A 72,089-nucleotide genomic window follows, 5' to 3' on the forward strand; every position below is an offset into this window, starting at 1 on the left:
TTTTCTGAGTACAAGTCATTTACCTCAACTTGGTTAGATTTACTCCTAGGTATTTTATTCTTTTTGATGCAACCATAAATGGGATTGTTTTCTGATAGTTCATTTTTAATGTAATACAACAGATTCTGTATGTTGATTTTGTATCTTGAAGTTTTACTAAACTATTAATCTTAATAGTTTTATTGGTGGTGGTCTTTGGAGTTTTTAATATACAGTATCATGTCATCTGCATATAGTTGCAATTTCACTTCTTTTCCAATTGTGTTGCCTTCTACCTCTTTTCATGTGTGATTTCTGTAGTTAAAACAGCAAATACTCTGTTGAACAAAAGTTGCAAGAGTGGACATCCTTGTTTTCTTCCTGATGTTAAAGGAAAAGTTTTTAGCTTTTCACCATTGAGTACGAAGTTAGCTGTGGAATTGTCATATTTGACCTTTATTGTTTCCTCCATATTTTTGTTGCTTGATTACTTATTCTTTTTTTTTTTTTTTTTGCGGTACACAGGCCTCTCACTGCTGTGGCCTCTCCTGCTGCAGAGCACAGGCTCCGGAGGCGCAGCCTCAGCAGCCATGGCTCACGGGCCCAGCTGCTCCGCGGCATGTGGGATCTTTCCAGACAGGGACATGAACCCATGTCCCCTGCATCGGCAGGTGGACTCTCAACCACTGTGCCACCAGGGAAGCACTACTTAATCATTTTTATCACTGAATGATATTCCATTGTATGGAATTACCATAGTTTATCCATTAATCTATTGAAGGACATCTAGATTGTTTCCACTTTTTTGGTGATTTTGAATAAAGCTATTATAAACATTTATGTGCAGATTTTTGCTTGGACATAAAGTTTGAAATCAATTTGGCAAATAGCTAGGAGTACAGTGAGTGGCTCATATATTAAAACAATATTTGGCTTTCTAAGAAACTGTCAAACTGTCTTCCAAAGTGGCTGTACCATTTTTCATTTACAGCAGGAATAGAGGAGAGTTCCTGTTTCTCTGATTTTATGCCAGCATTTGGGATTGTCAGATTTTTGGATTTTAGTCATTTTAATTGGTGTGTAATGTGTCTCAATGTTGTTGTGGTTTTAATTGTTCAATTCCCTAATGGCACATAATATTGACTATCTCTTTATATACTGATTTGGTACTGGCATATCTATTTTGTGAGGTGTCTATTGAACTTATTTTCACATTTTTAAATTGTGTTGTTTATTTTTACTGTTGAGTTTTAAGTGTTGTACACTATTTCTACTAATTCTTTATATGTGTTTTGCAATTTTATTTCTCGCAGTCAGTGACTGGTCCTTTCACTCTCTTAACAGTGTCTACAGCAGAGCAGTTTTCCATTTCAGTAAACTCTCAAATGATTTTATTTCTTTCATAGATTGTAACTTTGATTTTTGCATCTAAAACACATAAACCAAAAATCAAATCAGTTTTTGCCTAGATTTTCTTTTCTAGAAGTTTTACAGTCTTTCTTTATATTTAATATTTTGGTGTACTTTGTGTTAATTTTTGTGAAAGTTGTGAGATCTGTCATCTGTTTCTACATTAATTTTTGGAATTTTTTAATAGCCATTTGTTGAGAAAAATAATTTCTCCATTAAATTTTCTTTATTCTTGTAAAAGATCAGTTTACTATATTTATGTGATTCTACTATGGGCTTGCTATTTGTTCAATTGATCTATATTTCTATTTTTTCACTAATACCATGGTGTCTAATAACAAAAGATTTATTGAAAATCTAGAAGTAGGGTAGTGTCAGTGCTCAAACTTTGTTCTTTTTCAGCACTTTATTGATTATTTGGTGGCTCCTGCTTTTCCATATAAACTTTAAAATTAGTCATAGGTATCTACAATGTAGCTTGCCTAGATTTTCATTAGGATAGTCTTAGATTTATAAATGAAGTTAAGAATAATCACCATCTTTAAGATATTTTTTCTATCTATGAGCATGAAATGACTCTCCATTTATTGAAATGATCTTTGATATCATTCATCAGAGTTTTTTAATCTTCCCCATACAAATCTTGCATATATTTTGTTAGAGACATGCCTACTTTTTTTGGTATTACTATAATAGATGTACCATGAAAATGCCAACCAAAAGATGTTAGAGCAGCTGTATTAATTTCAGACACAGCACACTTCATAATAAAGAAAATTAAAATTTTTAGGTACAAAGAGAACCACTACAAAATGATACAGGAGTTAATTCTCCATGAGAACATTTTTTTTTGAACTATACTTTTTATTGGAGGCTGGCTTTTCAGTTGAAACTATTACAGGTAGTATTCTGGATCACTAACGTGACATATACAGAATAACAAAAAGATTCCTAATTATAAGAACTTAATTAGAGCTTAATTTATATCCGATTATTATTCAAATAATTAGTATGTGTTACTAAATAATATTGTGTGGATCTAACTTAAGAGCAGATCTTCAGTGCAATAAACAGTAAATTTAGGATAGAATCCTTGTGTAGTAAAATAATAAAATATATATAATATCACTTGTTTTTAAATGTTATTCACAGACTGACAGACAAAGCAATTTTGGAAATGTGTGTGGTACAGTACCTAATTCAATGATGGTTAAAATGTTTTCAAGATGCATTTATATCTTTATATTCATTTGTAAATTACTTTCTGAGAAAATTTAATGAAATGAAAATAAGATCATTTAGCACAATCATACTGATGCTACAGGATGAAAAAAAATTATTTCAAAAGAAATAAAGAGGGCTTCCAGGAAGATGGTGGAAGAGTAAGACACAGAGATCACCTTCCTCCCCACAGATACACCCGAAATACATCTACACGTGGAACAACTCCTACAGAACACCTACTGAACGCTGGCAGAAGACCTCAGACCTCCCAAAAGGCAAGAAACCCTCCACATACCAGGGTAAGACAAAAGAAAAAAGAATAAACAGAGACAAAAGGACAGGGACAGGACCTGCATCAGTGGGAGGGAGCTGTGAAGGAGGAAAGGTTTCCACACACTAGGAAGCCCCTTCATGGGCAGAGACTGTGAGTAGCAGAGAGGGAAAGCTTCGGAGCTGCAGAGGAGAGCACAGCAACAGGAGTGCAGGGGGCAAAGTGGAGAGATTCCTGCACAGAGGATCGGCGCCGACCAGCACTCACCAGCCCGAAAGGCTTCTCTGCTCCCTGCCAGGGTCAGCGGGGCTGGGAGCTGAGGCTCGGGCTTCGATCAGAGCACAGGGAGAGGACTGGGGTTGGCGGCGTGAACACAGCCTGCAGGGGGTTAGTGTGCCACGGCTGGCCGGGTGGGAGTCCGGGGAAAAGTCTGGCCCTGCTAAAGAGGCAAGAGACTTTTTCTTCCCTCTTTGTTTCCTGGTGCGAGAGGAGAGGGGATTAAGAATGCTGTTTAAAGGAGCTCCAGAGACGGGTGCAAGCCGTGGCTAAAAGCGTGGACCCCACAGACAGACATGAGACGCTAAGGCTGCTGCTGCCACCACCAAGAAGCCTGTGTGCAAGCACAGGTCACTAACCACACACACCACTTCTGGGTAGCCTGTGCAGCCTTCCACTGCCAGGGTCCCGGGATCCAGGGACAACTCCCCCGGGAGAATGCACGGCGCGCCTCAGGCTGGTGCAACGTCATGCTAGCCTATGCCACTGCAGGCTCGCCCCACACTCCGTGTCCCTCCCTCCCCCAGGCCTCAGTGAGCCAAAGCCCCCAAATCAGCGGCTTCTTTAACCCTGTCTTGTCTGAGCAAAGAACAGACGTCCTCTGGTGACCTACATGCAGAGGCGGGGCCAAATCCAAAGCTGAGCCCCTGTGAGCTGTGAGAACAAAGAAGAGAAAGAGAAATCTCTCCCAGCAGCCTCAGAAGCAGCAGATTAAAGCTCCACAATCAACTTGATGCACCCTGCATCTGTGGAATACATGAATAGACAATGAATCATCCCAAATTGAGGAGGTGGACTTTGAGAGCAAGATTTATGATTTTTTCCCCTTTTCCTCTTTTGTTAAGTGTGTATGTGTGTGCTTCTGTGTGAGATTTTGTCTGTATAGCTTTGCTTCCACCATTTGTCCGAGGGTTCTAGACATCCATATTTCTTTTTGTTTGTTTGTTTTCTTAATAATTAGTTTTTATTTTAATAACTTTATTTTATTTTACTTTATCTTCATTCTTTCTTTCCTTCCTTCCCTCCTTTAGACAATGAATCATCCCAAATTGAGGAGGTGGACTTTGAGAGCAAGATTTATGATTTTTTTTCCACTTTTCCTCTCTTTGTGAGTCTGCATGTGTATGCTTCTGTGTGAGATTTTGTCTATATAGCTTTACTTCCACCATTTGTCTTAGGGTTCTATCCGACTGTTTTTTTTTCTCTTAATAATTATTTTTTTTATTTTAATAGCTTTATTATATTTTATTTTAACTTTTTATTTTTTTATTTATTTAACTTTTTATTTTATTTATTTATTTATTTACTTTATTTTATTTTACTTTATATTCTTTCTTTTCTTTCCTTCCTTCCCTCCTTCCTTCCATGCTTACTCCATCTCTCTCTCCCTTCCTCCTTTCTTTCTTTCTTTCTTTCTTTCTTTCTACTTCTACTAATTTCTTCTTTCTACTTTTTCTCCCTTTTATTCTGAGCCATGTGGATGAAAGGCTCTAGGTGCTGCAGCCGGAGTCAGCGCTGTGCCTCTGAGGTTGGAGAGCCAAATTCAGGAAACTGGTCCACAAGAGACCTCCCAGCTCCGCATAATATCAAATGGCCAAAATCTTCCAGAGTTCTCCATCTCAACACCAGCACCCAGCTTCAGTCAATGACCAGCAAGCTACATTGCTGGACACCCTATGCCAAACAACTAGCAAGACAGGAACAAAACCCCACCCATTAGAAGAGAGGCTGCCTAAAATCATAATAAGTCCACAGACACCCCAAAACACACCATCAGATGTAGACCTGCTCACCAGAAAGACAAGATCCAGCCTCATCCAAAAGAACACAGGCACTAGTCCCCTCCACCAGGAAGCCTACAAAACCCACTGAACCAACCTTAGCCACTGGGGACAGTCACCAAAAACAACGGGAACTGCGAACCTGCAGCCTGCAAAAAGGAGACCCCAAACACAGTAAGTAGGCAAAATGAGAAGACAGAAAAACACACAGCAGATGAAGTACCAAGTTAAAAACCTACCAGACCTAATAAATGAAGAAGATATAGGCAGTCTACCTGAAAAATAATTCACAATAATGATAGTAAAGATGATGCAAAATCTTGGAAATAGATAAAATGCAATAAACATTTAACAAGGACGTAGAAGGACTAAAGATGAAACAAACAATGACGAACAACAAAATAAATGAAATGAAAAATACTCTAGATGGAATCAATAGCAGAATAACTGAGGCAGAAGAACGGATAAGTGACCTGGAAGATAAAATAGTGGAAATAACTACTGTAGAGCAGAATAAAGAAAAGAGAATGAAAGGAACTGAGGACAGTCTCAGAGACCTCAGGGGCAACATTAAACACACCAACATTCTAATTATAGGGGATCCAGAAGGAGAGAAAAAGAAAGGGACTGAGAAAATATTTGAAGAGGTAATTGAAAACTTCCCTAATATGGGAAAGGAAATAGTTAATCAAGTCCAGGAAGCACAGAGAGTCCCATACAGGATAAATCCAAGGAGAAACATGCCAAGACACATATTAATCAAACTGTCCAAAATTAAATACAAAGAAAATATATTAAAAGTCGCAAGGGAAAACAAAAAATAACACACAAGGGAATCCCCATAAGGTTAACAGCTGATCTCTCAGCAGAAACTCTACAAGCCAGAAGGGAGTGGCAGGACATACTGAAAGTGATGAAGGAGAAAAACCTGCAACCAAGACTACTCTACCCAGCAAGGATCTCATTCAGATTTGGTGGAGAAATTAAAACCTTTACAGACAAGCAAAAGCTGAGAGAGTTCAACACCACCAAACCAGCTCTACAACAACTGCTAAATGAACTTCTCTAGACAAGAAACACAAGAGAAGAAAAATACCTACAATAACAAATCCAAAACAAGTAGGAAAATGGGAATAGGAACATACATATCGATAATTACCTTAAATGTAAATGGACTAAATGCTCCCACCAAAAGACACAGATTCATATATTTGCTGTCTACAAGAGACCCACTTCAGACCTAGAGACACATACAGATGGAAAGTAAGGGGATGGAAAAAGATATTTCATGCAAATGGAAATCAAAAGAAAGTAGAGTAGCAATTCTCATATCAGACAAAATAGACTTTAAAATAAAGACAATTAGAAGAGACAAAAAGGACACTACATAATGATCAAGGGATCCATCCAAGAATTAAATATAACAATTGTAAATATTTATGCACCCAACATAGTAGCACCACAATACATGAGGCAAATGCTAAGAGCCTCAAAAGGGGAAATCGACAGTAACACATTCATAGTAGGGGACTTTAACACCCCACTTTCACCAATGGACAGATCATCCAAAATGAAAATAAATAAGGAAAGACAAGCTTTAAATGATACATTAAACAAGATGGAGTTAATTCATATTTATAGGACATTCCATCCAAAACCTGAAGAATACACATTTTTCTCAAATGCTCATGGAACATTCTCCAGGATAGATCATATCTTGGGTCACAAATCAAGCCTTGGTAAATTTAAGAAAATTGAAATTGTATCAAGTATCTTTTCTGATCACAATGCAATGAGACTAGATATCAAATACAGGAAAAGAACTGTAAAAAATACAAACACATGGAGGCTAAACAATACACTACTTAATAACGAAGTGAACACTGAGGAAATCAAAGAGGAAATTAAAAAATACCTAGAAACAAATGACAGTGGAGAACTGACAACCCAAAATCTATGGGATGCAGCAAAAGCAGTTCTAAGAAGGAAGTTTATAACAATACAATCCTACCTGAAGAAACAGGAAACATCTCGAATAAACAACCTAACTTTGCACCTAAAGCAATTAAAGAAAGAAGAACAAAATAAAAAACAAAGTTAGCAGAAGCAAAGAAGTCATAAAAATGAGATCAGAAATAAATGAAAAAGAAATGAAGGAAACGATAGCAAAGATCAATAAAACTAAAAGCTGGTTCTTTGAGAAGATAACAAAATTGAAAAAACCCTTAGCCAGACTCATCAAGAAAAAAAGGGAGAAGACTCAAATCAATAGAATTAGAAATGAAAAAGGAGAAGTAACAACTGACACTGCAGAAATACAAAAGATCCTGAGAGATTACTACAAGCAACTCTATGCCAATAAAATGGACAACCTGGAAGAAATGGATAAATTCTTAGAAATGCACAACATGCCAAGCATGAATCAGGAAGAAATAGAAAATATGAATAGACCAGTCACAAGCACTGAAATTGAAACTGTGATTAATAATCTTCCAACAAACAAAGGTCAAGGACCAGGAGGCTTCACAAGCAAATTCTGTCAAACATTGTGAGAAGAGCTAACACCTATCTTTCTCAAACTCTTCCAAAATATAGCAGAGTGAGGAACACTTCCGAACTCATTCTATGAGGCCACCATTCCCCTGATTCCAAAACCAGACAAGGATGTCACGAAGAAAAATACTACAGGCCAATATCACTGATGAACATAGATGCAAAAATCCTCAACAAAATAGTAGCAAACAGAATCCAACAGCATATTAAATGGATCATACACGATGATCAAGTGGGGTTTATTCCAGGAATGCAAGGATTCTTCAATATATGCAAATCAATCAACATGATACACCATATTAACAAGTTGAAGGAGAAAAAACATATGATCATCTCAATAGATGCAGAGAAAGCTTTGGACAAAATTCAACACCCATTTATTATTAAAAAAACTCTGCATAGGCATAGAGGGAACTTTCCTCAACATAACAAAGGCCATATATGAAAAACTCAAAGCCAACATCGTCCTCAATGGTGAAATACTTAAAGCGTTCCACTAAGATCAGGAACAAGAAACGGTTGCCCACTCTCACCACTCTTATTCAACATAGTTTTGGAAGTTTTACCCACAGCAATCAGAGAAGAAAAGGAAATAAAAGTAATCCATATCGGAAATCAAGAAGTAAAGTTGTCACTGTTTGCAGAAGACACGATACTATACATAGGGAATCCTAAAGATGCTACCAGAAAACTACTAGAGCTAATCAATGAATTTGGTAAAGTAGCAGGATACAAAATTAATGCACAGAAATCTCTGGCATTCCTATACACTAATGATAAAAAATCTGAAAGTGAAATCAAGAAAACACTCCCATTTATCACTGCAACAAAAAGAAAAAAATATCTAGGTAAAAAACTACCTAAGGAAACAAAAGACCTGTATGCAGAAATTTATAAGACACTGATGAAATAAATTAAAGATGATACAAATAGATGGAGAGATATACTATGTTCTTGGATTGGAAGAATCAACATTGTGAAAATGACTCTACTACCCAAAGCAATCTACAGATTCAATGCAATCCCTATCAACCTACCACTGGCATTTTTCACAGTACTTGAACAAAACATTTCACAATTTGTATGAACACACAAAAGATGCCGAGTAGCCAAAGCAATCTTGAGGATGAAAAATGGAGCTGGAGGAATCAGGCTCCCAGACTTCAGACTATACTACAAAGCTACAGTAATCAAGACAGTATGGTACTGGCACCAAAACAGAAAGATAGATCAATGGAACAGGATAGAAAGCCCAGAGTTAAACCCACACAAATATGGACACCTTATCTTTGATAAAGGAGGCAGGAATGTACAGTGGAGAAAGGACAGACTCTTCAATAAGTGGTGCTGGGAAAACTGGACGGGTACACATAAAAGTATGGGATTAGATCACTTCCTAACACCATACACAAAAATAAGCTCAAAATGGATTAAAGACCTAAATGTAAGGCCAGAAACTATCAAACTCTTAGAGGAAAACATAGGCAGAACACTCTATGACATAAATCATAGCAAGATCCTTTTTGACCCACCTCCTAGAGAAATGGAAATAGAAACAAAAATAAACAAATGGGACCTAATGAAACTTCAAAGCTTTTGCACAGCAAAGGAAACCATAAACAAGACCAAAAGACAACCTTCAGAATGGGAGAAAATATTTGCAAATGAAGCAACTGACAAAAGATTAATCTCCAATATGTATAAGCAGCTCATGCAGCTTAATAACAAAAAAACAAACAACCCAATCCAAAAATGGACAGAAGACCTAAATAGACGTTTCTCCAAAGAAGATATACTTTTGGTAGTGTTTATATATCCATATAACTGAATCATTTTGTTGTAAAACAGAAACTAACACACCATTGTAAAGCAATTATACTCCAATAAAGATGTTTAAAAAAAAAAAAAGAAACAAGAAGAAGATATACAGCCTGCCAAGAAACACATGCAAGAATGCTCAACATCACTAATCATTAGAGAAATGCAAATCAAAACTACAATGAGATATCATCTCACACCAGTCAGAATGGCCATCATCAAAAAATCTAGAAACAATAAATGCTGGAGAGGGTATGGAGAAAAGGGAACCCTCTTGCACTGTGTGTGGGAATGTAAATTGATACATCCACTGTGGAGAACAGTATGGAGGTTCCTTAAAAAAACTACAAATAGAACTACCATATGACCCAGCAATCCCACTACTGGGCATATACCCTGAGAAAACTATAATTCAAAAAGAGTCATGTACCAAGATGTTCATTGCAGCTCTATTCACAATAACCCGGAGATGGAAACAACCTAAGTGTCCATCATTGGATGAAAGGATAAAGAAGATGTGGCACATATATACAATGGAATACTACTCAGCCATAAAAAGAAACGAAATTGAGCTATTTGTAATGAGGTGGATAGACCTAGAGTCTGTCATACAGAGTGAAGTAAGTCAAAAAGAGAGAGACAAATACTGTACGCTAACACATATATATGGAATTTAAGAAAAAAAATGTTATGAAGAACCTAGGGGTAAGACAGGAATAAAGACACAGACCTATTAGAGAATGGACTTGAGGATATGGGGAGGGGGAAGTATAAGCTGTGACAAAGCGAGAGAGAGTCATGGACATATATACACTACCAAATGTAAGGTAGATAGCTAGTGGGAAGAAGCCGCATAGCACAGGGAGATCAGCTCCGTGCTTTGTGACCACCTGGAGGGGTGGGATAGGGAGGGTCGGAGGGAGGGAGACACAAGAGGGAAGAGATATGGGAACATATGTATATATATAATTGATTCATTTTGTTGTAACACAGAAACTAACACACCATTGTAAAGCAATTATAGTCCAATAAAGATGTTAAAAAAAATAAAGAATGAATGAATGGTGCAAAGAACAAATGATGTTTGCCTGCAAATATTAGTCATTTTGCTATTAGCTATTTGAACCACTATTTATGAACAATTTTATAGGTATAACTATACTCATTGAGAAATACACTTAGTTGTTACAGTACTTCTCCTCCTCTGGTTTTAGATATAGGAAATGCTATTAGAAGGGTGACGAAAAATTAAATAAGTGAAAAACTATAGTGAAGGAATGTGTCAAGACAGGTTGCCTTCAAACCAAGAAAGTTAGATAAAGCTTAATGTCCAAGTTGACAATCAGACACTGATCCAGTTACAATGAAAGAATAAAGAAACCATTTTTTTTAAAAAAACTTGAAGCAACGTGAAATGCAAAAGCATGGTCATGAAAATATAGTGGCTGCAGTAGTGCTACAAATTGTTTCTGAGAATTGCAGTTAAATTGAGCTGTGATAAGATTTTTGACATGAAATGAACATATAAACATTTACAATTTCCAACTATGTCTGTTGTTCATTTCACAATGTAAATTTTAGAAATGTCAGGGAAAGCTTCTATGGATGGAAACTTGGAAGTCCAACTTGACTGGCTCCATCTGAAAGAAATCAACACATATTGTTGTCAAACTGAGTTACTACCTTGCATTCCACAGAGCAAATCTTCAGTGAAGGACTTGTATTATTCCATGCATACTCAATGAGAAATAATGTATTTAAAGAGAAGAGGAGGACTTACAAGATGACGGAGGAGTAAGGTGTTCCCATACAAAAACATCAAAAATACATTGACACATGGAACAACTTCTACAGAACACCTACTGAACACTAGCAGAAGACCTCAGACTTCCCAAAAGGCAAGAAACTCCCTGCATAACTGGCAGAGTGGCTGACAGGTCTTGGTGCTTAGGCTGGGTGTCAGGCATGGGCCTCTGCGTTGGGAGAGCTGAATTCAGTACAGTGAGCCACTATAGACATGTAATATTAAACAGTGAAAGCTCTCCGAGAGACCTCCATTTCAATGCTAAAACCCAGCTCAGCTCAACACCAAGCAAGCTACAGTGCTGGAAACCCATGCCAAACAACTAGTAAGACAAGAACACAACCCCACCTGGTAGCAGAGCGGCTGCCTAAAATCATAATAACTTCACAGACACACCAAAACACACCACCAGATGTGGTCCTGCCCACCAGAAAGAAAAGATCCAGGCTCAACCACCAGAACACAGGCACCAGTCCCATCTACCAGGTAGCCTACACAACGCACTGAACCAACATTACCCACTGGGGCAGATACCAAAAAAATGGGAACTACGAACATGCAGCCTTCAAAAAGGAGACCCCAAACATGGTAAGTTAAGCAAAATGAGATAAGAGAAAAATACACAGCAGATAAAGGAGCAAGGTAAAAAACAACCACAACAAACAAATGAGGGTATATGCAGCCTACCTGAAAAAGAATTCAGAGTACTGATAGTAAAGTTGATCAAAAACCTTGGCAATAGAATGGAGAAAATACAAGAAATGTTCAACAAGGACCTAGAAGAACTAAAGAGCAAAGAAACAATGATGATGAATAACACATAAATGAAATTAAAAATTCTCAAGAAGGAACCAATAGCAGAATAACTGAGGCAGAAGAATGGATAAGTGACCTGGAAGATAAAATAGTGCAAATAACTACCACAGAGTAGAAAAAAGGAAAAAGAATGAAAAGAATTGAGGACAGTCTCAGAGACCTCTGGGACAACAATAAAGGCACCAACAGTCAAATGATAGGGGTAAGAGAAGAAGAAAAGGAAAAGAAAGAGACCAAGAAAATATTTGAAGAGATTTTAGTTGAAAACTTCCCTAATATGGGAAAGGAAATGGTCAATTAAGTCCAGGAAGCACAGAGGTCCCATTCAGGAAAAATCCAAGGAGAAACACGCAAAGACACATATTAATCAAACTATCAAAAATTAAATACAAAGAAAATATATTAAAAGCAGCAAGGGAAAAGCAAAAAATAACACACAAGGGAAACCCCATAAGGTTAACAGCTGATATTTGGGCAGAAACTCTGCAAGCAAGAAGGGAGTGACAGGATATATTTAAAGTGATGAAAGGGAAAAACTTATAACAAAGATTACTCTACCCAGCAAGGAGCTCATTGAGATTTGGCAGAGAAAGTAAAACCTTTACAGACAAGAAAAAGCTAAGAGAATTGAGCACCACTAAACCAGCTTTATAGAAAATGCTAAAGGAACTTCTCTAGGCAGGAAACACAAGAAAAGGAAAAGACATACAATAACAAACCCAGAACAATTAAGAGAATGGTAATAAGAACAGACATATCAATAATTACCTTAAATGTAAATGGATTAAATGCTCCAACCAAAAGACATAGACTGGCTGAATGGATACAAAAACAAGACCCATATATATGCTGTCTACAAGAGACCCATTTCAGCCCTAGGGACACATACAGACTGAAAGTGAGGGGATGGAAAAAGATATTCCAAGCAAATGGAAATCAAAAGAAAGCTGGTATAGCAATGCTCATATCAGACAAAAGAGACTTAAAAATAAAGACTATTACAAGAGACAAAGAAGGACACTACATAATGATCAAGAGATCAATCCAAGAAGAAGATATAGCAATTGTAAATATTCATGCACCCAACATAGGAACACCACAATACATAAGGCAAATGCTAACAGCCATAAAAGGGGAAATCGACAGTAGCACAAGCATAGTAGGAGACTTTAACACCCCACTTTCACCAATGGACAGATCATCCAAAATGAAAATAATGAAACACAAGCTTTAAATGATACATTAAACAAGATGGACTTAATTGATACTTACAGGACATTCCATCCAAAAACAAGAGTATACACTTTCTTCTCATGTGTTCATGGAACATTCTCCAGGATAGCTCACACCTTGGGTCACAAATCAAGCCTTGGTAAATTTAAGAAAATTGAAATCATATCAAGCATCTTTTCTGACCACAATGCTATGAGATTAGAAATAAATGACAGAGAAAAAAAATGTAAAAAATACAAACACATGGTGGTTAAACGTACACTACTAAATAACCAGGAGATCACATAAGAAATCAAAAAGCAAATTCAAAAATACCTAGAAACAAATGACAATGAAAACACAATGACCCAAAACTTATAAGATGGAGCAAAACAGTTCTAAGAGGGAACTTTATAGCAATACAATCCTACTTCAAGAAACAAGAAACAACTCAAATAAACACCCTAACCTTACACCTAAAGCAATTAGAGAAAGAAGAACAACAACAACAATAACAAAAAATCAAATTGAGCAGAAGGAAAGAAATCATACAGATCAGATCAGAAATAAAGAAAAGGAAATGAAGGAAACAATAGCAAAGATCAATAAAACTAAAAGCTTGTTCTTTGAGAAGATAAACAATATTTATAAATCATTAGTTACACTCATCAAGAAAAAAGAGAAGACTCAAGTCAATTGAATTAGAAATGAAAAAGGAGAAGTAACAACTGAACTGCAGAAATACAAGGATCATGAGAGATTACTACAATCAACTATATGCCAATAAAATGGGCAATCTGGAAGAAATGGACAAATTCTTAGAAAAGCACAACCTTCCAAGACTGAACCAGGAAGAAGTAGAAAATATAAACAGACCAATCACAAGCACTGAAATTGAAATTGTGGTTAAAATCTTCCAACGAACCAAAGTCCAGGACCAGACGGGTTCCCAGGCAAATTCTACCAAACTTTTAGAGAAGAGCTAACACCAATCCTCAAACTCTTCCAAAATATAACAGAGGGAGGAACAATGCCAAACTCATTCTGTGAGGCCACCATCACTGTGGCACCAAAACCAGATGAAGATGTCACAAAGAAAGTACAGGCCGATATCACTGGTGAACATAGGTGCAAATATCCTCAACCAAACACTAGCAAACAGAATCCAATAGCACATTAAGGGGATCATACACCATGATCAAGTGGGGTTTATCCCAGGAAGGCAAGAATTCTTCAATATATGCAAATCAATCCATGTGATACACCATACTCACAAACTGAAAGACAAAAAACATATGATCATCTCAATAGATGCAGAAAAAGCTTTTGACAAAATACAACACCACTTTTTGACAAAAACCCTCCAGAGAGCAGGCATAGGGGGAAATTACCTCAACATAATAAAGGTGATGTATGACAAACCCACAGCCAGCATTTTTCTCAATGGTGAAAAATTGAAATCATTTTCCCTAAGATAGGAAGAAGACAAGGTTGCCCACTCTCACCACTATTATTCAGAATACTTTTGGAAGTTTTAGCCACAGCAATCAGAGAAGAAAAAGAAATAAAAGGAATCCAAATCTGGAAAGAAGAAGTAGAACTGTCACTATTTGCAGATGACATGATACTATACACAGAGCATCCTAAAGATGCTAACAGAAAACTACTAGAGCTAATCAATGAATCTGGTGAAGCAGCAGGATACAAAGTTAATGCACAGTAATCTCTTGCATTCCTATACACTAATGATGAAAAATCTGAAAGAGAAATTAAGGAAACACTCCCATTTACCATTGCAAGAAAAAGAATAAAATACCAAGGAATAAGCCAAACTAAGGAGACAAAAGACCTGTATGCATAAAACTATAAGACACTGATGAAAGAAATTAAAGATGAAACAAACAGATGGAGAGATATACCATGTTCTTGGGTTGGCAAAACCAACGTTGTGAAAATGGCTTTAGTACCCAAAGCAATCTACAGATTCAATGCAATCCCTATCAAACAATGAATGGCATTTCTCACAGAACTAGAGCAAAAAATTTCACAATTTGTATGGAAACGCAAAAGACTCCAAATAGAGAAAGCAATCTTGAGAAAGAAAAACAGAGCTGGAGGAATCAGGTTCACTGACTTCAAATTATATTACAAAGCTACAGTAACCAACAGAATATGGTACTGGCACAAAAACAGAAATATAGATCAATGGAAGAAGATAGAAAGTCCAGAAATAAACCCACACACATATGGTCACCTTCTCTTTGATAAAGGAGCCAAGAATATACAATGGAGAAAAGACAGCCTCTTCAAAAAGTGATGCTGGGAAAACTGGACAGCTACATGTAAAAGAATGAAATCAGAACACTCCTTAACACCATACACACAAAAAACCTCAAAATACATTAAGGACCTAAATGTAAGGCCAGACAGTATATACATCTTAGAGGAAAACAGAGGCAGAACACTCTATGACATTAATCATAGGAAGATCCTTTTTGATTCACCTCTTAGAGAAATGGAAATAAAAACAAAAATAAATAAATGGGACCTAATGAAACAAAAGTTTTGCATAACAAAGGAAACCATAAACAGGACGAAAAGACAACCCTCAGAATGGAGAAAATATTTACAAATGAAACAACCTACCAAGGATTAGTCTCCAAAATTTACAAGCCACACATGCAGCTCAATATCAAAAAAACAAACAACCCAATCCAAAAATGAGCCAAAGACCTAAACAGACATTTCTCCAAAGAAGACATACAGATTGCCAACAAACTTGTGAAAGAATGCTCCACATCACTAATCATTAGAGAAACGCAAATCAAAGCTACAGTGAGGTATTAGATTACACCGGTCAGAATCACTATCATAAAAAAATCTACAAATAATAAATGCTGGAGAGGCTGTGGAGAAAAACGAACCCTCTTTCACTGTTGGTGGGAATGTAAATTGTTACAGCCACTATGGAGAACATTATGGAAGTTCCTTAAAAACCTAAAAATAGAACTACCATATGACCCAGCAATCCCACTACTGACAATATACTCTGAGATAACCATTATTCAAAAAGAGACATGTACCACAATGTTCACTGCAGCACTATTTACAATAGCTAAGACATGTAAGCATCCTAAGTGACTATCGACAGATGAAAGGGTAAAGAAGATGTGGCACACATATACAATAAAATATTACTCAGCCATAAAAAGAAATGAAACTGAGTTATTTGCAGTGAGGTGGATGGACCTAAAGTCTGCCATACAGAGTGAAGGAAGTCAGAAAGAGAAAAACAAATGCTGTATGTTAACCCATATATATGGAATCTAAAAAAAAGGGAAAAAAATGGTTCTGAAGAACCTAGGGTCAGGACATGAATAAAGACGCAGATGTAGAGAATGGACTTGAGGACACGGGGAAGGGGGGAACGGTAAGATGGGACGAAGTGAGAGAGTAGCATGGACATATATACACTGCCAAATGTAAAATAAATAACTAGTGGGCATCAGCCGCATGGTACAGGGAGATCAACCCGGTGCTTTAATTCTACCTAGAGGGGCTGGATAGGGAGGGTGGGAGGGAGACACAAGAGGGAGGAGAAATGAGAATATATGTATATGTATAGCTGATTCACTTTGTTATACAGAAGAAACTAACACACCATTGTAAAGCAATTATACTCCAATAAAGACGTTAAAAAAATAATGTGAAAAAGGAATGCATACAGTGAAGGCTCCTTTTCTCCCCACACAGAGTACAGAGAGTTCTGTGCAAGAGATTCAGATTATAATGAAAGAATGAAGAGCCCTACAAATTGTAGCTCAAACTGAGCTGTTTGCTTTCTTATAAATAAATCTGATAAACTTCCCAGATCATTACTGCTTTTATAAGACAACATATTTTTAAATGGTGAGGCTGAAATTAGAGTGAGAATAAAAGAGCTCAGTCTCATCTCCAATGCAAAGGCTTTGAATGTTGAATTCTTTCTAGTGTTGCCCAAATATTTTCAAGATTTTTTGCACCTTCATTGATCCATCTGCAAAACTCTTTCATATCTTATTCAATACAGACACCTAAAGAATTCATTATTCTGAATAGACTAGTAAAAAAAGTGATTGTTATACTTTTCATTCTAATCTAAAAATAACAAAAAGGATTATGTTATATAACAATGTTAAATAATTCTTCAAAACTTTACAATTACATAAAACTCAGGGAAAATTATCACTGGCTTTTAACCCTAAATTTGACTTCATTTCTTTTCCCTTGACTTTTGAGTTTAGCAAGAAAATGATCAAATCATCTAATAATTTATTTTATAATTCATATCTTCCACATAAGGTTTAAGTTATGCACAGGACTTAAGCATAGAAATTTAGAAATGAACAAATCTGTTTCATAGTTTAAATTTGGCAGTCAGGCAATAAAACAAGTTCCTGAAACTGTAATGATATTTTTATTCTGATTTTTCATTTTTGACGAGGCTATATTATAAATATTATTGGATAATCTTCATTGTATATATTGAATAGCAGTTTCTTTTATTTTTAAAGAATTTTCTGAAATTCAGTCTTATATGATTCCTAGGTGAGAAAAATATTTACCTTACTCAAACTATTGTGCTGCTTTTTTTTTTTTTTTTTGCTTAAAAAATCAGTTATCTCCATCTGAACTTCCCTTTGTTGTAAGCATTAAAGGAAGTCTCTCTCTTGTAGTGGTTCAGAGATGTGGAAATGTAATGTAGGTATTTTGCACCACTAAGTGAGACACTAGATTTATACTGGCTCTAGGCAAGACAAAGAATAGGAGGTTTGACTTGAAGATGCTACTAATTTAGGTTTCCTTTCTGTGGCCAGTGGTTCATTCCCTCTTGGCAGACAATCTAAGTAAAGCTCCCAGGAATACAAACTCTTTTGGATTTAGTTCAGTATCCAGACTTTCATTGAAGCCGAGAGATGTGATTAGATAAAAACTGAAAAGTACATCAGACCTATAGATAAATAAAAGATACACAAAGAGGGAAAGCATTAGAACCATGACACATAATGATTGAGTTGCTCTTTAAATACACTGTTCAGCATCCATCTGTAATAAAATGATTTTATGAAAAATATTATCTTAATTCCCAATATTCACATTTATTTATTAATTAAAAAAAAATAAATGTTCTTTCCTATGATTTCAGAAAAGTGATGTCACTGAAACTTACAATTCTTTCAGACTTTGGAAGAAACCTTCATTATCCACAGTGAAACTTTTAGGAAAATACATTAAATCAGAAATAGATTGTGTTACACTCATGTAATGTAATGTTGTCAAAGACATATATATATATATATATATATATATATATATACTTCAATTAACCACCCACAGAAAAATAAAATGCAGTCATGAATACTGTATTCATTTAAGAAATAAAAGTGTTACACATATGGGGAAGCAAATGTCAAATATTTATAGTTAGTATCTTTTAAAGAACTCCAGTGTTTAATCTTGCTCATTTTGTTGATCACATTTTGATAGATATATTAAATGTATTCATGTTGAATTTTTACTAATTTATTCTCTTTTAAAACTGTCCCATTTGAAAGATGATGTTCTAAGTAATGATATCATTGTATCAGCTAATAGTGATTAATCTAAATTTTGACATTTTCCCCAGAAATTCTATTTTCAGTGTTAATTCTTCTAGTAACTATGAAGATTAAATTCATGTATTTATTGAAATAAAATATTTTGTAGAAACCCCAAGGTCACAGCTACAAAAGCAGGAAATCAAAAAATGAATCTTTCTATAAAATCAAAGCAACTATTTTTCATTATTTTTCAGTAAACAAAATAAAAATAGAATAATAAGCTCACTGAAAAAAACCTATATTTCATAATGTCATTTTAAGCATTCTAGTATTGGTGTAACAAATAATTTTTTAAAAATTAATACAACTGTATTATGGAACTTTATTTTCAAATGCATACAATACTAGATTTAACTTATATATGTCAAAATACTAAGAAAGAGAATTTGGAAGAAGCAAATGAAGATAAGGAAATAATTTAAAAACATATAAGCATGTGGGAGAAATCCCAAAGGATGCTCATATGCTACCAGTTGGAAAACAACTTATAGCTTATCTGTATGTGAATAAAAATATTTCAGTCTTATATCCATGCAAGTTGTGTAAAGCAAGAATATATTTATTGGACAAAATCACTTTCTATTCATTTATCGATTTTATCTGTAATAAAACGCCATGACATATTGTCAATGACCTGAGTATTGGTCATGATTTAAATATTTTCAAATTTAATTTGCATTATTTTCCTCTCCAATAATCCAAAACATACTATTCCATGATTGGACCTTTTCTAATTTTCTCCTGAATACTTTTGTTTTAAAATTTCTGAAAGTAAATTTAAGGCTTTTGTTGTCACTTTATTATCTGTTACTTTATATTAACCTTTGGGATTCACAGAACTTCCAATCTCTTCTTTCACTCTATAAAGTCTCTTAATTCCTTAATGAAACGTTTCTTATTAAAAACATTGTATTTTACACTAATACCCTTAAAATATAAAGGTAATTTCTAACACCAATAATAAAGCAATAAGCATATTTTTCTTGACTCTATTAATGATTGTATATATCTCATAACATTAATAATGCATCAACTCTATTAATAGAAAAAACAAATAACTTATAATATAATATTAATATAAATATGAAGAGAAGAAAAACTGGGAAACTAGAAGACAATAGTTAAAGGACCACTCTATTTTAGTCAAATTTTGTAATCTCTCACCTCAATGAAATCATTTTCTAAAATTATCTCTTTTAATTTGCTAATATATAAGGCTTCTGTAGACTTAAATCATACATATTTATCTATTTAACTGAGATGTTGAAAGATGATTATATATGTTTCCAGGTATAAGTTGAACATATTTAATTTGTATTGACTCAAATTTAAGTTGATTTAGTCATTATTAAACAAATGGCAATATGCAGTTTAGGTTCTGAATATATGAAAAATTATTTATTTCTCATGAGGAACACTTAGAAATGCTAGATAAAATAGAACACTTTTCAATGCATACTAGATCTTTAAAAGCAAATAAAATACTAATGAAATTCTAATTAACTATAAATGAAGAAGAAATTAAAAATCATAAGACTTTATAGCTCTATTAATCTAGATAATTCATTTTTAAACACAGGCTGAGAATGCATAGTAAAAGGCAAAACTACTCTATAGAAGAACTTCAAATGTACTGTGTAGATGTAGAAATATGGAGTTGATAAGTAAGATACTAAAGGGAAATTATTAAATTGTAAAAAAGATCTATGGAAAATATGCAGAATTTCATACAGAAGGAAGAAAATGGCATTGTGAAAGAGGAGAGAGATTGTATATCTAAAACAAGTATCATGAAGAAAGGCTTGACATAATGAGAAAATCCTACAATTAAGCAGGAATTGGCCAAGAACTCTCTAGAACTGTCAGAAGATGTGGTTTCTCAAATGAATAACGTTGCACTTATTTAGGATGGAGTAAATAAACATAAATCCTCAATGAAATCTCAAGTAAACAACCTAACTTTTTATGTAAGGAACTAGAAAAAGAAAAAAAATAATTAAGTCCTAAGTTAGTTGAAGGAAAGAAATAATAAAGATCAGATCAGAAATAAATGAAATAGAGACTAAAAAAAATAGAAAAGCTTAATAAAACTTAAAAGCTGCTTCTTTGAAAAGATAAATAAATTGATAAACCTTTAGCTGGATTCATCAAGAAAAAAGAGAGAAGTTAAATAAATAAAATTGGAACTGAAAGAAGAGAAGTTACAACAGACACCAGAGAAATACAATGGATCATAAGAGATTACTATAAATATTATTCTCCAATAAAATGGACAAACCAGAAAAACTGCATAAATTCCTGGAAACATACAATCTCCTAGGACAATATGAACACATCAATCACCAGTAACAAACTGAATCAGATTAAAAAAAAAAAAAAAACAATCTCCCAAATGACAAAAGTCCAGGACCAGAAGTCTTCTTCTTAGGTGAATTTTACTAAACATTTAAAGAAGTGTTAACATACATTCTTCTCAAATTAGTCCCTAAGTTGAAGAGGCAGGAACAATTCCAAATTCATTCTATAGGTCAGCATCACCCTGATACCAAAATCAGAGAAGAACACCACAAATAAAATTATAAGCCAATATCAGTAATGAACATAGATGCAAAGACCCTCAACAAAATATTAGCAAAACAAATTCAACAATACATTGAAAGGTTCACACACCATTATAAAGTGGGAATAATCCCAGGGATGCAAGGATCGGTCAATATCCAAAAATTGAGAAATATGATACACCAACTTAATAAATTGAATAAAATGATCATCCCTACAGATGCAGAAAAAGCTTTTGACAAATTAAATGTCAATTTATGATAAAAACTCTCAACAAAGTGAGTGTAGAGGAACATAATACAAGTCAACATAATAAAAGGCATATATGTCAAGCCTACAGTCAACATCATGCTCAATAGTGAAAAGCTGAAAGCATTTCATCTAAGATCAGGAGCAAGACAATGATGCCTACTGTCACCACTGTTATTGAACATAGTACTTGAAGTCCTAGCCACAGCAATTAGAGAAGAAATAGAAGTAAAAGGAATCTAAATTGGAAAGGAAGTAAAAGTGTCATTGTTTGCAGATGAAATGACAATATATGTAGAAATCCTAAATATGCCATCACAAATATTACTAGAGCCAATAAATGAAACCAGTAAAGTTGCAGGATACAAACTTAATGTACAGAAATCAGCTGAGTTACTATACACTAGCAATGAACTATTAGAAAAATAAATTTAAAAAAATTTACAATTGTATCAAAAATAATGAAATACTTAGGAATAAATCTGACTAAGGAGGTAAAAGACCTTTACTTGGAAAATTATAAGACACTGATGAAAGAAATTGAGGATGACACAAACAAGTGGAAAGATATACCATGTTCATGGACTGGAAGAACTGGATACTGTTAAAATGACTATATTCCCTAAGGCAGTCTACAGATTTAATGCAATTCCTATCAAAATGCCAATAGCATTTTCACAGAACTGGAAAAATCTTTCTAAAATTTGTATGGAACCATAAAATACCCCAAATAGCCAAAGCAATCTTGAGAAAGAAGAAAAATCTGGATGTATCATTTTGCCTGGTTTCAAACTAGACTACCAAGAGAAAAAAATCAAAATAGTATTGGACTGGCACAAAAGCAGACATACCGATCAATGGAACAGAATAGTGAGCCCAGAAATAAACACAGATTTATCTGGTCAATTAATCTGACAAATGAGTCATAAATATAATGTGGGCTAAAGGCAGCCTCTTTAATAAATGGTATTGAAAAAACTGGACAGCTATGTGTAAATGAATCAAACTGGACTACTCTCTCACACTGTATACAAACATGAACTCAAAATGGATTAAAGCTTTAAAATATAAGACGTGAAACCATAAAACTCCTAGAAGAAAACATACATTGTATGGTCTTTGACACTCGTTTTCCCATTTTTTTTTTTTTGATCTGTCTCTTCAGTCAAGGGAAACTAGAGAAAAAATAAACAACTAGGACTAAATCAAAGTAACAATTTTTTGCATAGGAAAGGAAACCATCAACAAAAGGAAAATATCACCTACTGACTGGCGGAAGATATTTACAAATGATATATCTAACTAGGGGTTAAAATCTAAAGTATATAAAGAAGTTATACAACTCAACAAAAAAATAAACAAGCTGATAAAAAAAATGGGCAGAGGACCTGAATAGACATTTCTCCAGAGAAGACATATAGATGGCCAACACAGACACGAGAAGATGCTTCACATCTCTAATCATCATGGAAATACAAATGAAAACCACAATGAGATATCACCTCAAACATGTGAGAATGGCTTTTATCAAAAAGAAAACAAATAAGTGTTGGCAAAAATGTGGAGAAAAAGGAATCCTCCTGTACTGTTGGTGGAAATGTAAATTGATGCAGCCACCATGGAAAATTGTATGGAGACGCTCAAAAAATTAAAAACAGAACTACCATAATATCCAGCAATTCTACTTCTGTGTATTTTTTCCAAAGAAAACAAAAACACTAATTTGAAAAGATATATGTAACCCTATGTTCATTGCAGTATTATTCACAATAGCCAAGGTATGAAAATAACGTAGGTGTCTATTGATAGATGAATCAATATAGAAAATAATGAAATCTTGCCATTTGTGATATGGATGGACTGAGAGGGTACTATGTTAAGGAAAAAATTCAGACAGAGAAAGACAAAACCATATGACTTCTATATGGAATCTAAAATATAAAATAAATGAAAAAACATAAAAGAGAAACAAAGTCATAAATATGGAAAAAAAAAGTCATTGCCACAGGGGAAGGGTGTGGGGGGATGAGTGTAATAGGTTAGGGAAATTAAGAGTATTAATTAACTTCCAGTAACAAAATAAATAAGTCAAGGGGATGAAATGTACAGCATGGGGAATATAGTCAGTAATAATGCAATATCTTTGTATGGTGGCAGTGAAATACATCTATGTGTATCAATATGAGTTGCACTTTATAATAATAATATTGAGCAATGAATGACATTTGTAAAATGACTTTACAATATGATAGAGTATAATAGAAATTTTATAAATTTTACAACACAATAAACAGTAATGTATAGTATGGAGAGTAATTTTCATATTAAAAAGATCACAGAAACAGCAATCAGGAGGAGAAACACTACATCACAATAATAGTTACTTGTATTGGAAGGAGAAACAAGGGGAGATCTGTTCATAAATGGCCTAGCAGTTCATAATGGTTTAGGTGTAACAGAGTAGAGAGAGAGAGAGAGAGAGAAAGAGGGAGGAGGGGATGCAGGAGCATTTGTTACATTTCTTTTGAGCTTTCTACATGTTTGAACTATTTCACAATTAAAAAACACTTTAGTATGATTGCACACATTCTTCATATTGCTATACTCTTTGGGTATGACCTTATGTACTGTTCTTAAAAAATAAAAAAAGGAAGAAAAACACTATAAAACTAAATCAATCAATGAACTTATTCCACAGGACTAAATGTGATATTGAGAGCATAAAGTCTTAGACACAAGAGATTTTAATGTCAAAAATTTAAGAAACCTTAACTTCAAAAATTGATCTGAGACACATCACCCCCCACAGTTCCAAAATATTCTCTGAAACATTAAAACCACCTTGATACCAATTTACAGGAACTAGTTACATAAATTAAGATCTATCTAAATGATGTAATACTGTGCAGTTCCCTCTCCTCAAATAAGGGAAACACCTCTTCACATACTGCTTTGTAATGATCCTCACAATATACTGAAAAGTTAAAGAACAAAACAGAAGCAAAGCAAGCTGCAGAATGATGTTTTACATATGAAATTTATATGTACAATTTCATATTAACTGAGAAATAAATTAACAAAAAATAGGTATGGAACCTGATATATTTACATTTTATAGAAGGCTAACTTCTGGAATACTAAATATATATATATATATATATATATATATATATATATATGAAATATTGAAGCATGTAACCATCTGCTATTGACAATCTAACTTTGCTTGTTAATTTCCTGGTGTCAATGTCTCTGGTGATATACTGAATTATAGAAGATCTGAAGTATGGAGATTTAACAACTCTCTAATTAAACTGCAGTATTTGTGCAACAAATGAAGACTATTTCAGAATAAATTAATATCAATAAAAAACAAGAAACTAGCCTGGGTGTTTTGTGGGAAGCTACCAGAGCAGTCATGAGGGATAGAATAATTTGCTTTGTGGCAACAGCAGCACAAAAAGTATACATTGAGTACCAGTGTCAATTAGAAGAAGTTAATGAGATGTAAAAAGTTACACAATAAAGGAGGTAACCTAGGACCCTCCAGCTTTGAATAGAATGAGAGAAACAAAATTCTTTGTGGTGAATAACACAGACAATGTGTTAAAGCTTAATGAACAAACCACTAAGAAAGGGAAATAAATTTAACAATTTACGTGCATATGATCAGAATGCAAAAAGTAGGAAAATATATTTAATAAGGAGAACCTTTTTCTGGTTAAATAATGATTATCAAAAATATTTCAGAATATTTAGCATATAGTAAATTTATGCTTGCTGAAAATTCTTCACAATGAAAATTCCTGTATGAATGAATACACTGTGGATTAAAAGATAACTTTATTTCTTCTCAGACTTTGTGAAATAAGATAAATTACTGAATTACTTAGTTTTAAAAATATATTACCATAAATTGAGTTTGTAAATTTTAAAAAGTTGCTTGTAGTAAAGGAATATCTTACAAATTAAATGTGGACGTTGCCCTATACTTTTAAACTTAAGATTCACTGACTAATTTAATTTGCATGGTGCTATATCTTGTTTCTTCAGTAGCATTTTATGATAAAGATTTTAAATGAATATTTGCAAATAAAATCAACAACTAATATATAGTCAATAGCAGAATTTTTAAGATCGCCATTGAAAACTGTCATAACAAAGCACTACAGCAAGGAGTTTATCATACTTTTTTCAAGATGTAACTGAAAGCATGTTAGATAAAATACAGAGGATCTATTGCTCGCTCATATTCTTTCACTTAAAGCTAAAGTTTTTAAAACAGCACAAAAGGGGATACGGGTTAAGACACAAAGAGTTCTCAGGGCAATTATCAGTCAGCCATCTGAATAGAAAAGAAAACCCAGCGTAAAGACCCAAGAATCTGGAGGTTTTTTTTTTTTTTCCTTAGAGCAATTTGCTTATTAAGAGTCAGCCAAGGTTCAAGAGGTTAAGAAAAAACTTTCCATACCTTTATGGAACAGAGAGGGCAAAAGTTGGAACCTTAAGCCTACCAGAGGAAACATAATCCACCATTTCCTAGCAATGGAAAAAAAAACTAGAAATACTGAAATTGTTACTCAAGTCCAATTTGGGATGGTCTCTGTCCTGACATTGGATTTAGCTATATGATGATTACTAATGCTCCTAGCTTACTGCCACATGTAAATACTTTCTAGAAGAAGACAAATCATTTTAAGTCTCATGTTATTTCTATACTTTTTCTAGTGGTGTGCAAGATAACCAGTGTTAAGATAGAAAATTTTATCCTGGAATGCATTTATTAGAAAAAAAGAGAAATGAAATTAATGATGTACATATATAGGTCAAGAAGTTAATCAAAGAAGAAGTTAATCTGATGAACTAAAGAATAAAGATCAGGAAAGAAAATTATAAAATAAAAAATAAACACATAACGTAAGTATCAATAGTGATAACTGATGTTACTTAATAAAATAACTGAAGTTGATAAATTTATGACCTCTGGTGAGAGTAATCAAGAGAAATTATAAGGTATATTAGAAATTATATTACCAAACTTTTCATTCTCTCCCACCATCAAAATAGCTCTATGCCTGTAAGATATTTTTATTACAATTATATGACAATATAAATATATGCTAAGAAAATAATGGGATACAATCCTTACTATGTGGCCAATAAAATATTAGGGGCAAAAGTATGCTACCTATCCTATTTGTCTCTTTCCTTAAAGCATACATATAACTCCTTTGACTTTGTGATTTAAAATGATAAAATAAAATTAAAGAATTATAACTATGATGTACATGGTATAACTTGAAACCCTGGTTAATATCTGATCACTGGAATATTGCTTATTTCAATGTGCTACAATTTATCAAATAAGTTATTGTGAGCTGTCAATTGACCATATAATAACACGTACTTGGTTTGTCAAAAATCTCTGAAAGTAGTAAAATCTAAATCACAAAAATAACATCTATAAAGCTGAATTAAAATATTTAAATTCTAATATAAATTTTTGTCCTAGCAATTGTACTGTTTAATACTGTGAGCTCATCCTAAACACATAGTAAAAATGTATGTCACTCATTTAGCCAATGATTATATGACTTCTTTTAACAGTATTTCTCATTAATATATTTTTAAAATAGATTTATGTTTTAACTCTGAACTAGGCAGAAATTTCCTTAAGAAGATAGAAAGGTTGTTTCAGAAATTTTATCTGAAATATCTCAGGTTACTCTACATATAAGAAAGTGCACAGTTAATATTTATTTTACCCATGAATGGGTAAAAAAAATGTTGAGAGTTTAACTACACCACTCCACGGTATTTCTGCCTCAGCATCCATTTTCTTTGGCAAAGCAGCCTGCAGGGACCTTAAACTAACAGTAGCCCCCTTGTGCAAACTCATACCCTAGAAAGCAGCACACAGAATCACAGGGAATATAAATTCCTGATGCAACTTTCCGAACAGCCCTTATGATTAACAGCTTCCTGACTCCCAGTGCATAGTCTGTCTTATATGCCTTTTAGATAATACTCCCTGTGGGGCTTACCAAAACCCTGTTCTTTTGGTTTAAATTGACCAATTTTTTTAAAAACGTTTTTTTTTAATTGGAGTATAGCCGATTAACAATGTTGTGATAGTTTCAGGTGCACAACAAAGGGACTCAGCCATACATGTACATGTATCCATTCTCCCCCAAAATCCCCTCCCATCCAGGCTGCCACATAGCATTGAGCAGAGTTCCTTCCCTGTGCTATATAGTAGGTCCTTGTTGCTTATCCATTTTAAATACAGCAGTGTGTACATGTGAATTAACCAATTTGGCTCCAGCCTGGGAACCCAAAAGCACTGCATCCAGGGACCCTAATAAAGGTATGCCCCAGGTTGACCTTTCTGCTTGGCACTCTGCCTTGACTTCCCACTGTGGCCCCTACAGGCATGTTGGTTACTTCCTCCAGGACCTGTGAATAATAAACTTTGCTATTTCAGTTGCTCTTGTGGTCTGCTGCTGAGCCCATCTATAACTAATGAGAACCTACTATACAGCACAGGGAATTCTCAGTGCTCTGTGGTGACCTAAATCGGAAGGAAATATAAAAAAGAGTGGAAATGTGTATACGTATGACTGATACTTTGCTGTACAGCAAGAAACTAACACAATATTGTAAAGCAACTATACTCCAATAAAAATTAATTTTTAAAATTTTTAAATAAAAATAATGTTGAAAAAAATCAGACCCTGTGCTCCACCTAATACATGTCAATTTAACAAAATCATAGCAATGATGGAATGAATAAAATGATTTAATTTTAATTTGTTGAGACATACCCTTAAATTATTTTTTATTATTTTTATTTTTTTTAATTTTTTTTTGCGATACGCGGGCCTCTCACTGCTGTGGCCTCTCCCGTTGCGGAGCACAGGCTCCGGATGCACAGGCTCAGCGGCCATGGCTCACGGGCCCAGCTGCTCCACGGCATGTGGGATCTTCCCGGACCGGGGCACGAACCCGTGTCCCCTGCATCGGCAGGCGGACCCTCAACCACTGCACCACCAGGGAAGCCCTTAAATTATTTTTTGACAGAGCTATCCAGTATAAGGAAAATAAAGGCCATAATTTTTTAAATAATCATTTTTAGTCAAATAAAGTTGATCAAAAATCAATTAGTTGATCAGAATATTCTAATATGCTGGAAAATGACCTTAATATTTAAAACTTGCTCTCAAGTTATCATAGTTTGCAAAGATGTATTTCCTTAGCATTGGTTGATAAAAAAAGTAAGCATAACAGATATAAAATAGAATAATGTATAACCAGTGGAAATTAAGTACAGCTAAAAGACCTGTAATGTTTTATTAGGAATTAGAATAAATGAAAAAGATGACACCAGAAGCTTATAAAACCAAAAATAATTTTGCTTTGCTTTTGCTTTTTTGTGTTTATATTTTTATGGAGATTCATATTATCTTATATCTTATATTGATTTTTTCCCAATAAATAAGTGAAAAGCAATTTGGTACAGTGAACAAGAAAGAAGTCTTCAAGTTTATCAAAGAAACCACACCAATTACCTATATGACTTGGAAAGATTAATTAATTTCTTTATGACACCATGAATTATGCTCTTTTGTCTATTAATTTAGTGTTGCCAGACAAAAAACAAAAGCTAACATAGGCAGATGCTTTCAGTTTCCTCTACCAGTTAAAGGAATTACTCCTTTAAGGAAGTTGAGGTTACTGGTTAAAATACTTCTTTGACTTTAGTGTTTTGTTTTGTTTTGTTTTGTTTTGCAGTACATGGGCCTCTCACTGCTGTGGTCTCTCCTGTTTTGGAGCACAGGCTCTGGACGCGCAGGCTCAGCGGCCATGGCTCACGGGCCCAGCCACTCCGCGGCATGTGGGATCTTCCTGGACCGGGGCACAAACCCGTGTCCCCTGCACTGGCAGGCGGACTCTCAACCACTGCACCACCACCAGGGAAGCCCGACTTTAGTGTTTTTTGTTTGTTTTTTTAAGACTCAGCATGCTACCTATTATCTGTATTTGCTCCCAACATGTTACAATTCTTCTTTTGGGCTGAGACTTTCAGAATCCTGACTCTACTGTTAAAATTCATTGTTTTGAATTACAGTCCATTTTTGTTAGTTTGTTTCTCCTTTCCTATAGTATCTATTGCTGTACAAAGTCCAGAATTCAGATTCAGTTTCAAGGGATTTAGGGAATGAAAGAAGATGTGAACTTAATGGTGATGAACATTTCAGTAAAATTTCAAATTTTATGGAAGTGGTTTAAAACAGATTGCTCTTACCAATATTGTCTCATCAATTTCAAAAGATATAAACAAAAACTACGACTTTATTGTTTATCCTATCACAAATTATCCACAATTTTATCTTTTTTTCACCCTATGCAAAGAATACATTTTATAGCTGTTTTCTATGCCATTTACAAGTTTTTAAAAGAAGTCTTATAATTCTGTGCTTAATCTTCTTCATGACTTTGTATTACTAATGAAAAAAACCTGCTTTCACACTTAAAATTTTTTAAATTCTTTACTTTAGAATTTAAAAATTATTTCCTCTGAAATTACAATTTGTTTACCCTTTTGAAAAGCAGGTTCCCTTTGGATACAAAATGCTTATAGTTTTTATGCATCATATAAATATATTTTATTTGTTAAAAACTACTTTATTTTACTTTTTAGAAAAATTTTTGAATGTTTATAGATTTGCAGAAAAGTCATGAAGATAGTACAGAGATTGCCCATATGCTGCACATTTTTTCCCCTATTACAAACAATATTACATTAATATGATACATTTATCACAATTAAGAAACCAATATTGATACATATTATTAACTAAAGTCCATACTTTGTTAAGATTTCCTGAGTTTTTATGTAATACTCTTTTTCTGTTACAGGTTCCCATCTAGATACCACATTACAATAACGTGTCAGGTCTCCTTAGGCTCCTCCTAAGTCTGATTTCTCAGACTTTCATTGGTCTTGATGACCTTGAACATTTTCAGGAGTACTGATTTGTGTTTTATGGAATGTCCCTCCATTGGGATTTTTCTGGTATTTTTCTCATGAGTAGGCTGGAGTTATAGCTTTTTGGAAGGAAGACCACAGAGGTAAAGTACCATTTTTCTCATCATATCAGATAAGGGTACATAAAACCAACATGATTTGTCACATTTGTCAGCTTGCTCCACTAGAGAGTTACATGTTTTCCTCCTTTCTGTATTGTATTGCTTGCAGAAAAGCTACTATATCCAAGCCACACTTAAAAGTGTTAGTTACACTTCATGTAGAGGGTGGAGTATCTACATAAATTACTTGGAATTATTCTGCAAAAGAGATTAGTCTTTCTCCCCTCTTTTACTTATGCAATGATTATTTATATTAGTATGGACTCATGGATATTTATTTTATATGTTGGATTATAATTCACTACTTATTTATTTATTTTATTTCTCAAAATACCTCAGTTTTGTGAGCACTTTCACTTGGCTCCTTATTTCTTTGACATACCTCTCATCACTGAGAGTTTTTGTTTGCTTATTTTCTTGTTTGTTTGTTTTAGTAATTCCTTTCTTTGTAACACTAGAAGATGTTCCAGACTCCTCTTGTACATATCTTGCTTCAGACCTGTAATCAGTTATTTCTCCAAGGAATGCTGGTCTCTTTTATTAAAGAATGATATTAGAAACGAAGATCTGTGCACAATATATAGTTTTATTTTTAATAGAATTTTTAAAAGGAGTTAGTTTATTTTGCCTCTAAGGATCTTGTTCTTTCACTCTTTTCTGTGGCTTTCTTGAGTCTTTGTTAATATTCAACTGTTATATGTATTGCCATAAATATTTGAATCAGTAAAAGAACAATTATATATTTCATAGGTACTGCTGAATGCAGTTAAAGAAATTGTGCCTAATTCCATTAGCTTAGACTATAATAAAAAGCGGAAGGGAAATTATTTTATTTCCAATAGTGCTTTAGATCAAGCTCTTTTTCTCTTACACACAGATATATTATCACAAGGTTGTTAGAATTCATCTTTATGTTCCCAATTTTTTCTCCCCTGAGTGAATATAGAACTCTTCTAGATCCTATGAATCTAGATTCTTAAAGTATTATGATAAATGTGTAACCATCAAACATTAAAAGAGACTTCAAGTTTAAGCAGTGTTTTGTTAGCACCTGCTTGTTCATCTTTTAGTGATTTTTAATTAAAATGAAAAAAATCTGCTAAAATATAAGCAATATAAAAACTCAAATAAATTTGAAACATAGAAAAAAACACTTTATATAATATTAAAAAATAACATGAATCTCTCTAAATATTAATACACTGAAGAAGAGTTGAAAATAAAACAATTTTTATGTTGTCCTCAAAACATTGTCTAAAAATAAAACATGCCTATAAAATAACTTCCCCATTCTCTTCCTCCTTACTGAAGCAAAAATTATGTTTTGGTCATGGGAATTCTTGAGGTAACTGCACTCATATCTTCCTTACTAAACCTATTCTTTAATTCTGTATACATTCATTAATTCATCAAGTAGTATTTGACTTAGCTCAAACTGTGTTTCCTCAAGGAGGCACAGTCATATTATCCTTTTATTAAAAAAAACAAAAACTAGATATTTTGTATTACTTATTCCAAGTACTTCCTTAAAAGTACTTGGACTTCCCTGGTTGTGCAGTGGTTAAGAATCCACCTGCCAATTCAGGGGACACGGGTTTGAGCCCTGGGCTGGGAAGATTCCACATGCCATGGAACAACTAAACCCGTGCACCACAAGTACTGAGCCTGCGCTCTAGAGCTCTCGAGCCACAAATACTGAGCCTGCGTGCCACAACTACTGAACCCCGTGTGCCTAGAGCCTGTGCTCCACAACAAGAGAACCCACCACAATGAGAAGCCCATGCACCACAACAAAGAGTAGACCCCACTTCCCACAGCAAGAGAGAGAGCCCACACACAGCAAAGAAGGTTCAACACAGCCAAAAATAGATAAGTAAATTAGTTAATTAATTGTTTTAAAAAGTACTTATCATAATCAAAAATTATCATGTCCATTTAATATCCTTATCCCACTACTAGAATATAAATTCATTGAGGAAAGAGAACATCTCTATCCATCTTATCCACTGTTGTATCCATTATCATATCTGCTACTGTATACATTGAGTAATATTGTATTACTTGTATACTTGATGAGTGAATAAGTGAACAATTTGAAAAATGAGAATCTACATGTTAAATAGTATTCAGAATTGTATCATATTTTAATCATAATAGCAGAGATCAGTTATAAGGCTCACTGCTCTGATTAATTTGTACTAACTTACCACTAATAGGATCACTTTGACTACAAATTTCTATCAATCTACTCTTTTAGAAATGTTTAACCTTTGTTCCAAAGAATACTGATTTCAGAAGATGCTTTTTGGGAAGGGGTGAATTTCACACTTCAAATGAATTTCAATTTTAACTTAATATTTCACTATAGAGATTCACAATTGTTACTGGCAAAAGTAAAATATAGGACTTTATTTAGTAAGCAAACCTCGTTAACTTTTTGTATTCTAGGATTTTTCAAATGTATTCAGTCACAAACTGTTTTTCTTTTAAATATTTGTTGTCATTTTCTTCAAAATAGTATATCTCAGAATCTAAAGTCAGGATTGTGCATGAAATGAAGATGTTATTTTTATATGGTTGATGGATTTTTTAAGTTCAAGACAATTTTTGAATTTGTTTCTTTAAAAATTTATGATTTTCAGATAGTCCTTCTGTTTGAAAACATCTTTTTTTATTTTATAGTCCATCGAAGATGGTTATCATTCTCAAACCTATATATCCAGCAAAATTCACAAGTATAGTTAATTTAACTTATTGATAAATTTATTGAATAGGAAACTAGAAACAAAGAATAGATCAAATGGCAATACCTATAGGGAACTTCCTCCAGGCTCACATTGATTTATTAATCATGAGAAAACTATTTTCTCAAGTCAAGAGACAGAGTTTTTCTCTAATAGCCTCATGGTCTTCAATCTATTGACCCTGCCACACACACACACACACACACACACACACACACACACACACAAGAAATTGTCCTTTTTTTTTTCTTGACATGTTCTTTATGAATCATAGTAATATTTAACCCTAGTGATATTTTCTTATCAAAATACTCATTTACCATCTTTAAAAAAATAATATATTTATAATTTTTCTATTTATTAATATCAGTTTAAAGGTGGGACTTATACCACATCTCTAGTCAAGTTCAAAGTTAAATAGAGGATTCCATCTCAATTTAGCATCACCTGTGCCTTAACATGTCTTACCCCATTTAACTTCTGTGCTATATGAACATTCTCTCTTTTTTGCTTGGTTAAATCCTAATTATCCTTCGAGTTTTTTCCTTAAGTATTAGTATTACCTCCTTGCTGAATATTCTCCAACATTATCTTGATTGGTAAGTAAGCACTACCCTCTATCTTGCATCTGTACCTTTCTTTATCTGAACTGATAATATCATATTTGAATCATTCTCACATTTTTTTTTTCTCACTAAATTATGAAATACTTGCAGGCCAAGGTTGGGAAGATAATTTTATGAGAACCGACTTTACACGATTTATTCTACTAAACACTTTATCTAGTTTATCTTATTTGATACAATGATGATAAACAATATTTACCTCCATAGAGTTGAGGAACAAGATTCTTAGGGTAATTAATTCATTTGAGGTTAAACAGCTGGTGATTGGGCACTTCTATTTAACCATACATCATCTGATGCCAGAGGTTACACTCTTCATTATCAGTTGCATTTTTCATATGTAAAGCAAAAAATAAATTTATATTGAAAATTAAGAGAGAACTGGAATTATTGAATGAAGAGATGAGAGGCTAAGAATGGATAATTCTACTTCTGTCTAAAAAGATAGCATTTTCTGGGACTTTTGTAGGCTCTCTCACTATTAGGCTAAATGGGTAAAGAAAATATTTGAGGTTGGTGTAAGAACATATAGGTAGTGAATGATATATATAGGATTCCAAATTTGTTTCAGTTGACCCAAAGAATATGTTCTTTGCATGCTGTTTATTAAATGTTTACCAGGTGTGAAGCATTGGGCTATATATTTTTAGAATTCTGCCTGTTTAAAATACTTCAGATTTATCACTAATTCTGTTAATACTAGATTCTTTTAATTACTCTATGAATAAGCTGATTTGTATATCAGTTAGCAGTGATAGAATTGAATTCATAAGGTCTTACTTAAAATATATCTTAGCTTGTTTGTTTGTTTTGTTTTGTTTTTTAAAGGAAAGCCAGTTTATTAGTTCCTTACTCTATGCTAGATACACTATAAGTAGTGATAGGATTGTAGTGAACAAATATGTATGATGACACCTGGCCATTTGGAGCCTGTATTTTAATAAAACATAAAGGTATTAAACACATAAATACAATCATTGTAAGGCTAAAAAGAGTATCACAAGGTGCTAAGTGTTCTTTACTGAGTCACTGATTCAGACCAGATACATAATATTGCCATGATAATATCACTAATTTTAAAAAAATAATTCACTTGAAAAATAAAAGTTTTTTTTTTTTCCATATAAACTATCTGTTCACTGCAGGCTGTCTGGAGTCTCTGCTTCACATTATATATACTCTGATATCCAGATGATGTAATAACTGCAATTAAGAGCATGGCTATTCTCTTTGGTAGATAACAAGAGAGGATGGGAGGGGATAGAACTTAGAACTGCCCATTACCACTCATATGTCTTTGGATAAAGTAAGTTTCATGAAAACAACTAAAATTAAGCAGATTGAAAAGTAAAATTTTTAGATGTAGATAGAAACAGAACTGAAAATCCTTCTTGAATGCCCTAATGCCTATCCCAAAGATTTCAAATTTTATCATGCTAATTATGGGACCTATGAAGATATAGAGAGATGCTAAATGAGAACCAACTTCTGAGCTTAGAAGAAAGATCTGCTCCTTTTCCCTAGTTAAAATTTTGAAAATTTTCAATTTTCTATAATTACTAAAAAAAAAGTTGTTTGTAAAAATTAAACCATGAAACAGAGAAACTTAAATTTTCTTTAAAATAATTTTTATCTTCTACTCTATTTACATAGAAGCTCCAGGAATATCCATCATGCTAATAAACTTTAGATATTTTCTGGGTCATTAAGTGTTCTTGACAGCATAAGAGAAATGTATAGGGTACTAATTGTAGAAGAAAAATGTAGAGATGAAGAAGAAAGTAATCTTAAGAGATCATCTGTCAGAAAATATTGCATTCTATAATTTTATTTTTTAAATATTTATATTTTGATTTCTCTATTTTGTTACTATTAAGTTTTTGACAATGAAAGTTCTGTTACTCGGATATAAATAAAACATACTATTTAAAACATCTGCAAGACAAGAAATAATGAAAAAACCCATTCCTAGTGGGCTCACCCACCCTCCATATAAGGGTACTCCATTATCACAGAATCCAAAGGTGAATAGAAATTGACAATCAATACAAATTAAAATAAACAAACAAACAAAAAGCACATTGGTTTCTGAGATATGTTGTAGACTTAATGGAATTAGGAATAACATTAACCCAATTCAGAATTAAGTTAGAAGAAGCAGTTTTTTCATGCATATGTACACAGAAAAATACACCTCAAGGCTTTCCCCCTTTTACTGTGATTTATATTACTTCCCAAGTGAGTTTTATATCTATTATTAGGGACCCAATACAATCTGAAAGGAACAGTACCACCCTTCTTCCATTATATTACTGAGCTTTGTTTTAGCTAATTTGGGCTGCTATACAGAGTATCATAGAATGGGATGGAAATTTATTTATTACAGTTCTAGAGGCTGGAAAGTCCAAGATCAAGGCACAGGCAGATTCAGTGTCTGGTGAGAATCCATTTCCTTATTCAAAGACAGCCATCTTCTCACTGTGTTCTCACATGGCCAAAAGGGTGAGAGAGAAATCTGGAGTCTTTTTTATAAGGGCATTATGCCTTTTATGAGGGATTCACCCTCATGGTTTGATCATTTCTCAAAGGCTCCTCCTCTAAATATTATTGCATTGGGAATTTGGTTTCAACATATGAATTCTGAGGGACACAATCATTAGTCTACAGGTTTCTACCCCAAGACCCCCCAAATTCATGTTCTTCTTGCACACCAAATACACTTATCAGATCCCAGTACCTCCCCCTCCAAATCATAACTTGTTCAGTATCAACTTTTAAAGTCTAAATTCAAAGTTGCATCTAACTATTGTCTAAATCAGATAATGATTGAGGCTCAATGTAAGATTCATCCTGAGACAAAATTCCTCTCCAGCAATGAACTTGTGAATCAAAACATGTTATGTGCTTCCAAAACAAAATGGTAAGATAGGCATAGGATAGACATTCTTGTTCTAAAATGGAGAAAAGAAATTGATAGTCACAAGGAAGTCCAAAACCTAGTGGGTGTTGACCTAAGACAAGTAGACTGCTAAATATTTCTCCAGCAAAGGCGGGTTTATCTGGGATCAGCAGAGAATTGCAATTCAGGATCTGAAGTCATGGCAAGCCATGTGCAAGTCCCTGCATGGCAAGGGAAGAACACTTTTATAGAGGGAAAATGGAAGTTAGGAAGACTATTGTAAGCAAAAGTCTATGACTTTTCATTGGCTGAGTCCTTACTAGGAAAGAAAAGAAGTCTTTCTTCTTCCTGTTGGCTTTGCTATACTCACAGGGCATGAGAGCTCTTCCCTCTGGCATCCTTATTCTATTTAATTGAGGTTTCTGTTTATTAATTTTTTACATTTTCTCCTTTGGATCAAGATCTTTCTCTGAAAGCATTGCTGACCAAAAGTTAGGTTTTCCATTTTCAGCAGATTTTTATCCTTCAATACCAGAAGGACCTTTCCTGAGTGTAGTGTCTCATGTTGGAGGAAAAGTGCACAGATTGGAAACCTACTGAGGTCACATTCGAGTAATAAGTGAGGTAAGAGGGAGAACTCTCATATGCTTTTAACTAAAGTACACATGTTATCAAGATCACAGACATAGTAGGTCATCAATTTATTATGTCATCATCAAGGATTTGGCAGACAAACTTCCAACAGGTCTAGTTCAGATACTTTGGGAAAAATGTCTCATCAGATGTGTGCTTCAATTTTAGGAAATTTTTACTGTTAGGTCACCAGATGATGTGCAGGTCCACTCAGTGTTCTGTGCTTTCTTTAATTGTGTCATGTGAATCCAAGAGTCTATTTTTTGGAGTTTGGTTGCACAAGAGTTGGTTAACAGTACCTGATAAGGGACTCTGCAGTGAGGTTGAAGAGAGTCCTTCTGGTGTCTTTTCCAATAGATGAAACCTCCAGGTTGCAAGATGCAGTGCTTAAGGTCTTAATCACCCAAGAGTGCACTGTGAAAAGATGGCTCTACCAAAATATAGTTATTTTTAATAGAAGCAACTGGGATTTTGCAATATTGGAATATCTCTTCTTTATCCTGTTGTGGATCAAAGAGGAAGGAGCTAAGTGCATTGGATATCCTGTGACTATCTCAAAGAATAAGAGTGTGAATTCCAAAAGGAGTGAATCTGAGATTTAGAAAGAAAAATAATAATGCTTTTGGCCAAGGCATTTGGAGAGCCTCTACAAATTTTGCCAATTGAGTCTTAATAATTTTGTTAATGTATTCAACTAAAGCAGAAGATCATGGGTAGTAAGTGCAGTGAAAGTGTAAAACCAACCAAACAGCACAGACTTGTCAAAGCCCTGGCCGGTAAAATGGGTTGCTTGATCACTATGAAGTTAAAAAGGAGTTCGCCAAATAGGGTTAATCTTTTCCAAAAGGACTTTAGCCACAGAAAAGGTATAGTCTGTCTGCAAGGAAAGGCTTTGGCCCACTGTGAAAACATACAGACAATGACTTAAACATATTTATATTCATAAGATGGAGAAAGTTTTATGAAATCTATTTGCTCAACCTTGAAATGTCCATTAAGCTGTTAAATGTCTGGGAGCAGAGTAAACATGCTCCCCTGAGTTATACTTCAGACAAGCGGGACAAGTGAAGTAGGCACTTTTTGTAGTCTTGTTAATATCCTCCACCACTACTGATTCATGAATGCTATCATTTTGTCAGTAGACCAATGATGTAACGCATGAACAACGCTGAGAAGTGAGAATTTTAGAGTCTCCAGTACAACTGACTTGTTACTTGGTACAAACCAGAAGTCTGTCTTTTTATCAAACCATTAATTGTTGAATTTCCAATCCTGTTTGTTTCCTGAGGTCAATTTTTGGGCTTTTGTAGCCAATTTTTCTGACTTATCATTTGGAGAAATAGCCCTTTGGACAATGTCACAGGTTTGGCAGCTAGTGGCCCCTTTAAGGGCAGAATTTCTTGTAAAAATATCAGCAAGTTCGTTTCCCTTAGCTTCTAGAGGGTCAAGTTTAGAATGCCATAGATTCTCAATAGTAGCTAAAGTGGCAGGTTAAAGTATTGCATCTAATAATTCCTGAACATAGGGGATGTTTTAAATTGTATTTCCACTGGACGTGAGAAAGCCAAGTTGTTTCTGCAACATTCCAAAGTCATGAGCTACTCAGAAAGCATATTACTATCAGTATAAATGTTGGCAGTTCTGTCCTTGGCCAAAGTATAGGCCCACGTAAGAGTGTTCAGCCTGTTGAGCTTAAGTAGCCATAGGTAAAGATGGGGCATCGATAATGTCAAAAGGAGTTTCAATAACATACTCAGCAAAATATGTGCCATTGCCGTCTTTAAATAAGAACCAGCAGTGAACGGTGAAAAGTCTGCATTACCTATAGGAATTTTTTGTAGATCATCATGAGGAGTCAGGAGGCAATCCCTGATCTCCAGCAGTCCTGAGGAACATCTTTAGTGACAGAGGAGAGAAGAGTAGTAGAGTTAATGTTATCATAGAGATACTTGAGGAGCAATTAACAAAAGGACATTATAGGAGGTGAGGCAGCTGGCTGAGAAATATTAAATGTGATGAGAATACAGGAGAGATTCTACTGCAACAGAGACAAAAGTGGTTAAAGGGGATTCCACAATGAATTTCTTGGTGGCCCTAATCAAAAGGGCAGTGACTGTAATGACTCTAAGGAAAGGGAGGTGTCCCCATTTCACTGGGTCTAGCAGCTGACTATAATACCTTATAGGTCAAAAGTGATTCCTGTTTTCAGGTGAGTAAACCAAGGGCATTTCTTTCTTTTTTATATACAAAAAAAGATAAAAGGAATTATGATACTTAGGATGTCTGAGGGCAGGTGGGTTCATCAGAGTCTCCTGTGAGGCCTTAAAGACTATTTAAAATTGGGTCAGAGTTATTATTGTTCAGTAACATACAGAGGTTTGGCCATAAGAGACAAATTCTCTCTTTTCTCATTGTACTATTAAGCAGTCAGGATAAGCCAAGCAATACCTTCAACAATGTGACTAGATATCTCTTCAGCTAAGCATCCAATTTCATCACTAGCAAGTTTTACCTTCCACAAAATACTAGAACATGAACACAATTCAACCAACTTCTTTGCCAAATTTATAGCAAGAATCACTTTTCTTCCTGTTTCCAATAACATATTCCTCATTTCTATCTGAGACCTCATCAGAATGGCCTTTACAAGTAAATTTTTTTAAATTTAATTTAATTTTATATTTTTAACGTTTTTATTGGAGTATAATTGCTTTACAATGATGTGTTAGTTTCTGCTTTATACCGAAGGGAATCAGTTATACATATACGTATATCACCATCTCTCTTCCCTCTTACATCTCCCTCCCTCCCTCCCTCCCTATACCACCCTTCTAGCTGGTCACAAACCACAGAGGTGATCTCCCTGTGTTATGTGACTGCTTCCCACTAGCTATCTATTTTATATTTGGTAGTGTATATGTATCCATATGTACACTACCACTCTCTCACTTTGTCCCAGCTTACCATTCCTCCTCCCCGTGTCCTCAAGTCCATTTTCTAGTAGGTCTGTGATTTTATTCTCGTCTTGCCCTTGGGTTATTCATGACCATTTTTTTTTTTTTAGATTCCATATATATGTGTTAGCATATGGTATTTGTTTTTCTCTTTCTGACTTACTTCACTCTGTATGACAGACTCTATGTCATCAACCTCACTACACATAACTCAATTTTGCTCCTTTTATGGCTGAGTAATATTCCATTGTATATATGGGCCACATCTTCTTTATCCGTTCATTTGTCAATGGACACTTAGGTTGCTTCCATGCCCTGGCTATTGTAAACAGAGCTGCAATGAACATTGTGGTACATGACTCTTTTGGAATTATGTTTTTCTCAGGGTATATGTCCAATAGTGGGATTGCCAGGTCATATGGACATTCAATTTTTAGTATTTTAGAAACCTCCATACTGTTCTCCATAGTGGTTGTATCAATTTACATTCGCACCAACAGTGTATGAGGGTTCCCTTGTCTCCACACCTTGTCCAGCATTTATGGTTTGTAGACTTTTTGATGATGGCCATTCTGAACAGTGTGAGATGATACTGCATTGTAGTTTTGATTTGCATTTTTCTAATGATTAGTGATGTTAAGCGTTCTTTCGTGTGTTTTTTGGCAATCTGTATATCTTCTTTGGAGAAATGTCTATTTAGGGCTTCTGCCCATTTATTGATTGGGTTGTTTGTTTGTTTGTTTGTTTTTTGATATTGAGCTGCTTGTAAACTTTGAAGATTAATCCTTTGTCAGTTGCTTCATTTGCAAATATTTTCATCCATTCTGAGGGTTGTCTTTTCATCTTGCTTGTAGTTTCCTTTGCTGTGCAAAAGATTTTAAGTTTCATTAGATCCCATTTGTTTATTTTTATTTCCATTTCTCTAGGATTTGGGTCAAAAAGGATCTTGCTGTGATTTATGCCATAGAGTGTTCTGCCTATGTTTTCCTCTAAGAGTTTTATAGTGTCTGTCCTTACATTTAGGTATATAATCGATTTTGGGTTTATTTTCATGTATGGTGTCAGGGAGTGCTCTAATTTCATTCTTTTACATGTAGCTGTAAAGTTTTCCCAGCACCACTTGTTGAAGAGGCTGTCTTTTCTCCATTGTATATTGTTGTCTCCTTTGTCAAAGATAAGGTGACCATATGTGCATAGGTTTATCTCTGGGCTTTCTATCCTGTTCCATTGATCTATATTTCTGTTTTTGTGCCAGTACCACACTGTCTTGATTGCTGTAACTTTGTAGTATAGTCTGAAATCAGCAAGACTGATTCCTCCAGCTCCATTTTTCATTCTCAAGATTTCTTTGGCTATTCAGAGTCTTTTGTGTTTCCATACAAATTGTGAATTTTTTAGTTCTACTTCTGTGAGAAATGCCATGGTAGCTTGATAGGGATTGCATTGAATCAGTAGATTGCTTTGGGTAGTATAGTCATTTTCACAGTGTTGCTTCTTCCAATCCACGAACATGGTATATCTCTCCATCTATTTGTATCATCTTTAATTTCTTTCATCAGTGTCTTATAATTTTCTGCATACAGGTCTTTTGTCTCCTTAGGTAGGTTTATTCCTAGGTATTTTATTCTTTTTGTTGCAATGGTAAATGGGAGTGTTTTCTTAAATTCACTTTCACATTTTTCATCATTAGTGTATAGGAAGCCAGAGATTTCTGTGCATTAATTTTGTATCCTGCTACTTTACCAAATTCATTGATTAGATCTAGTAGTTTTCTGGTAGCATCTTTAGGATTCTCTATGTATAGTATCATGTCGTCTGAAAAGAGTGGCAGCTTAACTCCTTCTTTTCCTATTTTTATTCCTTTTCTTTTTTTTTTTTTTTTGCAGTACACGGGCCTCTCACTGTTGTGACCTCTTCCGTTGCAGAGCACAGGCTCTGGATGCACAGACTCAGAAGCCATGGCTCATGGACACAGCCACTCTGTGGCACGTGGGATCCTCCCAGACTGGGGCACGATCCCATGTTCCCTGCATCGGCAGGCAGACACTCAACCACTGTGCCACCAGGGAAGCCCTCAATTCCTTTTATTTCTTTTTCTTCTCTGATAGCTGTGGCTAAAACTTCCAAAACTATGTTGAATAATAGTGGTGAGAGTGGACAATTTTGTCTTGTTCCTCATCTTAGAGGAAATGGTTTCCATTTTTCACCATTGAGGACAATGATGGCTGTGGGTTTGTCATATATGGCCTTTATTATGTTGAGGTAAGTTCCCTCTATGCCTACCCTCTGGAGTGTTTTTATCATAACTGGGTGTTGAATTTTGTCAAAAGCTTTCTCTGCATCTATTGAGATGATCATATGGTTTTTCTCCTTCAGTTTCGTAATATGATCTATTGCATTGATTGATTTGCATATATTGAAGAATCCTTGCATTCTTGGGACAAACCCCACTTGAATATGGTGTATGATCCTTTTAATGTGCTCTTGGATTCTGTTTGCTAGTATTTTGTTGAGGATTTTTGCATATATGTTCATCAGTGATATTGGTCTGTAGTTTCCTTTTTTTGTGACATCTTTGTCCGGTTTTGGTATCAGGGTGATGGTGGCCTCGTATAATGAATTTGGGAGTGTTCCTCCCTCTGCTGTATTTTGGAAGCATTTGAGAAATGTAGGTGTTAACTCTTCTCTAAATATTTGACAGAATTCGCCTGTGAAGCCATATCGTCCTGGGCTTTTGTTTGTTGGAAGATTTTAAATCACAGTTTCAATTTCAGGTCTTGTGTTTGGTCTGTTCATATTTTCTATGTCTTCCAGGTTCAGTCTTGGAAGGTTGTGCTTTTTGAAGAATTTGTCCATTTCATCCAGATTGCCCATTTTATTGGCATATAGTTGATTGTAGTAATCGCTCATCATCCTTGTATTTCTGCAGTTTCAGTTGTTACTTCCCCTTCTTCATTTCTAATTCTACTGATTTGAGGCTTCTCCCTTTTTTTCTTGATGAGTCTGGCTAATGATTTATCAATTATGATTATCTTCTCAAAGAACCAGCTTTTAGTTTTATTGATCTCTGCTACTGTTTCCTTCATTTCTTTTTAATGTATTTCTGATCTGATTTTTATAATTTCTTTCTTTCTGCTCACTCTGGGGTTTTTTGTTCTTATTTCTCTAACTGCTTTAGGTGTAAGGTTAGGTTGTTTATTTGAGATGTTTCTTGTTTCTTAAGGTAGGATTGTACTGCTATAAACTTCCCTCTTAGAACTGCTTTTGATGCATCCCATAGGCTTTGGGAGGTCGTGTTTTCATGTCATTTGTTTCTAGGTATTTTTGGATTTCCTCCTTGATTTCTTCAGCGGCGTCTTGGTTATTAATAGTGTATTATTTAGCCTCCATGTGTTTGTAATTTTTACAGATTTTTTTCATGTAATTGTTATGTAGTCTCATAGCTTTGTGGTACAAAAATACACTTGATGCAATTTCAATTTTCTTAAACTTACCAAGGCTTGACTTGTGACCTAAGATATGATCTATCTTAGGGAATATTACATGAGCACTTGAGGAAAAGTGTGTTCTGTTGTTTTTAAATTGAATGTCCTATAAATATCAATTAAATCCATCTTGCTTAATGTATCATTTAAAGCTTGTGTTTCCTTATTTATCTTCATTTTGGATGATCTATCCATTGGTGAAAGTGGGGTGTTTAAGTCCCCTATACTATGATTGTGTTACTGTTGATTTCCCCTTTTATGGCTGTTAGTATTTCCCTTATGTATTGAGGTGCTACTATGTTGGGTGCATAAATATTTACAATGGTTATATCTTCTTCTTGGATTGATCCATTGAATATTATGGAGTGTCCTTCTTCATCTCTTGTAATAGTCTTTGCTTTAAACTCTCTTTTTTCTGATATGAGAATTGCTACTCCAGCTTTCTTTTGATTTCCGTTTGCATGGAATATCTTTTTCCATCCCCTCACTTTCAGTCTGTATGTGTCCCTAGGTCTGAAGTGGGTCTCTTGTAGACAGCATATATATGGGTTTTGTTTTTGTATTCATTCAGCCATTCTATGTCTTTTGGTTGGAGCATTTAATCCATTTAAATTTAAGGTAATTATCAATATGTATGTTCATATTACCATTACCTTAATTGTTTTGGGTTTGTTATTGTAGATCATTATTTCCTTGTCTTGTGTTTCCTGCCTAGAGAAGTTCCTTTAGCATTTGTTATAAAGCTGGTTTTGTTGTGCTGAATTCTTTTAGTTTTTGCTTGTCTGTAAAGGTTTTTATTTCTCCCTCATATCTGAATGAGATCCTTGCTGGGTAGAGTAAACTTGGTTGTAGGTTTTTCCCTTTCATCACTTTAAGTATGTCCTGCTACTCGCTTATGGCTTGCAGAGTTTCTGCTGACAGATCAGCTGTTCACCTTATGGGGATTCCCTTTTATGTTATTTGTTGTTTTTCCATTGCTGCTTTTAATATTTTTTTCTTTGTATTTAATTTTTGAGTTTGATTCATATGTGTCTTGGTGGCTTTCTCCTTGGATTTATCCTGAATGGGACTCTGTGTGCTTCCTGGACTTGATTAATTATTTCCTTATCCATATTAGGGAAGTTTTCAACTATAATCTCTTCAAATATTTTCTAAGTTCCTTTCTTTTTCTCTTCTTCTTCTGGGACCCCTATAATTTGAATGTTGGTGCATTTAATATTGTCCCAGAAGTCTCTGAGACTTCCTTAAATCTTTTCATTCTTTTTTCTTTATTCTTCTCTGCAGTAGTTATTTCCACTATTTTATCTTCCAGGTCACTTATCTGTTCTTCTGCCTCAGTTATTCCACTATTGATGCCTCCTAGAGAATTTTCAATTTCATTTATTGTGTTGTTCATGAATGTTTGTTTGCTCTTTAGTTTTTCTAGGTCTTTCTTAAATGATTTTTGTATTTTCTCCATTCTATTTCCAATATTTTGGATCATCTTTACTATCATTATTCTGAACTATTTTTCAGTTAGACTGCCTATTTCCTCTTCATTTTTTAAGTCTGGTGGGTTTTTACCTTGGTCCTTCATCTGCTGTGTGTTTCTTTGTCTTCTCATTTTGCTTAACTTACTGTGTTTTGGGTCTCCTTTTCACAGGCTGCAGGTTGGTAGTTCCCATTGTTTTTGTTGTCTGCCCCCAGTGGCTAACGTTGGTTCAGTTTGTTGTGTAGGCTTCCTGGTGGAGGGGACTAGTGCCTATGTTCTGGTGGGTGATGCTGGATCTTGTCTTTCTGGCGAGCAGATCTACATTTGGTGGTGTGTTTTGGGGTGTCTGTGACTATATTATGATTTTAAGCAACCTTTCTGCTAATGAGTGGGGTTGTGTTCCTGTCTTTCTAGTTGTTTGGTATAGGGTGTCCAGCACTGTAGCTTGCTGGTTGTTGAGTGGAGCTGGGTCTTGGTATTGAATTGGAGATCTCTGGGAAATATTTCCCATTTGATATTATGTGGAGCTGGGAGGTCTCTGTTGGACCAATATCCTGAACTTGGCTCTCCCACCTCAGAAGCACAGCCCTGACACCTGGTTGGAGCACCAAGAGCCTGTCATCCACACGGCTCAGAATAAAATGGAGAAAAAAGAAAGAAAGAAAGAAAAAGGTAAAGTAAAATAAGGTAAAATAAAAGTTATTAAAATAAAAAACAAAAAATAAATATTAAAGAAAAATTTTAAAGTAATTAAAAAAAGAAAGAAAAAAGAAGAGAACCACCAAACCAAAAAAAATCTACCAATGATAACAAGTGATGAAACCTATACAAAAAAAACACAAAAAAACAAACAAACAAACAAAAATGGACAGACAGAACCCTAGGACACATGGTAAAAGTAAAGCTATACAGACAAAATCACACAGAGAAGCATACGCATACACACTCACAAAAAGAGAAAAAGGGAAAAATACATACATATCATTGCTCCCAAGGTCCACCTTGTCAATTTGGGATGATTCATGGTCTATTCAGGTATTCCACATAGGCAGGGTACATCAGGTTGACTGTGGAGATTTAATCCGCTGTTCCTGAGGCTGCTGGGAGAGATTTCCCTTTCTCATCTTTGTTCACACAACTCCTGGGATCCAGCTTTGGATTTGGCCCTGCCTCTGCGTGCAGGTTGCCTGAGGGCATCTGTTCTTCTCTCAGACAGTACGGGGTTAAAGGATCAGCTTCTTCGGGGTTTCTGGCTCACTGAGGCCGGGGGGAGGGAGGGTTACGGAGTGCAGGGCGAGCCTGCGGCAGCAGAGCCCAGCGTGACATTGCACCAGCCTGAGGCATGCCGTGTGTTCTCCTGGGAAAGTGTCCCTGGATCACGGGACCCTGGCAGTGGCGGGCTGCACAGGCTCCAGGGAGGGGAGGTATGGATAGTGACCTGTGCTTGCACACAGGCTTCTTGGTGGCTGCAGCAGCAGCCTTAGCGTCTTATGCCTATCTCTGGTGTCCGTGCTGATAGTTGCGACTTGCGCCTGTCTCTGGAGCTCCTTTAAGCAGCGCTCTTAATCCCCTCTCCTCTCGCACCGTGAAACAAAGAGGCAAGTAAAAGTCTCTTGTCTCTTCGGCTGTTCCAGACCTTTTCCCGGACTCCATCCCAGCTAGCCATGGTGCACTAGCCCCTTTCAGGCTGTGTTCACACAGCCAGCCCCTGTCCTCTCCCTGGGGTGTGACCTCCGAAGCCGGAGTCTCAGCTCCCAAACCCCACCTGTCCCAGCGGGTGAGCAGACAAGCCTCTTGGGCTGGTGAGAGCACAGATCCTCTGTGTGGGAATCTCTCTACTTTGCCCTCTGCACCCCTCTTGCTGCACTCTCCTCCGTGGCTCTGAAGCTTCCCCTCTCTGCCATCCACAGTCTCCGCCCATGAAGGGGATTCCTAGTGTGTGGAAACCTTTCCTCCTTCACAGCTTCCTCCCACTGGTGCAGGTCCCGTCCCTTTTCTTTTGTCTCTGTTTTTTTTCTTTTTTCTTTTGCCCTACCCATGTACATGGGGAGTTCCTTTCCTTTTGGGAGGTCTGAGGTCTTCTGCCAGCTTTCAGTAGGTGTTCTGTAGTAGTTGTTCCACATGTAGATGTATTTCTGATGTATTTGTGGGGAGGAAGGTGATCTCCATGTCTTACTCTTCCACCATCTTGAAGCTCCTCCTTCTTTTTATAATTTTTAATCAGCACAGCAAATCTCTCCACACTGGCTAGGCTGCTGGCTGAGGCAGGGAATGTGGAAGTGAGCTGAGAAAGTTTTCTGACCTCTCACTAGAATTACTTTTAAAGGTTCATTCACAGAAATATAGGCTTTTTCTAGCAAGCCCTTCCAAACTCTTCCAGCCTCTACTTATTACCCAAATCCAAAGCTGTTTCCACAGTTTTAGGTATTTATTACAGCCATCCCTCGCTCCATCAGTGCTAGTTTTTGTCTTAGTCAGTTGGGCTGCTATGGCAGAATACCATAGACTAGGTGACTTAGAAATTTATTTATCACAGTTCTGAAGTCTGGGGAGTCCAAGATCAAGGCACCGGTAGATTCCGTGTCTGGTGAGAATTCAAGGAATGTTCATTTTTAGATCACACTTGTTTAGGCAGGTTGAAGCCCTTCATTCCTCATCACTTGTCCCTTAAGTCAATGTTTTTTTCTATCCACTGCTTCTATACACACAGAGCTGAAGCATCCTAGAAGTCTCAGCCATCTATTATTGGGATGGTTTTATAATCAGGAAGAGTAGACATTACTTTGGAAGGCTTTCAATACTTATTCATTTTCTACCCATCACCTAGATAAAACTAAAATTATTTATTAAGAACTCATTATGCTTTCAGAGTCCTGCATACTATATTTATTCAGTCATTTCCTGACATTCTCTTCCTTGTATTTCATTCTATCATATTATCAAACTGTTTATAGTCTCCTTTTCCATTTGTCTGTGTTCAAGTTATCATCACTCGTTCTATAATTCTGCTTAGCCTTTTATCAATTTTCCAATCTCATATTGATGAGCTTTCCCAATAGAAGATTTGCTTAAACAACTAGGTAGAGCTAGTATCCTTTGCTGTGTTGCCATTGTAACCTGAGTATACCTTTATCACAACACTAATATATACATACAAACTTATTTACTTACCTTCTTATTATGTATTCTTAGATTATAAGAACTTCATAAAAACATTTTTCATAATTATCTCTATGTTTTCAGTAAGAAGAAGAATGCCTAGACATAACTGTCAGTCAATAAACATTTTTGAGCCACTGTTGATAAAAATCCATGTTATGTTAAAGGTAAAGCATCATCTGTGTGCAATAAATTCCAGAGCCACAGTTAGTCATTTTTATACAGAAACTCTAACATAACCAAAATACACTTTTACAACATTCTGTTATATTTTACAAGATGCTATAATTGGGGGTGGAGAGGATGCATATTGCAATATTAACATCTGGAGTTTGCATCTTTATTATATTTTATGACTTTGATAAAGTAATTTTCCTTCAGTTTTGCTCTGCAAAATTGAAATAATACTGATAACATAATTAGATGTAAAAATACATGTGAATCTTCCTTATATTAACACACTAAACTTATTTTTACATATGCAACATATTTAAAATTTAGAAAAAATATGTGTTTATAAGAACACTGATATGGGGGCTTCCCTGGTCGTGCAGTGGTTGAGAATCTGCCTGCCAATGCAGGGGAAATGGGTTTGGGCCCTGGTCTGGGAGGATCCCACATGCCGCGGAGCAACTAAGCCCATGCACCACAACTACTGAGCCTGCGTGTCTGGAGCCTGTGCTCCGCAACAAGAGAGGCCACGATAGTGAGAGGCCTGCACACTGTGATGAAGAGTGGCCCTTGCTTGCCACAACTAGAGAAAGCCCTTGCACAGAAACGAAGCCCCAATGCAGCCAAAATAAAAAAAAAATAAAAATAAAAATAATAAAAACATAAAAATACCCTAAAAAAAAGAACACTGATATGAAATATTGCATAAATTTAGTATTATACTCACTCATCTTACTCCTAATTCAAACACATCTACCTTTACCAAAATTCCTCCTAGTAATACTTTATATCACTTATTACGTATTTAATATATGTCCATGATAAATATTTTAATGTTTTCCTAAGAAGTGTTCACAACAAATATCTTTTAGGTAGTCATTAGCAATGCTATTGTTTGCAATGTGAAATTGCCCTCTCTAAGACTTAAAAATATCGTATAAATATGAATTACTATGTTTAACTAGAATAAAAATCTCATATAAATTACTATGTTTAACTTGACCCTAGATCTCTGAGTTTTCTAGAGCAATTTGTATATAGGTAGGTTGAATTAATACTCTCCATATAACAAATTAGTTGGGATATTTTTATCCATATTTTTTAAACCTCTATAAAAGTCTTAGGTAGGAGTAGTTGTGGTATCTGACAATTGATCCAAGCTATTATTTCACTTTATAAACCCACTCTTCCTTAGGTGACCCCAACTTACCCTGTCAGATAATTTTGATATCTGTAAAGATCCTATTGAATCTTTCTAGGGTGAGACAGCCCATCCTTACCTTACACTGACCCTAGTAAAACTCATCCATTGATTCATTTCTCTCTTTAGTAAATATTTATTGAACATCTACTGCATGTCAGGTGTTGATTTAGACATTCAAGAAAAATTTGTTAATGAAATAAGCAGATCACTGTAATACAGTCTGAATTCTGGGACATCTCTAGTTAATGACACATTTGGTAGTTTTCTGTTGTTCTTCCTACCAGAGTAATTCTGATGCTGTAATTCTATTGTCATTGCATTTCGTGGACTATTCACAAGGTGGCAATAGCATGCCCTTGTTCCCATGGCCTATCTCTTGAAGCCTTAAAAAGATACCAAATTGTTGCCAATGGTTGATTCCCCTGACTCAATGATCCCTTCTAAAGGAGAAGTCCTTTCCTTAAATAATATTTAGCACATTCAGAAGGAGACCACATCACAGTACATAGAGATGCATATAGTTACCTCTATAAATTTTTCTTCTGCTTTTTTTCTAGAACTCACTGGTACTTAAAAATATGGATTTGGGGGTAGACTTTGTCTTGGTGCACAAAAGGAACTCTCCTAGTAGCTGGAGCCACTATTCCTTCCTGGAACTTAAAAGTTGGCTGTAAAAGTAGACTATTAGGGTAGAACTTCGCAGTCATTCAGGGTATTTTTCCCTCTCTTTGAGTGTCCATTTCCCACACTCTCCACTATATTTGTCAGGAATTTCATAATACAGCAGGACAGGGTTTAAGGTTTACCCCATGTGGTATCCAAACTCTAGGTAAGTTAGAAAAGTCAGGACACCAGTTTCAGTGCCTCAAAACATTCCAAGTGAGTTAGATAGGATAGGAGTTGGGGGGCCTGAACTTGGCATTTGTCAAGTACCACTATTATATATATATATATATATATATACTGGTGCAGTTTTTTTAAAAAGACAGAATATTGGTAATTTAATGGTTGATTAATTAACTACTAATGTGTAAGAAATATTCCAAAAATATGATGATTTAAAGCAACACTTAATATGTATTATCATACATATTTTCTGGTTCAAAAATCTTGCAGCAGCCCAGCTGATGGAGTGGTGGCTCAGTACCTCTAATGACTTCAGCTAGGATTCTTAAGGTTGCTATTCCAAATTTAGGTTATTAATCTTAAACTTTTCAGATTTAGTACTGTTTCATTATAGGATATAAGTTGTCTGTTAAAATACAGTGTATTTTACTCATATATATATTCTCTCATTCACACATATATTTAAAAAGAAACAGCAAATCAATAATATTTTTTAAAATTCATTTAACAAAAAATGTGAAGAAGATAGAGTTTTCATCAGTTTATTAAAATGTTTAAATCCATATTTTAAACTATATTTCCATTTTCTCTCCACATGTACTCTAAATTCATAGTATACTTTTCCTCTTCATGGGAAGCTGATTAATTTTAGGTATTTGTTATTTAATGTCTCACCTCCTACTCTTTAGGGTAATTTGTTTTCCATTTCTGAGCTAACTCTGTTTCTCCTCAGTGTGATGGCAGTCTCCATGTTGACAGGTAGCAGTGTTGAACCAGGAGTGGCTGGAGTGGGATCCCAGAGCAGGGTGGTAGTGTGTGTGGGGTGTGCTCTGGGCCAGTCCTGGAAGGCAAGTCATAGCTCCAGACAATTTTCAATATGCTGCCTCTCTGTTGGGCCAGGGAGCAAGAAAATATGTGTCCACAGTCTTCAAGTGGGGCGTCTCAGTTTCCCATAGCCCTCCTATAAGTCCCACTGGTTTTCAAGTCAGCCAAGAATCTTGTATTCTTGGCACCAGACCTCAGGGCTGGGATGCTTACTATATGTGGTCCAAACATGTAACTCCTCAGGGAGGATCCTTGAGACTGTGATACTCCTCTCTGGGTCACCTGCCAGTGGTGTGTTTCCCAACTGGATCATTTCTGCATCACGCATAACAGACTCCATGTAGTTCTTTCTTTATAACTTTGGTTGTAGAAAAGCCATTCTGCTAGTCTTCAGATCATTCTCAGAGAGAGTTGCTGCATATATAGTTGTGGTTTTGATGTGCTTATGAGGGGAAGTGAGCCCAGAATCTTTTTACTATGACATCTTAATCCATCCTCCTGCATGCTCTCATTTAAAGCTCATAAGAACTCCATGAAAGAGATTCTATAAATGTTCTTTGCATCTGAGGCTAAGCAACATAGTTTTCCAAGTTTACACAGTTTAGAAAAATTAGAATTAAACTTTTAAATAACTGTAACTCAAACCCATAAGAAGTAAACTTAACTGTAAGATTTGTTAATATTATTTTGCCTGAGAATGATGAACTTCTTTTTAGGTCATATTGAATTTTAGATGATTGTAGTCCAATCAAGTGAAGGTATACATTTTCATTTTAGAGCTAGAACCAGGCAGATGAATCTGCCTGAGATTAAAAATGTGGGGAGGTCTTCCCTGGTGGCGCAGTGGTTGAGAGTCCACCTGCTGATGCAGGGGACACGGGTTCGTGCCCTGGTCCAGGAAGATCCCACATGCCACGGAGAGGCTCGGCCCGTGAGCCATAGCCGCTGAGCCTGCGCGTCCAGACCCTGTGCTCTGTAACGGGAGAGGCCACAACAGTGAGAGGCCCGCATACAGCAAAAAATAAAACTAAAAAGTGGGGAAGCTCAACAGTGGAACATTTCTTTTTTTTATTATTATTATTTGATAATCCTCCTTGTATACCGTATTCTACTTCTTGCTTTAGAATCCTGATAGCATGGGTGATGAATCTCTTGGATTGGTCTTTACTGTTGTCATTTTCTTCTAACATGTTAAATATTTTTGTATTTTTCTGCATTTTAATTATTTCCTCAGTTTAATTTATAAATAACAAGCTTTACTTTTAGGGCTATACTTAAAATTAGACAGTCAAAATGACATATTTTCTTTTTTTAGTTTCAATATCATGTTTCTTTTAAAAAAATACCATATACTACTTTGTTTTCTTATTTTTTAATAAACTTTTTTATGGATAAATTATTCTCTCAAACCTCTCTGAAAATATATAAGATCTTTAAAACATTTTACTTATTCCTATAAATGTTTCTATTCTGTCTGTCTGTAAGAATAGTATTATTTTACTATTTTATGAAAAATTCAAAAACCCCATAAATAATGATATATTATAAAGAAAGTCTATATTTTTATCACCATTCAATAATCAAACTGTGGACAGTGTTGTTTAATTTAAATTCTCATTAACTTATCCACCTAGATTATTTTAAAGAAGACCCCAGACATAATATTATATAATCAAGAGAAATACTACATTTTTTATGGCTGAGGAATATTCCATTTTATATATGTACCATAGCTTTATCCATTCATCTGTTGATGGACATTTAAGTGGATTCCATGTCTTGACTATTTTAAACAGTGGTGCAAGAATATTGGGGTGCATGTATCCTTTCAAACCATGGTTTTCTCCATATATATGTCCAGGAGTGGGATTGCTGGATCATATGTTAGCTCTATATTTAACTTCTTAAGGAACTTCTATACTGTTCTCCATAGAGGCTGTAACAATTTACATTCCCACTAACAGTGTAGAAAGGTTCCCTTTTTTCCACACCCTCTCCAGAATTTATTGTTTGTGGACTTTTTGATGATGACTATTCTGACTGGGGAGAGGTGATATCTCATTGTAGTTTCGATTTGCATTTCTCAAATAATTAGTGATGTCGAGCATATTTTCATGTACCTCGTGGCCATCTGTATTTCTTCTTTGGAAAAAATGTCTATTTAGGTCTTCTGCCCAGGTTTTGATTGGGTTATTTGATTTTTTTTTTTTCATAATGAGCTGAATGAGCTGTTGGTAATTTTGGAGACTAATCCCTTGTCATTCACATAATTTGCAAATATTTTCTCCCATTCTGTGGGTTTTCTTTTCATTTTGTTTATGGTTTCCTTTGTTGTGCAAAAGCTTTTGAGTTTAATTAGATTCCATTTGTTTATTTTTGTTTTTATTTCCATTACTCTAGGAGACAGCTCAGAAGAATATTACGGTGATTTATGTCAAAGAGTGTTCTGCTTATGTTTTCCTCTAAGACTTTTATAGTATCCAGTCTTACATTTAGGTCTTCAATTCATTTTGAGATTATTTTTTGTGTATGGTGTTAAAGAATGTTCTAATTTCATTTTATTTACATGTAACTGTCCAGTGTTCCCAGCACCATTTATTGAAGAAACTGTCTTTCCTCCGTTGTATAGTCTTGGCTCCTTTTTTCTAGATTAATTGACCATAGGTGTGTGGGTTTATTTTGGGTCTTTCCCTCCTGTTCCATTAATCTATATTTCTGTTTTTCTACCAGTACCATACTGTTTTGATGACTATAGTTTTGTAGTCTGAAGTCAGGGAGCCTGAGTCCTCCTGCTCCATTTTTATTTCTCAAGATTGCTATGGGTATTTGGGTTTTTTTATGTCTCCATGCAAATTTTAAGATTTTTTTCTTCTAGTTCTGTGAAAAATGCCATTGGTAATTTGATAGGGATTGCACTGAATCTGTAGATTGCCTTGGGTAGTATAGTCATTTTGACAATATTGATTATTCCAATCCAAGAACGTGGTACACCTTTCCATCTGCATCATCTTCAATTTCTTTCATCAGTGTTTTATAGTTTTCAGAGCATAGGTCTTTTGTCTCCTTAGGTAGGTTTATTCTTAGGTATTTTATTCATTTTGATGTGGTGGTAAATGAGATTGTTTCTTGAATTTCTCTTTCTGATCTTCTGTTGTTAGTGTATAGAAATGCAACAGATTTCTGTGTATTAATTTTGTATCCTGCAACTTTACCAAATACATTTATGAGCTCTAGCAGTTTTCTGGCATCATCTTTAGGATCTTCTATGTATAGTATCATGTCCTCTGCAACCAGTAACAGTTTTACTTCTTTTCCAATTTGGATTCTTTTATTTCCTTTTCTTTTCTGATTGCCATGGCTAGGACTTCCAAAACCATGTTGAATAATAGTGGTGAGAATGGACATCCTCATTTTATTCCTGATCTTAGAGGAAATGTTTTCAGCCTTTCACCATTGAGTATGATGTTTGCTGTAGGTTTGTCATATATGGCCTTTATTATGTTGAGGTAGGTTCCCTCTATGTCTACTTTCTAGAGAGTTTTTATCATAAATGGTTGTTGAATTTTGAGGGTGTTCCATGTTGCATGCATATATATTTCAATTGTTAAATCTTCATCTTGGATTGATCCTTTGTTTATTATGTAGTATCCTTCTTTGCCTCTTATAACAGTCTTTATTTTAAAGTCTATTTTTTCTGATATGAGTATTGCTACTCCAGCTTTCTTTTGATTTCCATTTCATGGAATACCTTTTTCCATCCCCTCACTTTCAGTCTGTATATGTCCCTAGATATGAAGTGGGTCTCTTGTGGACAGCATATATACAAGTCTTGTATCCATTAGGCCAGTCTATTTCTTTTTGTTGGAGCATTTAATCCATTTATTGTACATTTAAGGTAATTTTTGATATATATGTTCCTATTGTCATTTTCTTAATTGAAAGAATGAAATAATGCCATCTACAGCAACCTGGATGGGCCTGGATTATCATACTCAGTGAAGTAAGACAGACAGAAAAAGACAAATGCCATATGATATTGCTTATATGCAAGAAAAAGAATGATACAAATGAACTTATTTAGAAAGTAGAAAGAGACTTACAGACTTAGAGAACTAAGAAGGGTAAGGGAGAGAGATTGGGAGTTTGGGATTGACATGTACACACAGCTATATTTAAAACAGATAATGAAAAAAGACCTACTGCATAGCACAGGGAGCACTGTTCATTTAGGTTATATTCTGTAATAACCTAAATGGGAAAAGAATTTGAAACAGAATAGATACATGTGTACATTTAACTGAATCACTTTGCTGTACACCTGAAACTAACACAAAATTATTAATCAACTATGCTCCAATATAAAACAAAAATTAAGAAAAGAAGAAATAGAAATACTTCATTATCTATGTTTAAAATGTGTGGACAATCATGATGTATCAAAATGCCAATATCATATGTTAAAGAATAGCATTAATGCTTTAATGTCATCAAACATTATATCTAGTCAGCAATCAAATCCCTCTGTCTGTATATTTATTTTACAGTTTAGTTGTTGAATTCAGAAAAGAAAATATATATATTTTTAGAGTATCATAATTTGAGTCTTATTAATAGTCATTTCTCCTCTCTCTCTCTCTCTCTCTTTCTCTCTCTTTTTGCTTTGCAATTTGGCCATTAAATAACATATAATAACATTCCTCCTTTCTGGATTTGCTTGTTCACTGTTTTATTTAAAATGTTTATATTTGCTCTCTGTTTACTGGAAGTTACATCTTGATAATTTATTGGATTAATATGAGGTTTATTCATGTACTTTCAAGAGAAGGTATGCAATGTCTAATTTTCTATGTTTTTGTGATACAAATCACCATTGTTTATTATTGCTTAGAACTGTTAATTCATTAGGGATTGTAACGTGAAAATATTCTAATATCATTCCCTTTTCACTTATTAGCTAGAATGTCCCTATAGGGAAAACATCTCTTCATCAACTCTTGTGTTACCTTGAAGTAAGTTTCTAACAATAAAGAAAGATAAATGCCTGATTTTCTATCACCCCCACCTTTATATATTAGTATTCAGAATATCTGGTAATATCACTAGAATTGCCTCAAAGTGACCAAAGTTTATTTTGTTTGTTTCTGAATCATTGCACACACTGAGACTTAGTGTGCTATGGTCCACTCTAGTTACTATAGTTATTGAAAATTATTCTATTTTGTCAGTGTGCAGCTCTTCTTTCTGTTTCCTTTACATATGATTGCAGTAGTTTTTACCTTATTGTATGATCATACTCCAGACTCATTTTCTAAGTATTTTGTCCCAGCACAGATGTAAGTTATTTCTACCAGGACTCCTGACTTTAATAGAAAATATTATTTGGACACCATAATTGAGACAGTAGAAATTATCATTGCTGCTTGGTTAATAAGTCTTTTATGTAGAGTAAATAGTCATCCTTATTGAAGAAAAAATACATTATGAGTTCATTCTGATATTTCCTACTCAAATTTATGATCATGGGGGTTTTACTTAACAATTTTTAGGCTGATATTTTTATTTTAAAATAAAACACATACAGAAAAGGGCAGAAAACAAATGTATAGGTTAATGAGAAAACAACTTTTTGTATATAGGTAGATGTAGGTTTTTATTAAAGTAAGAACAAACTATGTGGGAGAATAAATTTTCAGGAGAAGACAATAAATTCAGTTAAGCTGGAGTTGCAATTCATGTTGAGATATTAATGTTGAGACCTATCTTAGGCTGCAGAATTCTATAGTCATCAGAGTGAAGGTGGTTATAAACATAGACATAAATAGGATTGAAAATATGCTTAAAGTTTATAAAGTTAGAGGGGAAAAGATTAAAATTGGGTTTCTATGAATTTGGGTTATGGTAAGAGTAGAAAAAAGGAAGTAGAACCAAACATAAAGATCAAAGCTGACAAAAGGGAGGCTAAATCAAAAGTTTAAAGTGGAAAGAAAATAGAAAAAAATATGTTCCTGCATAAAAAATAAATTCATATGTCATAACTATAACAAAAAAAGAAGAGAAGAGAAAAAAGAAGAGAAGAGAAGAGAAGAGAAGAGAAGAGAAGAGAAGAGAAGAGAAGAGAAGAAGAGAAGGGAAGGGAAGGGAAGAGAAGAGAAAGAAGAGAAGAGAAGAGAAGAGAAAAGAAGAGATGAGGTGACCAGGAAATGGCCATGAGGTGATCATCCACGACATTATTCAGGAGAGTTGGATTAGATTGTTGGGTCAGGAATCATATTTCTATGGTTGGGAAAGTGAATGTGGGGAAGAAGAAATAAACAGCTAAAATGATAAAGAAACTTTAAAATTGAAAATCAAATTTCAGCTATCCAATTCTGCCCACTTTTTCAATCAGGCTAGTTTTGAAATGATGTTCTCAGAGACTCTCACTAGTCATAAGAGAAGCCAGGCTGATTCAAATTTTATAAAATATTATATACTAGACTTCCTGTGAATATGCTACTTAAATAAGTTGTTCTCTTTTTTTAAAGCCAAAAATTTGAAAGCCATTGCTTTCATATCATATTTTATTGAATTAATTTTATACTTCTTTTAAAGCAGACCAAGAAATACATGGCTTTAAGAAAGATATGTAAACACTTTAACAAAACAACATATTTTTATTTTGTAATCATTTGTAATGAAAACTTTTATTTTCTTCTCATGGTCTTTGTGTATTATTAAATTATGTGGTGTAATGTAAATCATCTGAAGTTTTCTAAATTTTAGAAATCAAAAATATAGAAAATTATGACATATTTTCAATAGATAATAAAATTATAAATATCAATTTCTTTTAAAAAATAAAGTCATCTTAACTTTTCTCACTTATTAGAAGACAATTTTCTTGCAGGTTCCCAAGTACTAAATTAGAATATTATTGGAATGTTCTCCTATGTAGAAATGATATTTACCAAATTTACCTGTTTTTCCATCAGTGGAAAAAGCTGGTAAAATTCTCTATTATTAAACATTATCTTTCATATATGTTTTCTCTTAATCTAAAACAAAAAAATATATGGATCTATTTTGAAAAAAAGTAAAATAAATTGATAAAAATGAGAATTTTGTGATTTAGTTGACACAAATTAATTATAATAAAATATTACTTTATTAATAGTCTTTAGATAAGTACAATGACACTATAGCCTCCTTTAAATACACCAATTATTTGAAAATTAAAACTTGTTGAAAATCCTCCATTAATAAATTGCTTCAGTTTTCTATCAATATGAACTTTACCTTCTAACTATTATTTGAAAATTTAGGCCATAAGTTTGCAGATTATTCTCATATGAATTATTCCTTTTTTTCTGTGCTAAATATAGTAATTCTCTAAAATTTTTTCCTTCAGGTGGTTGCTAACTTTACAGTATTTTTTAAAATAGTATTTTGTTAAACAAATATACCAATGTGTCCACTCCCTTCCCTCAACAGATGGTTAACAGCAGATGGTGCAGGTGATTGCTCATATATTTTCTCAGAACAGAATAAGAAGAAAAATTCAGGTGTGTTTATTTACCCAAATTTAACCAATTAAATAGGTTCAAAAGAGTCTCTGAATTTAACACCACTTATATGACCCTAAGAAAGATATTTATTGTACTTATAGTCTTCTTTTGATTGATTTAGCCAGTTTTCTTGTCACTTTCATTCTTAGAGATCCATGGCTTCTCCTTGATAATTTTAAATATTTCAACTTTTAAAAGTTGACCAATAATGTATTGACAGAGGCAAAAAACAACAACAACAACAAAAAACACATGAACAAAACAAAAGCAGTACATTGGAGTTTACGATAAAACTTCCGTTTCCTCCTAGTCCTTGTTGCATATATCACAAGAAAAACTGTGTCCTATATGAGTATAAACATACTCATAAATACATATATACATGCATGTATACATATATGTGTGTATTCATATTCATGTATTCATATCCTTGCCAAAATCTTTTCTGCTTTTTTGGTTTATTAATTGTTTTATTTCATTCTACACATGATTTTAATGTTTACTGCTTTTTAAAATTAACAATCGTTCATGAGAATTGTGTAGTTATTTTGTGTGCTCTCTCTGTTCTATAGGAATGTTGTAATGGAGAATACAGGCATACTTAGTTTAATTGCACTTCCTTTTATTGTGCTTCATAGATATTGCATTTTTTACAAATTTAAAGTTTGTAGCAACCTTGTGTGGAGCAAATCTGTAGTTGCCATTTTTTCCAACAGCATTTGCTCACTTCATGCCTCTGTGCCATATTTTGGTAATTCTTGCAATATTTCAAATACTTATATTACTAATATATTTGCTTTGCTGATCTGTGGTCCATGATCTTTGATGTTACAAGTGTAATTATTTGGGGGTGCCACGAAACATGCCCATATGAAAAAGGGAACTTAATTGATAAATGTGTGTGTTCTGACGGTTCCACTGACCAGCTGTTTCCCCATCTTTCTCTCCTCAGGCTATTCTATTCACTAAGACATGATATTAATGACTAATATTAGTCTAGAAATGATTAAGTTTAGTGAGAATGGCATGTTGAAAGCTGAGATAGTCCAAAAGCTAGACCTCTTGTACCAAACAATTAGTCAAGTCATGAATGCAAAGGAAAAGTTCTTAAAGGATATTAAATGTGTTACTCTAGTGAACCCTAGAATGATAAGAAGATAAAGTAGCCTTATTGCTGACAGGGAGAAAGTTTTAGTGATCCAGATAAAAGATTAAACCTGCTACAACATTTCCTTAAGTCAAAGCCTAATCCAGAGCAAGGCCCTAATTCCCTACAATTCTATGAAGCCTGAGAGAGGTGAGGAAGCTGTAGAAGAAAAGTTTGAAGCTAGCAGAGGTTGATTCATGAGGTTAAAGGAAATAAGCCATCCCCATAACATAAAAGTGTAAGGTGAAGCAGCAAGTGCTGATGTAGATCAAGTGCTGATGAAAATCATTCTATGCAGCTAGTTTTTTATGGTTCTTTAGATGAAAACTCTCTGAGAAATTCTTAACATATCTAAGCCTTAATTTTCTTTGTACAGTTAAAGAATAAATAGCACCCACAATATAAGGTTTTGTTTAGGTATTTGTAATTTGCTTAGAACCGTGCCTGCATAGACGAAGTGTCATACAAATGACTGTTTATAAAACTTGGACTATCAAAAGCACCTCTTTTTTTCCAGCTTTGTTACTTCAAGTCTGAATCCTTGTTTGGGATGGTGTGAGGGTACATTCAGAGCCTCATTTCCATTTCCATGCATTCCATTTCTCTCTCTTCTTCCAGTAGACAGCTACTATTTTTACGATGTTCTTGGATCCTGGTGAAAGAGAAATATGGTTATAGAAATATCTTACCTGCCTTGATTTGGCATAGCAGGTTCATGGATTGGCACCTGCTAATTTTGCTCTCATTGTGACTATATAATTGTAACTCTTTTGATGTTTCTTCACTGACTTCTTAAGACAATGTCCTTGAAGTTGTGAAAATGAAATCTCATTGATGATTAGAGTGTATATTGGTAAAATTATTTTGGAGAGATTTTAATTATACAAGAAAGTTAAAATGCATGTACTCCGTGACCTTTAAATTTCATTTCTAAATGTCTCCCCTACAGAAAATCTCATATATGTGTACAAGGACACTAATATGAGAATGTTTATTGAAAAACTCCCTGTAATAATGGACAAGAAAAACTACCTAACCAGGCCTTAACTGATATTTAAACTAGTTATTCACACATATTACTTGAACTCTCAATATAACTGGTCAAAATTTCTCCACTAATTTTTACACTCCTTCTTTCTATACTATTTCATTTGAAAGCATTAACTCATTTAAGTTATAATGCCTTTCCTATATCTGCCTTCTTACCCAGTTTATGACTATAATTTTTAAGTATGCATGGATTTCCAATTTACTAGCTTTGAAGACCACTATACTTAATGTTTATCTAAGGTGACTATTAATAGAGAAAGTTCTGGACTAGTACAGCCAATGAAAATTTAAACCATTTTATCCCTCTCCATATATTCACTACAATAAAGTCACTCAATTTATTTTTAATGCTTTTAACGTGATCAGTGAGGTCCAACATGATTTGGTTATAGCCCGGATTCTTCATTTTTATAGAATTTACCTCCCATATTATCCTTCTGTGGTTTTCTAAATGGATTAGTGGCTTTTCATGTCATAGCCTAAAAATACCTTTACATGCCAAAGTTAACACCCTCATATTTTTTCTTTCCTGTCTCCCTGTCTCTCATACACACACATACACATACACATCACATACACATACACCCATTCATACACTACATATATGCACACAACATTAACTTTGTCTGTACTGATACAATTTCAATGTCAGTGTTTAAACATTACTTCCCTGGGGAAGTCTCCTTTGATCACATATATGGCCATAAGCTCTAACTGCAAACTGCAATCTGTTTTCATAGTTATCATTATAACTACAATTGGATAATTATGTTTCAATTACTTTTGTTTTATATCCATCTCTCCCACTATACTGTGCATTTATTATTAAATAAATGGATGAATGCATGCATGGATGAATGCATGCATGAATGAATGGACAGAAACAAACCAAACTAAATTAGGATTTCCAATAAATGTCAATAAGCCACAGGTTTCTTATCTGAAAAAAAAATAGCTAGAGACATACTCTATTTTACAGAAGAGTGAAGATTAAAGAAATATATATATATATATATATATTGCAGTAAGTTATAAAATATATACATAGTAAATTAGTAAGTTACTGACTCACTGTCAGGCAGTAATTCTTTTCTCTTTTTAGAAGCTCTTTCAACATCATAAAAGAAATTGTAAATTTATAGTAAAAGGCTACAGGAGAGATTAGATAATCTGAAAACCCTCTTACTTAAAATATTTTAAAATGCTTCATAAAGTCCCATTAAATGACTAGATAATTTGCAAATAAACAAGAAAATTTTCCAGGAGATAAAATCAAGGGAAAAAAAGAACACTGAATAATTCTTTACTTCTTTTTTTACTTTTATTTTTATTTAACACCTTTATTGGAGTATAATTGTTTTACCTTGCTGTGTTAGTTTCTGCTGTATAACAAAGTGAATCAGCTACATGTATACATATATCCCATTATCCCCTTGTATCTGCGTCTCCCTCCCACCCACCCTAACCAACCCAACTAGGTGGACATAAAGCACTGAGCTGGTCTCCCTGTGCTATGCAGCTGCTTCCCACTAGCTATCTATTTTACATTTGGTAGTGTATATATGTCCATGCCACTCTCTTAATTTGTCCCAGCTTACCATTCCCCATGCCTGTGACCTTAAGTACATTCTATATATCTGTGTCTTTATTCCTGTCCTGCCCTTAGGTTTTTCAGACCCAATTTTTTTTTGTTTGTTTTTAGATTCCACATATATGTGTTAGCATATGGTATTTGTTTTTCTTTCTGACTCACTTCATTCTGTATGACAGACTCTAGGTCCATCCACCTCACTACAAATAATTCAATTTCATTTCTTTTTATGGCTGAGTAATATTCCATTGTATATATGTGCCACATCTTCTTTTTTTTTTTTTTTTTTTTTGCGGTATGCGGGCCTCTCACTGTTGTGGCCTCTCCCGTTGTGGAGCACAGGCTCTGGACACACAGGCTCAGCAGCCATGGCTCATGGGCCTAGCCGCTCCGCGGCATGTGGGATCTTCCCAGACCGGGGCACGAACCCGTGTCCCCTGTATCGGCAGGCGGACTCTTAACCACTGCGCCACCAGGGAAGCCCGCCACATCTTCTTTATCCATTCATCTGTTGATGGACACTTAGGTTGCTTCCATGTCCTGGCTATTGTAAATAGAGCTGCAATGAACACTGTGATACATGACAATTTTTGAATTATGGTTTTCTTAGAGTATATCCCCAGTAGGGGGATTGCTGGGTCGTATGGTAGTTCTATTTTTAGTTTTTTAAAGAACCTCCATACAGCTCTCCACAGTGGCTGTATCAATTTACATTCCCACCAAGAGTGCAAGAGGCTTCCCTTTTCTCCCCACCTTCTCCAGCATTTATTGTTTGTAGATTTTTTGATGATGGCCATTCTGACTGGTGTGAGATGATACCTCATTGTAGATTTGATTTGTATTTTTCTAAAGATTAATGATGTTGAGAATCCTTTCATGTGTTTGATATCTTCTTTGGAGAAATGTCTGTTTAGATCATCTGCCCATATTTGTATTGGGTTGTCTGTTTTATTTGATATTGAGCTGCATGAGCTGCTTGTATATTTTGGAGATTAATCCTTTGTCAGTTGCTTCATTTGCAAATATTTTCACCCATTTTGAGGGCTGTCTTTTTGTCTTGTTTATGGTTTCCTTTGCTGTGCAAAAGCTTTTAAGTTTCATTAAGTCCCATTAGTTTATTTTTGTTTTTATTTCCATTTCTCTAGGAGGTGGGTCAAAAAATATCTTGCTGTGATTTCTGTCAGAGTGTACTACCTATGTTTTCCTATAAGAGTTTTATAGTGTATGGCCTTACATTTAGGTCTTTACTCCATTTTGAGTTTATTTTTATGTATGGTGTTAGGGAGTATTCTAATTTCATTCTTTTACATGTAGATATTCAGTTTTCCCAGCACCACTAATTGAACAGGCAGTCTTTTCTCCATTGTATATTCTTGCCTCTTTTATCAAAGATAAGGTGACCATATGTGCGTGGTTTACCTCTGGGCTTTCTATCCTGTTCCATTGATCTATATTGCTGTGATTGTACCAGTACCATGCTGTCTTGATTGCTGAAGCTTTGTAGTATAGTCTGAAGCTCCATTTTTAGTTCTCAAGATTGCTTTGGCTATTCGGGATCTTTTGTGTTTCCATAAAAATTGTGAAATTTTTTGTTCTAGTTCTGTTAAAAATGCCATTGGCAGTTTGATAGGGATTGCTCTGAATCTGTAGATTGCTTTGTGTAGAATGATCATTTTCACAATGTTGATTCTTCCAATTCAAGAACATGGTATATCTCTCCATATGTTTGTACCATCTTTAATTTCTTTCATCAGTGTCTATAATTTTCTGCATACAGGTTTTTTTCTCCTTAGGTAGGTTTATTCCTAGGCATTTTATTCTTTATGTTGCAGTGGTAGATGGGAGTGTTTCCTTAATTTCTCTTTCAGATTTTTCATCAATAGTGTGTAGGAATGCAAGAGATTTCTGTGCATTAATTTTGTATCTTGCTTCTCAATGAAATTCATTGATTAGCTCTCATAATTTTCTAGTAGCATCTTTAGGATTCTCTATGTATATTATCATGTTATCTACAAAGAGTGACACTTTTACTTCTTCTTTTCTGAGGTGGATATCTTTGATTTCTTTTTCTTCTCTGATTTCTGTGGCTAAAGATTCCAAAACTATGTTGAATAATAGTGGTGAGAGTGGGCAACCTTGTCTTATTCTTGATCTTAGTGGAAATGATTTCAGTTTTGCACCATTGAGAACAATGTTGGCTGTGGGTTTGTCACATATGGCCTTTATTATCTTGAGGTAGGTTCCCTCTATGCCTAATTTCTGAGGGGTTTTATCATAAATGGGTGTTGAATTTTGTCAAAGGCTATTTCTGCATCTATTGAGATGATCATATGGTTTTTCCCCTTCAATTGGTTATTATGATTTACCACATTGATTGATTTGTGTATATTGAAGAATCCTCACATTGCTGGGATAAACCCAACTTGATCATGGTGTACAATCTGTTTCAAGTGCTGTTGAATTCTGTTTGCTAGTATTTTGTTGAGGATTTTACATCTATGTTCAGCAGTGTTATCAACTTGTAGTTTTCTTTCTGTGTAACAGCTTTGTCTGGTTTTGATATCAGGGTGATGGCCTCGTAGAAGGAGTTTGGGACTGTTCCTCCCTCTCCTATATTTTGGAGGAGTTTGAGAACGATAAGTGTTAGCTCTTCTCTAAACGTTTGATAGATTTCGCCTGTGAAGCCATCTGGTCCTGGGCTTTTGTTTGTTGAAAGATGTTTAATCACAGTTTCAATTTCAGTGCTTCTGATTGATCTATTTATGTTTTCTGTTTCCTTCTTGTTCTGTCTCAGAAGGTTGTGTTTTTCTAAGACTTTATCCATTTCTTCCAGCTTGTTCATTTTATTGCCATAAAGTTGATTGTAGTAATCTCATGATCCTTTGTTTTTCTGCTGTGTCAGTTGTTACTCCTTTTTCATTTCCAATTCTATTGATTTGACTCTCCTCCCTTTGTTTCTTGGTGAGTCTGGCTAATGGTTTATCAGTTTTCTTTATCTTCTAAAAGGACCAGCTTTTAGTTTTATTGATCTTTGCTATTGTTTCCTTCATTTCTTTTTCATTTATTTCTAATCTGATCTTTATGATTTCTTTCCTTCTGCTAATTTTGGGGGTTTTTTTGTGCTTCTTTCTGTAATTGCTTTAGGTGTAAGTTTAGGTTGTTTCTTTGAGATGCTTCTTCTTTCTTGAGGTAGGATTGTATTCGTATAAACTTCCCTCTTAGAATTGTTTTCGTACATCCCATAGGTTTTGGGTTGTTGTGATTTAATTGTCATTAGTTTCTAGGTATTTTTGATTTCCTCCTTGATTTCTTCAGTGATTTCTCGGTTAATTACTATCATACTGTTTAGTCCCCATGTGTTTGCATTTTTTACAGTTTTATTCCTGTTATTGATATGTAGTCTCATAGCATTGTGGTCAGAAAAGATACTTGATACAATTTCAAATTTCTTAAATTTACCAAGGCTTGATTTGTGACCCAAGATATGATCTATCCTGGAGAGTGTTCCATGAGCACTTGAGAAGAAAGTGTATTCTGTTGTTTTTGGATGGAATATCCAATAAATATCAGTTAAATCCATCTTGTTTAGTGTGTCATTTAAAGCTTGTGTTTCCTTATTTATTTTCATTTTTGATGATCTGTCCATTGGTGAAAGTGGTGTGTTAAAGTCCCCTTCTATTATTGTGTTACTGTGGATTTCCCCTTTTCTGGTTGTTAACATTTGCCTTATGTATTGTTGTGTTTCTATGTTGGGTGCATAAATATGTACAATTGGTATATCTTTTTCTTGGATTGATCCCTTGATCATTATGCAGTGTTCTTGTTTGTGTCCTACAATAATTTATTTTAAAGTCTATATTGTCTGATATGAGCATTTCTCTAAGAGCTTTCTTTTGATTTCCATTTGCATGGAATAGCTTTTTCCACCTCCTCACTTTCAGTCTGTATGTGTCCCTGTGTCTCAAGTGGGTCTATTGTAGAGAGCATATATACAAGTCTTGTTTTTGTATCCATTCAGCCATTCTACGTCTTTTGGTTGAATCATTTAATCCATTTATATTTAAGGTAATTATCGATATGTATGTTCATATTACCATTTTCTTAATTGTTTTGGGTTTGTTGTTGTATGTCTTTTCCTTCTCTTGTGTTTCTTGCCTAGAGAAGTTCCTTTAGCTTTTGTTGTAAAGCTGGTTTGGTGGTGCAGAATTCTCTTAGCCTCTGCTTGTCTGTAAAGGTTTTAATTTCTTCATCAAATCTGAATGAGATCCTTGCTGGGTAGAGTAATCTTGGTTGTAGGTTTTCCCCTTTCATCACTTTAAATATGTCCTTCCACTCCCTTCTGGCTTGCAGAGTTTCTGCTGAAAGATCAGCTGTTAACCTTATGGGGATTCCCTTGTATGTTATTGTTGTTTTTCCCTTGCTGCTTTTAATATTTTTTCTTTGTATTTAATTTTTGACAGTTTGATTAATATGTGTCTTGGCAGGTTTCTCCTTGGATTTATCCTGTATGGGACTCTTTGTGTTTCATGTATTTGCCACATTAGGAAAGTTTTCAACTGTAATCTCTTCAAATATTTTCTCAATCCCTTTATTTTTTGCTTCTTCTGGGAACCCTATAATTTGAATGTTGGTGCCTTTAATATTGTTCCTGAGGTCTCTGAGAATGTCTTCTATTCTTTTCATTTTTTTTTCTTTATTCTGCTCTGCTCTGTGATAGATGTTTCCACTCTTTTACCTTCCAGGTCACTTATCCATTTTCTGCCTCAGTTATTCAGCTCTTGTTTCCCTCTAGAGAATTTTAAATTTCATTTATTGTGTTGTCTATCATCATTTGTTTGCTCTTTAGTTCTTCTAGGTTCTTTTGAAAGTTTCTTGTATTTTCTCCATTCTATTTCCAAGATTTTGGATCATCTTTACTAACATTACTCTGAATTATTTTTCAGGTAGACTGTCTATTTTCACCTCATTCATTATTTTCTGTTTTTTTTTTTTTTTTTTTTTTTACTTTGTTCCTTCATCTGCTGCATATTTCTCTGTCTTCCCATTTTGTTTAACTTACTGCTTTTGGTGTCTCTTTTTCACAGGCTGCATGTTCGTAGTTCCCATTGTTTTTGGTGTCTTTCCCCAGTGGGTAAGGTTGTTGGATCAGTGGGTTGTGTAGGTTTCCTTGTGGAGGGGTCTTGTGCCTATGTTCTGGTGGATGAAGCTGGAAATTTTTCTTCTGGTGTGCAGGACCTTGTCTGGTAGTGGGTTTGGGGTGTCTGTGAATTTATTACGATTTTAGGAGCCTCTCTCTAATGGATGGTGTTGTGTTCCTGTCTTGCTAGTTGTTTGGCATGGGTTGCCTAGCACTGTAGCTTGCTGGTCATGGAGTAGAGCTGGGTTTTACTGTTAAGATGGAGTTCCCTGGTAGAACTTTTGCCATTTGATATTCTGTGGGGCTGGGAATTTTCTGACCTACAAATATCCTGATCTTGACTCTCCAACCTCAGAGGCTCAGGCCTGACACCTGGCTGAAGTACCAAGACCCTGTCAGCCACATGGCTCAGAAGAAAAGAGTGAAAATAAAGGAAATAAATAAAATAAAATAATATAAAATTAAAGTTATTAAAATAAAAAATATTAAAAATAAGAAAATTAAAAAGCAATTAAAAAAATGGACAGACAGAATCCTAAGATAAATGTTAAAAGCAAAGCTATACAGACAAAATCACAAAAAGAAGCATACACATACATACTCACAAAAATAGAAAAAGAAAAAAAAAACATATATATATATGTTTTATATATACATATATATATATATATATATATATATATACATATAAAGGAAGAGAGCAACCAAATCAATAAACAAATTTACCAATGTTAATAAACTGTAAATACTAAACCAAGATATACCTAAAAACAGAAACAAATTAGATGTAGAAAGCAAACCCCAAGTCTACAGTTGCTCCCAATGTCCACCACCTAATATTTGGGATGAATCATTGTTTATTCATATATTCCACAGATGCAGGTACATCAAGTTGATTGTTGATATTTAACCTGCTGTTCCTGAGGCTGCTGGGAAAAATTTGCCTTCTTTGTTTTTTTGTTTGCAGAGCTCCTGGGGTTTAGCTTTGGATTTGTTCCCACCTCTGTGTGTAGGTCACCTGAGAGCATCAGTTCCCTGCCCAGACAGGACGGGGTTAAAGTAGCAGCTGATTAGGGGGCTCTGGCTCACTCAGGCTGGAGGAAGGGTTGGGTATGGAATATGACGTGAATCTGAATCAGCAGAGGCCAGCGTGATGTTGCAACAGCTTGAGGTGTGACATTTGTTTTCCTGGGGAAGTTGTCCCTGGATCACGGGACCCTGGCAGTGGTGGGCTGCACAGACTCCTGGGAGATGTGTGGATAGTGATCTGTGCTTGCATACAGGCTTCTTGGTAGCTGCAGCAGCTGCCTTAGATTTTCCTGTTGGTCTGGTGTCTACACTGATAGCCATGGCTCGTACCTGTCTCTGGAGCTTATTTAGGCAGTGCTCTGAATCCCCTCCCCTCTCGCATCCTGAAACAATGGTCTCTTGCCTCTTAGGCAATTCCAGACTTTTTCCTGGACTCCATTTCAGCTAGCTGTGGTGCACTAGCCCCCTTCAGGCTGTGTTCATGCAGACAACCCCAGTCCTCTCCCTGGGATCTCGAAGATTAAGTTTTGATGCCTCACTGGGGGCAGGAATTGAAACTTTGAACATGAGAAGTAGATTAGAATTTAGATATATATCTATCTTTAGCATTCATGAAAGGCTTCATACTGAGCAAGGAGTTGGCTAGAAAAATAAAGGCATTAGTACAGAGACAATAAGAAACTATTGTATAAAAAAGATCATCCCTGAGGGATGACAAGAAACAGTTTTTCTCAGAGTGTGGGCCAAAATAATGAGCTTACAATCCAAAATTATAAAGCACATGAGGAAAACCTACTGTGGTTTATAGTTAGCACATATATCAAATATATAAACAGATTGCATATAAAAATCTCTTTAACAATACTAAAAAAATAGACAAAATTTTGAGAAATTTATAAATTAAATAAAAGCAAGAGACACATAAACAGTAGTAAGATATAAAATGCTTGTTTGTAATTCTTGGACTACAGGATTATTAAATACTAGAAAACACATCTCTTAATCCCCAGAACCTGTCAAGATTCTGTTATATTACGTTGTTAGGGTAAATAAAGGTTACAAATGGAATTAAGGAATTAAACTGTTACAGGAACTAATACAGTTGCATTTTGCCTTCACCTTCAAAGTAACACAATAGAGTTTTGCATGTTGTGAGGTACCTCAGTAGTCTCACACACATTTGCATGCAAGATCTTAGCCACATGCAACTCCTCCAGAAGCTCATGTATGATATCACACTGATGACATCTTCCTCTGAGGACAATTTTTTGAACACTAATTCAGAATACACAAATATTCACAAAGGAGGCTCTAGAAGGGGATGGACCATTTTATGACACATGGTACAACCCCAACACCTCAGTTAAATTCCTAACAAGGCTATTCCATCCCTGACACCATCAATTAACAGCCATTAACTCTCCCAGCACCCATGACTTTAACACAAACCCAACATCTTTTAGTCCTTTTTGAGTTCTAGAGGCAACATACTCTTCATTGACATTTGCTGTTACTTGCAAATCAGCACAACTTACATGGGACCTTCTCTAGCAAAGGGTTCTAAGTTGAAATACAAGAAGTGTTTCCATTAATCCCACCCAGAGGCTTTAGCAACCTCTTCTCATGCCTGTTGGAGTCTTAGGACCACTAATGATGTCCATAATTACCCATGTGCTTCTGATGAATAAACCGCCCTTCTTGGACCCATTTTATGTTAATTAAAGGGACAATTGCTGGGCACATATTCAGCTCTCCTGCAAAGAGGGTTTAATAGGCTCTGAGCCCCTGACCCTCTATACCTAGTTCTCTATTATACCTGGGGTCACAAGAACCAATGCCCCACACATTAGGCATGGCATCCAAAGCCTGTCTGCTATGGGATGGAGACAACCTGAGAACTCTGGCATACTCAATATGCAGGAGGGCTGGCCTCTCTGTCTTCTATCCTTTGCCAGTCCCAGTAGGAGGTCACTCTTGGTATTGTGATCTGAATGTGTCCCCCCCAAATTCATATGTTGAAATCCTAATGCACAATATAATGGTATTAGAAGGTGGGGTCGTTGAGAGATGCTAAAGTCATTGGTGTGGAGCTCTCATAAAGAAGATTAGTACCATTATAAAAAAAGGCCCCACAGATCTCCCAATCACCCCATGCCATGTGAGGACACAACTAGAGGTCTGCAGTCTATAATCCAGGAGAAGGGCTTCACTGGAACCTGATCATGCTGGCACCTAATCTTGGACGTCCAGCCTCCAGAACTATGAGACATAAATTTTTATTTATAAGTCACCCAGTCTGTGGTATTTTGTTATGGCAGCCAGAATGGACTAAGACAGTTGGTTACCTGTGGAACTGTTTGGGATCAACTAAGTGAGTCAGAGGGAGTTTACACACTTTATAGATGATATCACCATCATTAAAAATCAGGAAACTCATTGGGGTGTTGCTGCATTTTTCATCTCTTAACCAGGATGTCCCTAGTAAAGGTCAGGACCAGGATTAGCACAATTAGTCAAACATCAAGCAGGCATCTTGGCAAAGCATGCCCTGACCAAAAATAAGCAATATATGCACATTTACACAATTTTTTTTGGCCATCTCCTGTCCAATGGCAGCAACTAAGATTTTTTAGTTTAGGGAGAGCCATTGTCTTTCTTCACAGATACTCAAAATGTAAGTCAAGGTAGTACATGTCTCTATACCTATTTCAATGATACCAGGCCTCCCCAGGACATTCTTTATACCATTTGTAGTAGTTCTGACATCATTGATAATGACCAAGGCACTAATTTTACTTCAAAGAATACCCAGTCCAGGACTCTCTTTTTTTAA

Source organism: Aethalodelphis obliquidens, unplaced genomic scaffold, assembly GCF_003676395.1.
Source record: "Aethalodelphis obliquidens isolate GAN/ISIS:26980383/991018 unplaced genomic scaffold, ASM367639v1 scaffold16, whole genome shotgun sequence".
Classification (NCBI taxonomy): Eukaryota; Metazoa; Chordata; class Mammalia; order Artiodactyla; family Delphinidae; genus Aethalodelphis; species Aethalodelphis obliquidens.